Raw genomic sequence first — 72089 nt, 5'->3', positions numbered from 1 at the left:
CCTGAGCTGAAGGTGGACGCTCAACCGACTGAGCCACCCAAGCACCCCCATAATTTGTGTTTAAACGTGTGCTTAATTTCTAGGTTGAGAATTAAGATATTGGTTAGGAAACCTTCTAAGTCAATGGGTAAAACACAGAATTGTTAAACATTTACACAGAAGATAGAAAAAAAAGAAAATAGACCACGAGTAACGAGGAACATGCAATAAGTTGGTAAATCGAATCCTAACTCACCACTATTATACTAAACACAAATTGGGTAATTGTTCTTGTTATGGTCTAACATTGTTTGATTCTGTTCAGTAGGATTTTTTTTTCCAAAGGGCAAAACATTAGGATTAAAGTAAAATAATGAAATATAATCTGTTGACATTTTAGCCTAGTAAATTGCCAACTAGACCACATAATAGAGTTTATTGTAGGTTACCATCATAATTATTATTTTGCGTGCTATTCTTGATATTTATTAATGTACAGTTGTCCAGTTCCATTACTCAGTGAATAACAAACATTATCTGAGAACTCACCACACATACATGTTCATACACGCACAGACACATATACAAGTGTATGTGTGCATCTTCATTCATGGTCTAATGTGTGGTAAATATTTTTTTTTAATTTTTTTTTAATGTTTATTTTTGAGAGAGAGAGAGAGAGAGAGAGAGAGAGAGCAATACACAGAATCGGAAGCAGGATCCAGGCTCTGAGCTGTCAGGACAGAGCCCGACGTGGGGCTCGAACCCATGAACTGAGAGATTATGACCTGAGCTGAAGTCGGATGCTTATCCAACTGAGCCACCCAGGCTCCCTGTGATAAATATTTCTAAGTGTCTCTTGTCATCTAAAAATGTGTTCTCTATTTGGTGCCACAAGGTTCAACATATCAATGTTGTATCAAACTAATTGTCTTTTCAAATTACTGAATCTAATATTTTACTACGGTTTCATAAAGTAAATACAGAGATAGCTACATTATAAATTTTTCTGCACTTGAGAAATAACCATTTGCTCCAGTGGAAATCCTCCTGCCACACACTGGATATAAACAAATGGGATTCCTGACTTTACCTCTAAATGACTGTTCCTGAGCTCCTGCAGTTGTAGCGAAAAGCTCTGCTTACTTCCTCCTAAGTGAGATGAGGGCCCCCCAGGACTCTTAACAAAATGACACTTGTCATCTTCACATTACATAGAAAACTCTACCCTGTACAGTTGCCAAAACCCATGTCACTGCATCCTAGACATCTTGCCTTTTTGCCTCTCACTCGCCTGATGTCTTGTTAAAAATTGGCCGTACATCTGTGTGCTTTTTCCCACTGCAGTTTAATCTGGATCTTTCTACAGGAAAAAATGTATGCTTATCTCCCTCTATACAGTGGTCTTCCAAATGACCACCATCACTGTAAGCTTGAAATGTACTAACTTCATAACTTGAGCCCAAATATACCTAATGCCTGAACCCGATTTCTGTTTCCACTTCACCCCGTTCTGTTTCATTTTTCTCAGAGAACATTTTGTTTTTTCAGTTTCCTGAATGGCCAGCTCACTTATTGTTCCTTTTTCATGGAACTTTACCAGACATTCCATGCTTGGTTAATTTCTGGATAAATGTGTTCTGTCTATTGAAAGTTACATACTCAAAGACACCCCCTTAATATCCAGGTTGTGTCAGGACCCACATTTTATTATTTCTAGACATTGAACTACTCCACTACAAACATCACCAACCATTATGTAAGGACTTATGTGATAATTACATAGTATTACATTTACAGTAATTAGCATTTATGGTTTGTTATCGGGCATAAGTTCAGTGTGGTCCAACATTTCTTGTAATATGGCTGCATCACCACTGTGCACACAACTCTGTGAAGAGGAGTGAATAAACAGTAAACACGCTGTGCGGAAACAACTTGATACGCTTCTGATGAGATCAGGAGATTTTGTTCCTTGGCCAGACAAAGCAGAGCTTGGACGGGCTGGAGCCGTGGTTTATGAGAACATAGGGGCTGACAGTTGGGAAACATCCATTGATGAAGGCAGAGATGTTCACCAGCAACCAACTGGGATTATTAATAAGAGCAATGCAGAGTTGGAAGGTGGAGGACAGGGTGTAAAATGACACGAAGATGCTCACAAGGACAAGGATTCTTTGGGTGGCAGTGGACTCGGGGGAGCATCTAGCAGAGAGTTTGTTGCCACGAATGTATCTGACCCGCTGCTTGTGCCTGTGCAGGATGGAAACCATGGAGCCGCTGGCCCAGATCATGAGCCCCAGACATAAAACATCAGGGAATGATAACATCGCTGCCAGTACTGATAACATGAGTTTGTTATTGCCCACGCCAGAGCAGTATCCCAAATCCTTTTTCATGGTGATGTTTGCGTCGCTCCATTTGCCAGTCACATTTACAGGAAAAGAGATGTTTGCCAGCATTGCCAGAATCCAGCACAAGAAAACAAAGGAGCCGGTGTGCTTGGGAGCCTTCAGTTTAAGTTCTGCCTGTGTGGAGTCTCGGGGGCTGATCATGATGGCCTGAAAGACACTCAAGAGGCAGATGCTGCTCATGGACATGCCCCTTCCAATTCTGTGAAGATAGAAAACCAGTTTGCATCCGGCTTCGTTGAGGAAATCTTTGAAACCGAAAGCTGTCATTGTCTGCGGGACTCCTTTAGAAAGCAGGGCTAAGGAGTTGGCTATCATCAGGTGCTTGAGAATCAAATCTGTGGGCCTCAGCCTGTGCTCAGTGGAGTAAAGGAAGAGATAATGGTAGAGAAGAGAGAAATTTCCAAGAGTTCCAAATACTGTCTGTGATAAGAAGATTGTTCCAGTGGCCACATCCATGGATGCCATTCTGCCAGCTTGCAGTGACTGATGATGTCTTTAGAGCCAGAATAAGATCCTCCCTGCTTGGGATTATGGTGCACAGGCTACATTTATCTTGTCCACTGCAATTCAGTATTCTCCAGTTACCATTGGTTCCCCTTTAGAAGTATTTATAGGTGTTTTGTGTTTTTTTCTACACATGCTTTCAAGTGTTGAATATATAAGTTTTTTTTTTTTTTTAATGTTTACCTATTTTTGAGAGAGAGAGAGAGAGAGTGAGCAGGGGCATTTGCAGAGAGAGAGAGGAAGACACAGAATCCAAAGCAGGCTCCAGGCTCTGAACTGTCAGGACAGAGCCCGATGCGGGGCTCGAACTCACAGACCCCGAGATCACGACCTGAGCCGAAGTCAGACACTTTACCAACTGGGCCACCCAGGCGCCCTGAATATATAACTTTTAAAATCACTTAGGGGTACCTGGGTACCTGGATTTCAGCTCAAGTCACGATCTCATGGTTTGTGGGTTTGAGCCCCACCTTGGGCTTGGTGGTGATAGTGCGGAGCCTGCGTGGGATTCTCTCTTCCTCCACCTCTGCCCCTCCCCTGCTTGCTCTTACTCTCAAAATAAACAAATAAACTTAAAAAAAAAAATAAAATCACTTACTGTGTGTAAAAACTGCTATGAAGTCCATACACATGGTAGCTTAGTTTACTCTTGTAAATCTATAAACCCGCACTACTCTTTCATTATAAAGATCAGAACAATATAGACATACCGTATTTGTTTAAATTCACACCTTGTTTAGGGGAAAATAGGGAATGTAACCCATCTGGGCTGGTTGCAAAGACAGGGCACTTAGCAGTCATGCCAAACTAACCAAATCTGTTAGGTTAGCTGTTTTCTTTGAATAATTCAGATAAAGATTTAGTTTGTTTTTATACCTGTCATTTTGTTTTATATCGCTGGTATGTTTAGTTTCCAATTTTGGTCGTAACAAGTTTCAGTTTCTGTGAGAAGATTTCTTATTCTAGATGACAACACACATCATGAACGAAGACTTGAGATGTTAGGGCAGGGTAGATGCGCTGACTTCAGTAGGGGGCTGCAGAGGCCTGCCTGTGACCAGGTTGGACTTGATTAATTCAGGAGTTGCTCCATATTAGGAGGTAAGAGAAAAACGTATTTGCCTTTATGCTAGGAAGACAAGTACATTAGCACCTATATGGAAACCACTGAACAGTTGCATGTCTTGCCTTAAACTGTGGGTTGTAGAACGCTAATCCAGTATAAAAACATATAGGATTAAAAACTAAATTATCACTAATTTCAGACTATATAACTGTCTGCTTGTTAACACTTTAGAAGTAAGACTATTAGCAGTGAGGCCACATTTATGAAAGATTGTAAAATATCAGACACACAGAAGATGTAAGGGATGGGGTTTTTTGCATTTCATTAAGTGTAACTTTTAGATTTTTGGATTTGTATTAGAATACATTTAAATTAGAGAAAAGATCATGAGGTAGATTTGGGTCTGACAGCTTCTGTCTGACATGCAGATATAGTTGCCTTTTCCTTAAATTCTGCTTCCTTAACTTCAAGCAGAAAACAGTTTCACGAACACCAACAGACAGTGGGTATTTTCAGGGGAAACACAATTACTGTCTTCATTAAGCGCTCTCTACTTATGCAAGCTAGATAAAACATTCGCATTCTAGCAGTTTCCTTTCAGATAAAATGTTTTTCATTGAATTGGCGATTCCTGTGGATTCACCCTACTCTTTATTGCAAGCATGGAAGTATTCTAAGGCACTTTAATAATTCTGAAGAATTTGTCTGTGGTTCCTGTAAGGTAGGCTGAAAACAATTGATTTCATAACTACAGTTCTTAAGCACTCTAAAAATCAGCTTTTATTGTTACTTGAATTAAACATCAACAATTCTCAGTGGCGATTACGTTAAATCACTTATGGAGCTGTTGAGTGCTGCAGATTTTAGGACCCCGTTTCTATTTGCTCATTCAATTCACACTTAAGGGATAATTTCTCCTTCCTGTGGGGTTTTTGCACTGGATCCCATTCAAACCTGAAAGAATCCCAATTTCCAATATGATCACTAACTCGGACTTCTGATATGCTTGCTTCCCTCCCTCCTATACACTTACTCACTAGCCATTATGATCTTCACAGGAGCTCACTGTCCAGACCGATGGTGTGTGGTGAGTATTTTGTTTCAGGCTGAGAGTTATAGTCTGTAAGGGAAGCAGATCCTGAGATAAAGGATTGTGAATCTGTGACCTCCACCTCCCCTGAGAACTGCAATTATCATTTCATCAGTAACAACATTGATATTATGCGCTTGGGGAACTGAGAACATTTCTGGAGAACTTTTTCCCAGTTGCTAATTACTCAAACACATTAAAAGTTTCCGGGTAGCAGCTCCAAAGAGACATTGAACTGTCTGGGAAAGGCTCTTTTCCACATTTCGGGGAGCAGAAAGGGTCTCGCACATGGGAGCACAGAATGCTAAGGGCTGACCTGTGAGGGCCTGGCAGTGAAGCGTGTGTGTCTCACCAGACTTCCCTGAGAAGTTTTTCCAGCCAAAAGTGAGTCCTTTCTTAATCTTCACACCTCCAAAGCCACAACATAATTTAAGTTGTAAGCAAAGAAGTTGGAACAAAGTCCAATGGTTTTCAAAGAGTTTTAGTAACAGGAAGAACATGATGTCAAGCATTCACTGACAGTTTGGAACTCCGGACGATATGGAAGTTTTGTGGGAAAATATGCTTTACTGATACTCAACTGGCAGGAGTAATAGGAGGTCTAAAAAAAACAATAAACAAAGTCTGTGGCCATACCACCCTGAATGCGCCCGATTTGGTCTGATCTCGGCAGCTAAGCAGGGTCAGGTCTGGTTAGTACTTGGATGGGAGAACAATAACAATAGAAAGAGAGAAGTTTGTGAGGTCTGGACTAGTAATAGCACCAGGATCTGATGCTTTAAAAGGTCATTCCTTAGGGCGCTTGGGTGGGTCAGTTGGTTAAGCGTCCAACTCTTCATTTCAGCTCAGGTCATGATCTCACAGTCGTGGGATTGAGCCCCTCATTGGGCTCCATGGTGAGCATGGAGCCTGCTTAAGATTCTCTCACTCTCTCTCTCTCTCTCTCTCTCTCTCTCTCTCTGTGTCCTTCTCCCCCTCTCTGCCCCCCCTCATGTGCTCTCTTCTCTCTCTAAAGTGAATGAATGAATATAAAAATAAAAAGCATTAAAAATAATAATAATAAAAGGTCATTCCTCTAAATTCTGGATCAACCAATGCTACTTACACAGTTCAGGAGCACTGAGTGGTTGCCACAGTTCTCTGTACTTGTTTTTTGCTGAATTTTTAGTAGCGAACCCTGATTACCTTTGTAATTAATCAAGAAATATAGGGGCACCTGGGTGCCTTAGTTGGTTAAGTGACCAACTCATGATTTTGGCTCCAGTCATAATCTCACAGTTTATGAGATTGAGCCCCAAGTTGGGCTATGCTTTGTCAGCTCAGAGTCTGCTTGGGATTCTCTCTCTCTCTCTGCCCATCCCCCACTCATGTATGTCTCTCTCTCTCTCTCTCTCTCTCTCTCTCTTTCTCTCTTTCTCAAAATAAATGAACTTTATATTAAAGAAATATAAAACATGAATTTGAATAAAAATTTTGTGTCATACAAACCCACTTTTGATCCAGTTTATTATGCAGTGTCTCTCAATGTTGAACTCAGATATTAGAACTGTATGGACGGTCCCCAATACACCTACCCACACACCCCAGCACACACACAGTGACACACTTACATACAGATGCAAGCACACACGTGCATTCACACTCAGCCAAATACACAGCCACATATACTCACATATTTATGCACATACATCCTACCACGAACACACTCCTCTATAGACCGACTTACTCTACAGAAGTACGCACTCACATAATACACAGTGTTATGCTCTTTCACAAAACTCACAAGGTCTCATTTTCATTCAAGAAATCAAACTCAGATGGTAAACCTATGCATGTGTGTCTTGACATTGTGTTCGTGTATAAATGAAATAGTTGTATTTCTAGACCACTTGTGTCAATCCACCTTTTTTTTTTTTCCAATGTTTGTTTATTTTTGAGAGTAGGGGAGACAGAGTCCCAAGCAGGCTTCATACTGTCAGCACAGAGCTTGACGCGGGGCTTGAACCCATGGACTGTGAGATCATGACCTGAGCTGAAGTTGGATGCTTACCTGACTGAACAACCCAGGTTCCCCTCAATCCACCCTTTATATTTTCAACTCTGTACCATCTCATGGGGTTGCTACTACATCTCATGGGGATGCTACTACAGTGTCCAAAATACAACAAGTGATCTGAGCATCACTCCCTCAGTTTAAAGCATGTAAGAAAATCGAGTGCTGGAGGCGGTGACAGTGCACAGTTGTGTGATAGAGCAGGGTAGGAATGAAAGCCCAGGGAGAGCATGGAATTGGGAGAACATGGGGGTACAGAGAGCCTGGAGATGCGGGAATGTGAAACGGGAAAGAAGACAGAGGGTCAAAGGCAGGATTTTGTTAATGTTGCAGAGGGATTAGAGGGTATTGGTGGTGATACAGTGTGCAAGGTAGTTGAGAGTGCAGGAACTATGGGATGCCGTGGCATTGGGGGTGTTTGGCACCATGGAACAAAGGGATATGCGGGCAGCGAGATAGCAGGCAACAGTAAAGAGCAGCAAAGGGTAAAAGGCACACGAGACTTGATGTCTGAGGAGTTACAGAAAGGAGAGCTGGAGGAGGATCACGGGCAGAGATGGGGTGTAGGTAGAGGGCTGGGGTTTGGAGGGGTGGTGGGCACTGGAGGTAGAATGGGAGCAAGGCCGTGAAGGGAGCCGGGGAGGATGGTGATCACAAGTGGGGGCAAAGAGCAGCCGTGGTGGTCATGGGGAAGCTGAGGAAACACGATGGCTGGGAATTCAGATGAGAATGAACGGGGCGGTGGAAGGCAGGAAGGTTTGACCGCCATCCCTGGAGGGGAGAGAGAAGTGGTGAACACAGCTTCTCTTCAGTAACTGCTGACGGTAGGAGAGCTGGGCTCCGTTACAGTCTGTGCCAAGGTGACTGGGTGTTCTGGAGGGAAAAGGAGGGGCTCAGTGGAGTCGGAGAAGTGAGCATTACCAAAGGTTGGTCATCGTAAATGGGATTAGGCCAGCTGTGTGTCTGCAGACAGTCACTGAAATTAGATTCTGTCCTCCCACAGACTGAGAGAGACCCTGTCCTTCCTGATGATCACACTCTACAGGAGTGGTTCCCAGTCCTTGAGGAAGATGCTCCTGAATTGTAAAAGATACATATGCACGGTTGTAAGCCCTTTTTTACTAATTCCTCTAAGAAAGGGAAGTCAGGGGCCTGTCATCAGGTGTGGGCTAGAATAAACACAAACTTCTCCTGGCAGCATTGGGGCTTTCTCATGCAGGCATTTTAACAGGAGGGGGACATGGCCTTGTGCTGTCAGGAGCCATTCTAGAGTTCTGCGGTTCTCAGGGGTATAGGTGGCATGGAGGGATGGAGGTCAGAAGGGCACGGGCTGGAGATGGGGCCCAATAGAGAAGTCTAGCAGTGTCGGGTAGATGTGGGGTGACACACAAATGTCTTGGGAATGGCTAAGAGTCACAAGAGTGGCAGACAAAGTTCATTAAAGGAGATAAAGGTGGAAGGAGGGACAGAATGGAGGACAGACAGGCTGGTGGAAATCACTGAGACAGATCGGAGGCCATGTAATTGTGGTAAGTCAGGATTTGGGGATCGATGAAGAAAGGCAGAACACACAACAAGCTTCATTGGGTGGTACTTGAACAGGGTTGCATGAAAGGCAAAGGGTCCCTGCTAGCAAGAGACCTTCCACAGACAGTGTCACGAGGCCAATTCCCAGAGGGAAATGGGTAACGGTCCCACCCCACCCAGGAGAAGGGGAGATTACAGAGAGTCCCATGTGACTGAGGATGCTGACTTAGCTCCCACGTGCTGCAGCCATCTGGAGTCTGTTGTAGCTACAGGGTCTGCTTACCTGTGTTTGGCACACGTTGGGTAGGGTTTTCAGCAAATAGGTAGCTTTAAATGGGTAGAGATATGTTTGTTTGGGCTAAACGTAAAGCAGCTGACTGTATAATAATTTGAGTTTGGTTCCAGTGGCCAATATTCCTAGCCCTTCCTGTGGTGAAGTAAGGAAAAAGGGAGCCACAAGGGCTGTCTTTGTCCCATTTATAAAACCCTCATGAATTCCCTCACTCATCAGTTCGCTCATTACAGTCAACTCACAGCTTCATCATGGTTTGATCCGAGTTTGAGATCATGAGGCAAAAATGAGGGCAAAAACAACCCTGAAAACCCCTTAAGTTGAACATCCAAGTAAAGGAAGGATTCAGAGCGTCCAGTGTGCCACAACCTTTTCTCTCTCTCTTGGGGATACCAGGGACAGGACGTGACCATCGCGGGTCCGGCAGGAGAGGCAGTTTCTCTCAGGTGGAGCCTGAACTCAGTGTGGGAGTGATTATCTCTCCACACCTGAGACAAGGCCTTCTTGTTTAATCCACTCGATCCCTGTGAATTGTGAGTTTTCCCAGTGTAGCTGTTTGGAACGGGTACTATGTCTGGCCCTCTGTGAGTACCAAACACTGTTCCCTCCAACCCTATCATGTGGCTTTTTTCTGTGGTATCAGCTTGTTTCCTCACATGTTTGTGCAGTCAGGACTCGGCCGAGTATTTGGGAGCGCTCTGCAGATTTCTGGGGTTCTTTCAACGTGCAGATCTCTTCCTGTTTGGTATTCTGTCCTTTGAGCCCCACCTGCCTTGATCTTGTTCATTTTTCCATTTCTCCAAATGTGTGTGTGTTATCAATGCTTGATAATTTTCCACATATAGGCTTTTCACATTTCTTGTTAGATTTATTCCTATCATCTCATACTTGTATTAATCGCAATCCCCCTCCGTATGCAGTCTGCATATATGAAGACCCATATGTTATGTATGTTAATGTTCTATCCTAATATTTTTTCACTGATGGATTGATTTTTTTTTTAATTTTTTTTAAATGTTTTATTTATTTTTAAGACAGAGACAGAGCATGAATGGGGATGGGGCAGAGAGAGACGGAGACACAGAATCCGAAGCAGGCTGCAGGCTCTGAGCTGTGAGCACAGAGCCCAATGCGATGCTCGAACTCAGAAACTGTGAGATCATGACCTGAGCCAAAGTTGGACGCTTAACCAACTGAGCCACCCAGGTGCCCTGATTATCTTTTTTTAAATAAAAAATTAATTATTTGGGCTTCCCAGTTATATATTTGTGTCTTCTACAAGCAGTAGGTACAGTAATACTATGAGTGCCTGGGTGGCTTAGGCATCTGACCCTTGATCTCGGCTCAGGTCATGATCTCACGGTTGGTGAGTTTGAGCCTCGCGTCAGGCTCTGTGCTGACAGTGTGCAGTCTGCTTGGCATTCTCTCTCTCTCCCTGTCTGTCTGCCCCTCCATCATTCATGCATGCTCGCTCGCTGTCTCTCAGAATAAATAAACTTAATAGAAGAAATCAGTGATATTTATCAACTTAAGGACATCCTAATATTACTTTTTTTTTTATCATTGTCACCTATAAAATTCTGCCAAATATCTTGGTTTGCAGTTACCAACATGATCATCTGTCTTCCTCCTTAATTTCTTTTTCTTTCTTCCTTTCTTTCCTTCTTTTTTTTTTTTTTTTTTTTTTAAGTAAACTGTCCCTCCACATTGGGGCTTGAACTCACAACTCAAGAATTACATGCTTTACAGACTTAGCAGCCAGGTGCCCCTATGCTGTAATCTTTTATTGGTGACAGTATTTGCAAATATATTTAATAATTTGGGATCCCTTATGTATGTGAGATTTGTTAAATATTGGTGGCAATCTTTGTAAGATATTGGGAAATTATTTGCAAGCATTATTCTTTTGAAGTATAGTAAACATAACATTTGTGAATGGCCCAAGTAACATGGATCTATCTGATAGTGAAGAATAATAGAGTATCACTGATAAACTATCATCTGGTGCTGTCTTTGTGAAAGACTTCCTGTACAAATATTGCTTTTTCCCCCCCTCCCCCCTCCCCTCGCTCCTTCCCCCACTGGCCGGTGCACAGGGTTCACTTCAGAATTTGTACTTCTTCTGGGGCAGTACCATGAAGTACACATTCCTAGAAATGTCCACGTCGACTGGACTTTCCAGTTAACTGCACCGAGTTGTACAAAGCATATCTAATGATTTGTGATACATGTTTGTTGCATCACAGCCTTCCTTTCGCTCTTCTTGAAAAATCCTCCCTGGGCCTTTTGTATCCTTACTTGTCCCTGCTCAGAACGTGCCTTATTTTTCAGCTTAGGAGCCTGAGCATAAACAGACAATTATATTTCAAGGACAGTGACAATTCTCCAGGAAGTGCAGGGTCTGATTAAATACTTGTGCTTCACTGCTCTTCTCTCCTGGGCCAGATCTGAACATTTTTCTATTTCTACCAAGTGAGACTGTGTCTATCCCCAGCTATTATGGAAAAGGAAAACACTCCTCCAAAACATTCAGTCTGTCTCTTTGGAGAGGCTAACTAGAAACTCTAATTGTTTCTGGGAATTGGGAACTGGAAGGATTTTTTTTTTTTTTTTTTTAAGATTAATTTCAGCTGCCACATTGTACAGCGTCATTGGAACTGCCCGCAAAGTGATGATTGTAGTTCTGTGGAGAGTTGAGATCACAGAATCACAGACTCTTATCATAGGGTCTGGCTGCCTCCCTCCCACATGAGCAAAGGGTGTCATGACTGTCACACTGAGCTCACTGTCCCAGCAGCAGGAAAGAGATACGTGAGTATTTTTCTGTTTCAGCCTGAGACACAGATTATGTTTGGAGATGAGGTATATCACAGTCCGGGGAAATGCTCCTGTCTGGGGAAGGGATTCTTCTGAGGGTAGAAAGTGACACAGAAACAGTCCCATACAGGAAGAAATAATATTTTCTGAGGCACAGGCTGAACTTGGGGAGAGGAACCAGAGGTCTGAGACCCTATATCAATCTCCAGTTGTTCCTAATGTTTATCTTATTGTGATCTTCACTGATGATGATGGTTGGGCTTCATTCTGAGCATTAGTGGATTCTGGCTTTTATGATCCTTAAGACTATAACTCAGAAGTTAATCTGTTCTATAGAAATCATGGAGTGATTTCCAGGATTAGCATTGTTATTTCAGTAAGACTTGTGTAGGTGTGATGAGTTTGATGGAGCTCATTGAACCATTCCTCCCTGTACGAACAGTGTGGTCAAGTGACACTTGCTGGCGTGTGATTTTTCTGTTACTTAGGTTTGGTGTGTTTAATGGAGGTGTTAATTATCTCTCTCTCTTTTTTTTTTTTAACGTTTATTTATTTTTGAGACAGAGAGAGACAGAGCATGAACGGGGGAGGATCAGAGAGAGGGAGACACAGAATCTGAAACAGGCTCCAGGCTCTGAGCTATCAGCACAGAGCCCGACGCGGGGCTCAAACTCACGGACCGCGAGATCATGACCTGAGCCGAAGTCGGACGCTTAACCGACTGAGCCACCCAGGCGCCCCTTATCTCTCTTTTGAAAATACCCATAGTCTATTGATCAAGGTGGGACAGTTTTCCTCCATGAAGTTAGTGAAGCAGCCTTCAAGGAAAAGTTAACTTGAGGGTTTAGATGGCAGAGTAAACTAAGGACTTGGCATTTTTCAATCACAAATGTGCCTTCTGATATTTTCTCTAGCTTGTAATACTCTAATGTGTCATTTTCAGACTCACCCCTGTGTTCTCCTATTTGAATTTTTTCAGCGCATAAGATTTCATGTCTCAAATTCCATCTTGCATAGGACTTGTTTTATATTTTTATATGTTTTATATTTTTACATGAAATAAAGACTAATTGAGTTTTTACCCTAAACATATTTCAGTACTTACTTAAATTTCAAATTCAACTGCTTAGGAGAAAAAAAAACCCCATAGTATGCAATAATTTATATGGTAGATCTCACTGGAAAAAATAAATGATATGATTCATTACTTTGCTATCCCCATATTAACCCATATTCTAATTTTTTTTTTTTAGCTAAATTGTTTTTTAATGTTTATTTATTTGGGGGGTGGGGGAGGGAACAGAGCACAAGTGGAAGAGTTGCAGAGAGAGAGGGAGACACAGAATCTGAAGCAGGCTTCAGGCTCCGAGCTGTCAGCACAGAGCCCGATGCGGGGCTCAAACTCAGGAACTTCAGGATCATGACCTGAGCCAAAGTTGGACCCTTAAGTGACTGAACCACCCAGGCGCCACTGACCTATATTCTACAGTCAATTTGATACTGGAGAATTATTTAGTGCATCTGCATTGTAAGACCTTCGATGGTCTTGCTAGTGGTGCTAGTCAATAGCCTAAATACTAAAAAAATAATTAATTAGCACAATTAAACGTAAAATACAGCAAGTTTCAAATGTGACAATGTGTAAGTATATTTGGATTATTTAAAGAATACAAGATCTGAGAAAGTAGTACGATGCCAACGGCCAATGTCACTGCAACCCGGCTACTCAGGTTCAAACCATGGCTCTACTACTAACATTTAGTTGAGTCACTTAACCTCTTTTCAGCTAAATTCTCCTTATCTGGGGGCACCTGGCTGGCTCAGTCAGTAGAGCTTATGACCAACTCTTGATCTCTGGGTCGTGAGTTTGAGCCCCACGTTGGGAGTTAACAACAACAACAAAAACACTATAAATTCTCCTCATCTGTAAAAGGAAGATAATGTTAGGTACTAACTTGGAGAGTTGTAAATATTAAATGTTATAAATAAAGCATTAATAACAGAGACCCATACATTGCAAGTGCTGTATAAGGAAATACATCAAACTTGGAAAAATCTCTTAACAAAAGAAGAATATATATTAGAAATAAGTTATCAGGGAAAAGTAAGAGTAAGTAGAGATTTTGGGATTTAATTTTTCTTGAAAATTGTAGCCCATTCCTGGTGTCTCCACACAGAATCCTCTTATTTGCAAAAGTGAATATTGAGCCCTGGAAAATAACTGAATGACGTCTGTGGATTTGAAAATTGCAGTAATCTTCCTGGTCCAGATTACCATTGGAATCCTGGGGAATTTCTCACTCTTACATCATTATACGTCCCTTTGCTTCAGTGAAGGTAGGTCAAGATCCACAGATGTGATTTTCAGGCACTTGACTGTAGCCAACTCTTTGGTATTCTCTCGAGAGGAATCCCGGAGACCATGACAGCTTTTGGGTTGAGATATTTTCTCAATGACTTTGGATGCAAAGTTGTTTTCTATATGCACAGAGTGGCCAGGGGTGTGTCCATTGGCACTACCTGCCTCTTGAGTATCTTCCAGGCCATCACCATCAGTCCCAGGAGTTCCAGGTGGGCAGAGATGAAAGCAAAAGCCCTGAAGTACATTGGCCCCTCCACCATTTTGTGCTGGATTCTGCACATGTCGGTAAATATCATAGTACCTATGTATGTGATTAAAAAATGGAGTAATGAAAACATCACAACTATAGACTTTAAGTACTGTTCAGCTACACTTCATGACAAAGGTACAGACTTCCTATGTGCAACTGTCACATCCATCCCTGATGTTTTGTGTTTGGGGCTCATGTCCTGGGCCAGCGGCTCCATGGTTTTCATCCTTTACACACACAAGCAGAGGGTCCAACACATTCATAGGAACAACCTGTCATCTAGATTCTCCCCTGAGACCAGAGCCACTCAAACCATCCTTGTCCTGGTAAGCACCTTTGTATCTTTTTATACCCTCTCTTCCATCATTTACATTTGTTTTTCTTATTTTGGCAAGACCACTTGGTGGCTGGTGAACACCTCTGCCTTAATCAATATCTGTTTCCCAACTGTCAGCCCCTTTATTCTCTTAAGTTGTAACCCCTGTGTATCTAGACTCTTCTGTACATGTACTGGAAGAAATACACAACTACCCCATCTCACCAGAAACATATAAATTGTATGTTTTTTACCATGTTTGGTCATTGATATACTCATTCCCAGTAGAATCCTACACACAATTACAAGCCAGTCTCCTTGTAGATTGAGTTGTGAAAAAGACAGGAAGAGCATCTGTTTCAGTAACAACTGAAATATGAAAATACTTCTGGAGAAAGATGAGCATGTAAAATACTTTCAGGTAAACATTAGAGCAATGAATTGCAGAAGACAAAGGAAAACAAGCATGAAGACATGTCAGCTGATACTTAGAAAGTGTGCAGGTAGGAAGCAAACAGATGTTTTGTTTCATCAAGTTAAATGTATGTGGGGAGTCTTTAGAAGGTAGATTGTTCTGGGGTGCCTGCGTGGCTCAGTCAGTTAAGCCTCTGACTTCAGCTCAGGTCATGATCTCACCATTCGTGGCTTCGAGCCCCATATCGGGCTCTGTGCTAGCAGCTCAGAGCCTGGAGCCTGCTTCAGATTCTGTGTCTCCCTCTCTCTCAGCCCCTTCCCCACTCATACTCTGTCTCTCTCAAAAATAAATAAACATTAAAAAAAAATTTTTTTTTTAGAAGGTAGTTTGTTCTAAGTCTTGATGCCAGTTGGCTCTGTTAACAAGAAATGGATTTAGGGTCATCTCCTACATTTCCGATTTTATGAAGCAATTTTAAGGAGGAGTCTTTCATCAAACTTGGAGCAGCTAGAGTAGTAGCATTTGGAAGTTATTGATTGTACTATTATTTATATCAGTATACTTTCACTTTTTTTTTTTAATGTTTCTTCATTTTTGAGAGAGACAGAGTGTAAGCAGGGGAGGGGCAGACAGAGAAAGAGACACAGAATCCCAAGCAGGCTCCAGGCTCCAGCACAGAGCCTGACGTGGAGCTCGAACTCACAACCGTGAGATCATGACCTGAGCTGCAGCCGGATGCTCAACCGACTGAGCCACTCAGGTGCCCCTCACATATAGTTTCTAATATTTTGCATTATAATTTGAAACAGACATTTATTGTCTTATTCAGATTGTTCCAGCTTTGGCCATTTGGCATACTCAGATATGTATATACTTTTTAACTTTCTTACTTTCTGTCAGTACAAGATACTCATGTTCATCTTATATATGTTTTCTTTTTTTTTTTAATATGTATATATTTAAATGTTTATTATTTTGAGAGGGAGAGAGAGAATCCCAATCAGGCTTCATGCCCAGTGTGGAGCCTGACACAGGATTCGATCCCACCTTCTGAGATCATGACTTGAGCCGAAATCAAGAGTCTGATGTTCAGCCTCCTGAGTCACTCAGGCGTCCTTCTTTACTTTTGAACGGCTTAAATACTATTGGTTTACCTATGAACATAACCTCCTCACTGTTAAGCCATGTCATCAGGGTACGTTTGTGTGTGTTTGTTGGCGGGGGGGGGCTCTTTGATAGATTATCCCTGTTGTTTCTTCCATCAATATTATTCAGTTTAGAATTTATTCTACATGGGTCAAACCCCATTTTGGGCATAGAGTTTACTTAAACAAAAAAACAAACAACCTCATTAGAATGTACTGTCTCATTTTGATTAATAAAATCAGTTTCTTTTATGGTATCAATGAATATTATTTAAGGTATTCAATATGTAAGTGTTTTGTACAGTTTTATTACATTTCATATCTTCATTATAATTTATTTATAAATATATAATGCTTTTTTCTAATATGTTTAGATTTTTAAACTTCATCTTTTGTTTACTTTCTAAAGAGAACATTTCTAACATACTGGATTCTGTGTGTCGTGTACGTATGTGTATGTGTGTGTATCCGTATATGTATGCATAACAACATGTGTGCGTGTTTATACGTGTGAAAGTGTGTATTTGCATGCATATATTTTCATAAAAACTCTGATGATGATTGTTGGAATTTGTTCCAAGCAGTAATAAAGTCTAACTTTTATGATCCTTAAGACTATGACTCGTAAATTAATTTGCTATTCAATCTGCTCTACAGAAATCACAGAGAAATTTGCATGATTAGTATAGTTGCTTCACAGCAGTTCTGTGCATGTAATAGGGAGTTGGAAGGAGCTCACTGAATCATCTACCTCTGTGCACCCAATGTGATTGAGTGGAAATTGCTGAAGTATAACTAAGTCTCTCTTGAAAATATCTGTAATCTGTTGTTCATAGGGAGACAGTTTTCTCTTGTGAAGTTAGAGAAGACATTTGGAAAAGTTAACATCTCACTTGAGAGGTTCAGATAGGAGAAAAATTAAGGGTTTCAGCATTTTTCGGGCTCAAATATGTTTGCTTAGGATTCTTGCTCCCTCTCCCTCTGCATACTTCCTCTCAAAAAAAAAAATCTAATGTTATTTTAAGGTTCATCCTGTATTTCTCATTTCAATTTATTGAATGAACAAAATGTAATGCCTTGAATTTCCATGTTGCATTATTGTCTTATATCTTATTCCCAAATCACTTATTATTTTCAGTTAATTTTTTCTAAAATATATATATAATATTTTTAAATGTATATATATATATATATAATTTATATATAACTCTAGTGATGATTACTTTCTACCATAAAATATTTTATCACTTACTTGAATTTCATATACCATAAATTAGAATGAAACCTAGATTATACATAATTTTTATAGTTGGTCTCATTGAGAAACAAATGTGATAGAATTATTTATGTTGCTATCCAAATGTGGACCTTTAGTATATAAACCCAATAGAAAATTATTCAGCATTTTATTAAGACCCTTGAATGGTCATTGACAGGTAATATATATCTATATCATATTTACATGAAAATGATAAATTAGCACAAACTTATAAATCAATTTATAATATTGTATTCAGTTGACCCTTGAACCATGGTTTTTGAACTGCATAGGTCTACTTATGTGTAGATTTTTTATAGTACAGTACTGCAAATGTATTTTTCTTATGGTTTTCTTAATAACATTTTCTTCTAGGTTTATCGTAAGAATAGATTATATAATATGTATGAAGATGTAAAACAGTACATAATACATATACAAAATAGGTGTTAATAGACTTATGGTTTTGGTAAGGCTTCTGGTCAACATTAGTTGAGTTTTGGGAGAATCAAAAGTTATGGGGCACTGGGTAGCCCAGTCGGTTGAGGGTCTGACTCGATTTTGGCTCAGGTCGTGATCTCTCAGTCACGAGACCAAGCCTCGCATGGGGCTCCATGCTGGCCATGGAGCCTGCTTAAGATTCTCTTTCTCCCTCTGCCCCTCCCCCATTCATGCATTCTCTTTCTCTCTCCCTCTCTCTCTCAAAAAAAAAAAAAAAAAAAAAGTTATACATGCATTTTTAACTGCACAGCGGGTTGACAGCCCAAATACCCATGTTGTTCAAGGGTCACCTATAGTAACAGTTTGGGGGCAAAAGATATGAAACTGTTTTTGTTTAATGAAGAGTTATATTGCTTTTGAAATCACCAAGGAAGCACACTGGATAACTTCAGAATAACAGCAACAACAAAAGGATATTAACTTAAACATGCCAATAATGTAATGTAATTCTCTATAATTAAATTACAAGCAGTTACAATTTCTAATGTAAATTTTTATTTTGGAATAAATTTATATGTGCATATAAGTAGCAAAGATAATACAGAAACTTCCTATATACCTTCTCACTGAGTGTATCCACATATTAATGTTGTACATTACCAAGATACTTCTTTCTATTTGTTTGTTTATATAATCCCTACCCCCAATGTGGGGCCCAAACTCATGACCCTGAGATCAAGAGTCCCATGCTCTACTGACTGAGCCAGCCAGGCACCCCCATGACACCGTTGACAAAACTGAGGACCAGCATTGGCGCAGCACTGTTAATTTACTTCACGCTTTATTTGCATTTCACCAGTTGTAACAATATATTTTCATGTTCCAGGATCCATTTCAGAATACCACATTTTCTTTAGTCATCATATCTCCTCAGTGTCCCTTGTGCTGTGTCAGTATTTTAACCCTTCCTAGTTTTTCATGGTTTTAGTGAGTTAGGGGAAGTCTGGTCAGGTGTTATTTTTGCATGTCACTAAAGTTGAGTTTGTCTGATTATTTTTTAATGATTAGAATATGTTCGTAGATTTTTAGAAGAATATCCCAATCTCCTGTCATATCATATCGGAGATTCAGGAAATAATCTTGATGTATCACTGGTGCTGTTAACCGTGATCTCTTGGTTCAGCTGATGCTTGCCAGGTATCTTCATGAAATTACTGTGTTCCCATTTCCATACTTATTTAGAAGTCACTAAGTTCATCCCAAAACAAAACCAAGGGGAGTTAAATTAATGCCTTTTTCCTGAAAGGAGGCATATATATGTATACGTATATGTATATATCTGTGTGTGTGTGAGAATATATGTATATTCTCTTTAGCATTTTTCTGCCAGGAAGATTTGTCCCTTCCTCATTTATTTGTTTATTCAATTATTTATTCATGTCAGCATGAACTCATGTATGTTAACTTACAGTAGGTATTATAATCCAGTATGATGCTATTTATTTTATCGCTCAAATTATTCCAGCTTTGGGCATCAGGAGTCCTTAAAGGTTTTCTTTCATGTGGCTTTGATATGTTCCAATTTTTTTTGAGGGGGGGAGGTTGGGAAGTTTCCATTTTTATACCAGTATAAGATGCTTCCAGACTCTCAGGTCTGTCCCAGACCTAGAATCATGTATTTCCCCAAAGAGGGTTTTGTGTTTTTTTTAATGTTTATTTTTGAGAGAGAAGGAGAGAGAGCACGCACACAAGCACGAGCAGGGGAGGGGCAGAAGAGAGGGGGACAGAGGGTCTGAAGTGGACTCTGTGCTGACAGTGTGGAACCCGATGCAGGGCTCGAACCCACAAACTACAACATCATGACCTGAGCTGAAGTCAGATGCTCAACTGACTGAGCCACCCAGGCACCCTCCCCAGTGAGTTTTTTATTAGCTATTTAAAGATGTGAGGAAATACAAGTACCTAAAGGACAGAGATCAAAGGCCTGTGGCAGCACAAAGTCCAGGAAGACACAGGCATGCACATACAACCCAAGGGACGATGAGCACAACCTGGTCGGTTAGTGCAGTTATAATCTGCTTTATTACTTAACACCGATCATGACTTACCTTGTGTACGAGACAACACAACACAACTCACAGACATGTGGATGGCACTGCCGTCAAAGGCTTCCTTCTGTTCCCAGCTGTCCTCTGTTGTGGTCCTTTTGCTCATTTCAAACACAGCTGTGAAGACACCTTCATGCTCAGCTAGAATAATTCCTGATGCCGCCCCGTGAGAGATGCCCAAAGGAGAGGTGTGTCGTTGTTCTAAAGCTCTGCCATTTGGACCAAGTGTCTCCGGAGAGTGAACCTGGTTGCGGCAGGACACTTGAGTGCATTGTCTTGACTCAGACCTGGCTGCAGGGACCTGGGCTGGAGGGAGACGCCACTCACCCGCTCCAGGCCTTCAGACCACAGATCATCCTGTGACGCCATGGACTGGGGAGGAAGCTGTGGACTGGGGAGTTTCTGGAGGACAGAATTCTGGCCCTGAGTCCCCTTCACCCATTGTGCAGTCACCATGGACTTCTGTCTACCCACACATGTGTACTAAGCAATGACACACCGCTCCCCAGCAATAGACGCACACACACACACGCACACACACACACACACACACACACACACACACACCTCCCCTCTCAAGAAGAGGGGCCACAGAGCCTGTGCTCTTAGAAATTCCACCCAATGTCCATCAACTGATGAATGGATAAAGAAATTGTGGTTTATATACACAATGGAATACTACGTGGCAATGAGAAAAAATGAAATATGGCCTTTTGTAGCAACGTGGATGGAACTGGAGCGTGTGATGCTAAGTGAAATAAGCCATACAGAGAAAGACAGATACCATATGGTTTCACTCTTATGTGGATCCTGAGAAATGTAACAGAAACCTATGGGGGAGGGGAAGGAAAAAAAAAAAAAGAGGTTAGAGTGGGAGAGAGCCAAAGCATAAGAGACTGTTAAAAACTGAGAACAAACTGAGGGTTGATGGGGGGTGGGAGGGAGGGCAGGGTGGGTGATGGGTATTGAGGAGGGCACCTTTTGGGATGAGCACTGGGTGTTGTATGGAAACCAATTTGACAGTAAATTTCATATATTAAAAAATAAAAAAAAAATAAAAAAAAAAGAAATTCCACCCAAACCCTCACAAGTGCCCCCAGCAAACCTGGCATATACCACTCGGGCCCCGAGTCTCCTGCAGCAACCTAGGCTCATGGAGCAGCCCTCAGAATGCCATGTGCCTGCATGCACACAGGAGTAAGGCAGAGCACACCCAACCCCAACCTGAATCCGTGTCTATGGCACTAGCAGTCCTAACACCAAGCCTGTGCAGGCTCCCTACTCGTGTCCTTGCTGAGCCTTGTCCAGCACTGCCTCCTCCTTCCTTCTCTAACCCCTCTGCAGGAGCACAGGGAGTTCGAGGCCACCGCCAGCTGCCTGAATCCTGGGCCTGCGGGAATCCACATGTCAACGAGCCCTAGGTGGTCAGGGCCTTGGGCCTGGCTGTGGTAAGGACAAACAACCCAGGAAGCCTAATACTCTGAGCCAAAAATAAGAGATTTTCCATCACCTCCCTTTTCTTGGAATATTCACTTTACCAATCTTGTCATTTGTTTCTCCATATCTTTGAAATATATGTAAATCTTTTTAAGCTGAAGAAAGCTTTCTTCAACTTTTAGGTCGGCGAATATCTTTCCCAAATGCATGGGATCTAGCTCTTTGACATGTGAACATCAAGGGATAGCATGCCAACTGCTCCGTTTCTGCATGAAGGGTAGGAGCCTAAGTCCAGCAGGAAAAAGTTCTATGGTGCAAAAAAATTCTTCCTGTCCTAAAGATGTGGGTTTACTGTAATTTGGAATAGGCCAGTCAGCACACAGACAGTCACCCCAAATAGCAAATGCTGTCCAATCCTCTTACTTGAGGCCTGTTATTTACCTTATCACACAAATATGATAAGTATATGTATCTGCTTGGCTATCCAAAAACGTTAGATTTCTTTTGGTCTTTAATCACTTAGTGGATTGCCTGTAATTGGCATCACATTCCAGTTTAATGCTTATTCTGTAATAAAAGTGTTCTCTTTCTCTTCTGCTTTTGGCTGGAGGTTTTCTGGTTTGGGAGGACATTTTGTTTTTAATTCTGTTCCCCTCACCACTGACCAGAACTACCAATCCCCACCTAACCACTTCAGGTGCCCATTAGACCCCCTCTGGAGGAGCATTTCACAGAGTACCTCTTCCCAATTCCTTCTGGGGCTTCCAGCTCTAACCCACAGTTGTGCAGCACAGAGCTCAGATGCCCCAAAATCCGCATGCAGGAAGATGTCTTTGCTTATATGAGTCCTACTGTCTCCACTAGAGCAAAGTTAGACCAGATTCCAATGAAGACAACATCACAGGGTGACCATCAGCAGTTCCAGCTTGTTTTAATGTTCACACCTAAAACTGATGGAGACAGTGGGGCTTGGGAATCCCAGGGAGATAAGTGCATGCACCAAGTTGACCTGAGGTTCTGAACTGCCTCCATCTGTTGCTCAAATGTCCGTACATGTGAAGAGAATACCTGCTGCTTCCCCTTCCCTACAGAGACCTAACACTGCAGATTCAAATTCTTTTTTTTTTTAAGTTTATATTTGTTTATTTTGAGAGAGAGAGAGGGAGAGCAAGCAGGGGAGGGACAGAAAGGGAGACAGAATCCCAAAGAGGCTCCCTGCTGCCAGTGCAGAGCCCCATGTGGGGCTGGAACTCACGAAACATGGGATCATGACCTGAGCCAAAGTCAAGAGTTGTATGCTCAACCAACAGAGCCACCCAGTCACCCCTGCAGCAACAAGTTCTGCATCCAGTGCATGGGGATCTTTAAGATGGGTTAGAGCATCATCTCCCCTCGGGACTCCCTCCTATCTCTGTAGCAACCACAAAGATAGAGGTACAATTCCACCTAGAATCTGCACACAGAGGCTCTTCTCTACTTGGGATTCATGAGAGAAGGCAAGATTTTTGAGGACATGCAGGTAATCCAGGGGACATGTTTTCTTGAGCTTGACAGATGGACAGAGACATGAAGTCAAAGGTCCTCACTGGAACGGGCCCCCAGTGTTGTCCAGATTTCATTCAGTGACCTGCTGCAGCTGTGTGAGGTGCTCCTGCTGTCCAGTTCAGTGCCAACGAGTATGGGCAGCAAAAGCAGCCCTTTTCAGGGACATAAGCCCTGCCTTGATGCCATGTCAAGAGGGGAGAAGGTCCCTAGGCATGGGAGGTCAGGACTCAAAATATCCAGAGCCATGACCACGATTAAACCTAAGTGTAAACTGTGTTACTGGTGTAGAGACATCTTACATAAGAGTGTCCTGCTCAGGGACAGGCTGTATCACACCTGGGGCCATGGGTGCTCTCAACCTAGCAGATCCAAGATCTACCTGATGCCACAGACCCACCCCTAGTCTCTCCTCTTCATCACTCTGGAGGCAGCAGGTCAGTCTCACTGGGGACACTCTCTCCAGCACCGGGGACTGTTTAGGATGTGGGGAATATCGTGTGCAGACTGGGGTCAGGATGACAACAGTATTTGAATTTGCTTCTATCTCAGTGGAGGTGGGGTGAGTCATTCAGGGTCCTCTTCTTCCCCCATAGAAGGAATCTCCATGGCACCCAGGTGTGAGTTAGTCCAGGTTCCTTGTTCTGGGATGAACACTGAGGAGGCTTGCAAACTGCTAGAGAAAGTGATTGTGTCTACTTAATGTGGTCATGAGAAAAACAGATGAAGAGCAATGGCCCCTACCATCTAGAGACTTCCAGTCTAGAGCAAATGGTTACACGGTTGAATTCCAGACTGTGGGGTCAGTGCAAGGAAGGGGTGGTTCACGGGACTATGGGTTCATTTCTCTGTGGTTTTATGAGTACTCTTGTGGCCCCTGAAGGCCATCCACAAAGAAAAGAGTTTTGTAGTCGTAGTATTTGTTTACCTTGTTAAGAATAAGATCTACTTGACCCTTAAACATCACGGAGGTTGGGGGCACTGACCCCACGGTGATGAAAATCTGTGTGTCACTTTTGAGTCCCTAAAAACTTAGCTCTTTTTTTTTTTTTTTTAGTATGGAACGCTTCATGGATTTGCATGTCATTCTAGGGGCCATGCTAATCTGTACTATTCCATTTTTAGTATATGTGCTGCAGATGTGAACACCCAAACGCTTGACTCTTACCAGGCTACTGTTGACTGGAAGCCTTACCAATGACATAAACAATCGATTAACATGTATCTTGTGTGTTATATGCACATTATATACTAGAGTCTTAACAATAAAGAAAGCTAGAGACAGTGTTCAGGAAATCAAAAGGAAAATACAGTACTGTACTGTATTTGTTGAAAAACATCCATGTCTCAGTAGTCTGGTGCAAATTCAAACCCATGTTTTTCAAGGGCCAACTTTAGTTTCTGGTGGGATTGTCCCAGAAAACTCTTAAGAGTTTATGTTAAATTGCTTATTATTATGTTGTAAAGTAGGTAATTGGCTTAAGTGAAATATAATCATACAAAGTTTTTACTAGGCAAATGTAGGAAGACAGAATTGGGAATAAATACCCCACAGGCAGGGAGCTCAGAAGCCTAGAGCAATCTGCCTCCCCCGCTCCACCCATATCACTCTCTCCAGAAGCTTTTCCAGCTCTGGCCCCACCCTGGGCTGTGGCCTCACTGAACTGATTAGAGGAGGTCAGAGGTTTGGTTTACTGCTCCTCCCATGTCTCAATGGTAGTGCTAATGTTTTGCTGAAATCTAAAAACAGACATACAGGAGCAAAGATTGTATGGTTTGGTGCCTTGATTTCTTTCTCATTAAATTCTATGCTTTGAAAGGGTTTGGGACAGCACCCCCCTTCCCCCGCCCCTGCCAGAATGTGCCACTTTGGCATGTGGATTATTTTCAACTGAAGAGAATTGAGACCCTGTAGGCTCAAGAGATTAATTTTGCTTCTCCCTTAATGACACAGAGGAATCTAAACTGGGGGCCCTTTCCAAACTCTGGTTTACCAGAAGTACATTTTATCTCAGTGACCCATCTGTTGGCAGGACAAACATCTAATTATCATTGTTGGGGAGCAAGAGTAGACCTGTCCCCTCAAGGGTCCTTCTAGACTAAGGATCCTGGGGCGTTTGGGTAGCTCAGTTGGTTGGTCATCTGACCCTTGATTTCAGCTCAGGCCATGATCTCATGGTTTGTGGGATTGAGCCCTGTGTCAGGCTCTGCACTGATAGATTCTCTCTCTCCCTTTCTTTCTGCTCCTCTCTCTTCTGCTTGTGCTCTCTCTCTCTCTCGAAAAAAAAAAAAAAAAAAGAATCGAATTGACACAAGACCAGATTAACATGAGAAAATAAAATTTAAATCTGTACCTATGATGAATACCACATAGGCATGGAAATTTTAAACACAGGTAAGGGGCGCCTGGGTGGCGCAGTCGGTTAAGCGTCCGACTTCAGCCAGGTCACGATCTCGCGGTCCGTGAGTTCGAGCCCCGCGTCAGGCTCTGGGCTGATGGCTCAGAGCCTGGAGCCTGCTTCCGATTCTGTGTCTCCCTCTCTCTCTGACCCTCCCCCATTCATGCTCTGTCTCTCTCTGTCCCAAAAATAAATAAAAAACATTGAAAAAAAATTTAAAAAAAATAAACACAGGTAAAATGAGGGATATATGTCATTCTGAGGTAAAGACAAGGGGGTAGGTGATGTGGCAATGTTGGGGTTCAGAAGTGAACAAAGAATTCTTGAGACGACTTTGGTGCAGAGGTGGTTTTATTTAGACATAGGGGCAGGACCCGTGGGCAGAAAGAGCTGCACTAGGATGGTGAAGAGTGACTGGTTATATACCTTCAGGTGGGGAGGGGGTTAGGGATAATGTAAGTCTCTAAGGAATTTTGGAAACAAGGTTTCCAGGACCTTGAGGGACTACCTGTTGTTCAGAAAAGGTCATTTATTACTGTTTACTAAAAACTCAGTCATGAGACCCTTCAGATGTATATCAGTGGGCCATACGCTTGGAGCCTGATTGTCAACCTGTTATCTTGGGGAAGTAGAGTTAAAGGAAGTTTCCAAAAGTATTTTTATATGTTAAAGGAGACTTACAGCATCTTGGGAGGGGGTGTGGTGCTTGGGATAATGTCAAGCTAAAGCAAAAGATTGCTGAGGTGCCTGGGTAGGTCAGTTGGTTAAGTGGCAGATTCTTGGTTTCAGCTCAGGTCATGATATCACAGTTTGTGGATTCAAGCCCTATGTCAGGCTCTGGGCTGACAGGGTGGAGCCTGGTTAGGATTCTCTCTCTCCCTCTCTCTCTGCCCCTCCCCTGCTTGCTTTCTCTGTCCTTCAGAAGGAAAGAAGGAAGGAAGGAAGGAAGGAAGGAAGGAAGGAAGGAAAAGATTACCTTTTGCCCTTAGCAAACTTATTAACATGGAGGCGCTTAAGTTCCTAGAAGATCACTCTGTCTCAAGGTTTGTCAATGGGCTGCAAGTTGCAAGGAGATTGATTTTTTTTTTCGCCTTTGTTCCCCACATCGATAGGGGTCTAGGATTTCAGAGTGAAGGCATACACTTTACAGGATAAGGAGAGCAGATATTTGGAAATTAGAGTTCAGCTCACCTGCATATCCCCTTTGGTCCCACTGAAGGAAATCCCTTTCCTGTTCCACCACTGCTCTTCTGCCTTGGATTTTGTCAGCAGCTAGTGGCCAAACCTGGTCTGGGGGTGCCTGGGAGGCTCAGTCGGTTAAGCATCCGACTTTGGCTCAGGTCCTGATCACAGTTTGTGTGTTCTAGCCCCGCGTGGGGCTCTGTGCTGACAGCTCAAAGCTTGGAGCCTGCTTTGGATTCTGTGTCTCCCCCTCTCTCTCTTTGCCTCTAAAAAAATAAAAATAAATAAAACATTTAAAAACAAAACAAAACAAAACAAAACAAAGCAATCCCTGGTCTGTTTGGGATCTCCGGAACCAGATGTCCTTCCCCACTCTGCACTAGCTACAAAATGATTAACACAGTTGGGCACCTGGCTGGCTCCGTTAGAAGAGCATGCGAATCCCGATCTTGGGGTCATGAGTCCGAGCCCCACGTTTGGGTGTAGAGATTACTTAAAAATAAACTCTTAAAAAAAAAAAAAAAAAAAAAAAAGATCGCCACAATCTGTTTCGGAACCAGGCTGGGACGCTGGCGGAAAAATCAAGCGGCACTCGGAGATCTTGGTGGATCAGAGATTTATTTAACACCGACAGGCTCAGAGGAGATTGTTTCTCCAAAGATCTGAGCCCCAGATGCGAGGAGGAAGAGTAATTTATACTTGTAAGCCACCGAATTTGTGGGGGGGGGGGGGGGAGGGGGGGGTTGCACGTGCAGCAAACAAAGGAAGAAGAACCCGGAGGGATCTCTAATAAGCTAGAGACCAGAGTTTGTTTTAGCCGCATCTGCCATCTTTGGCGTACTTTATTCATTTCTCCAAGTCAAGCTAATGATCATGTCCCTTACCTCCTGTAGTTAAGGTGTGTGTGTGTGTGTTGGGAATGCAAGCTGGTGCAGCCACTCTGGAAAACAGTATGGAGAGTCCTCAAAAAACTAAAATAGACCTACCCTATGACCCAGCAATTGCACTACTAGGCATTTATCCACGGGATACAGGTGTGCTGTTTCTTTTTTTTTTTCTTTAATTTTTTTTTTAACGTTTATTTACTTTTGAGACAGAGAGAGACAGAACATTAACGGGGGAGGGTCAGAGAGAGGGAGACACAGAATCTGAAACAGGCTCCAGGCTCTGAGCTGTCAGCACAGAGCCCGACGCGGGGCTTGAACTCATGGACCGTGAGATCGTGACCTGAGCTGAAGTCAGACGCTTAACCGACCGAGCCACCCAGGTGCCCCAGGTGTGCTGTTTTGAAGGGACACATGCACCCCCATGTTTATAGCAGCCCTATCAACAATAGCCAAAGTATGGAAAGAGCCCAAATGTCCATCGATGGATGAACGGATAAAGAAGATGTGGTCTATATATACAATGGAGCATTACTCGGCAATCAAAAAGAATGAAATCTTGCCATTTGCAACTACGTGGATGGAACTGGAGGGTATTACGCTAAGCAAAATTAGAGAAAGACAAATATCATATGACTTCACTCATATGAGGACTTTAAGACACAGAACAGATGAACACAAGGGAAGGGAAGCAAAAATAATATAAAAACAGGGAGGGGGACAAAACAGAAGAGACTCCTAAATATGGAGAACAAACTGAGGGTTACGGGAGGGGTTGTGGGAGGCTAAATGGGTAAGAGGCAGTAAGGAATCTACTCCTGAAATCATTGTTGCACTATATGCTAACTAATTTGGATGTAAATTTAAAAAAGTGTGTGTGTGTGTGTGTGTGTGTGTGTGTATGGTGGGAATGCTTCAGATGCCCTCTCCTAGCAAATTTCAAGCGTGCAATACACTATTATTAACTATAGTCACCATGATGTACCTTTGATATTGCATGCTTACACATCCTGCATAAGTGAACCTTTTTACCACTTGACCAAAATCTCAACATTTTCCCCACCCTCAGCTCCTGGCAACAAACATTGCTAATCTTCACTTTTATGATTCTAACTCTTTTAAGATCCTGCATATATGTAGTTTCAAACAGTATCTATTTTTCTCTATGTGGCTTATTTAACCTAACAAAATGTCCTCCAGTTTTATTCTGTTGCTGCACATAGAAGGATTCTCTTCTGAGGCTGATATATGTACCAAAAAGAAATTAGATGGGGGGCCTCTATCACTCTATCAGGAAGAGAGTTTACACCAGAGACAATTTAAACAAAAAAAATTTTTTTTAATGTTTGTTTATTTTTGAGAGAGAGAGAGAGCAGGGGAGAGGCAGAGAGAGAGGGAGACACAGAAACCAAAGCAGGCTCCAGGCTCTGAGCTGTCAGCACAGAGCCTGACACGGGGCTCGAACTCATGAACTGTGAGATCATGACCTGAGCCGAAGTTAGATGCTTAAGCGACTGAGCTGCCCAGGTGCCCTCCAGAGACAAATTTTTTTTTCAATATATGAAATTTATTGTCAAATTGGTTTCCATACAACACCCAGTGCTCATACCAAAAGGTGTCCTCCTCAATACCCATCACCCACCCTCCCCGAGACAAATTTTTATATTAGAAAGAGTTACCTGCCTGGCATGGCAAATATTAGTTTACCAAATATTTCTTCTTTCCATTTCCCTGTGGATGTACTTCCCCCATTTGTTTATTATTATTATTGGTAATGTTTGTTATTTTTGAGAGAGAGCATGAGTGGGAGAGGGGCAGAAAGAGAGGGAGACAAAGACTCCGGGGTCCGAGCTGTCAGCACAGAGCCTGATGCAGGGCTTGAACTCACGAACATTGAGATCATAATCTGAGCCAAAGTCAGATGCTCAACCAACTGAGCCACCCAGGAGCCCCTACTTACCCCCTTTTTGAAACTGTAAATCCCTACCCCCTTCTTGTTAAGTCAGCATGGCATATAAGCATGAATTGCCTGTTTTTAAGCCTCATATCTTTAGGATTCCTGTAATTAAGAAATTAAATTTTTGTCCTGTTAATCAGGTGTGGGAAACAAAGGCAAAGAGAAATGTAGCTTAAATCTCCTTCCAGCTTGCAGCCTACTTACTGATGGACACCTGAGACAGCTGAGCATGACTCTTCCCCAAGGAACTCAGGGCTGCCTTCATGTTTATATCATATCAAAGACTTAAAAGTAACCTTCTCTTAACAACAGCTAGCCCTTCAAGGTCTGGAAAGCCTTGCTTCAAAATTCCTTAGAAATTTACATCATCTCTAACCCCCCTTCCTCCACAAACTTAGAAGTTATATAATCAGTCACTTCTCACAAGCCCAGTGCAGCTCTTTCTGCCCACAGCTCCTGTACCTTGCTTTAACAAAATCACATTTTTGCACCAAAAACGTCTCAAGAATTTTTTCTTAGCAATTTCCTCATGAACCTCACTTCCAAATTTTATCAAATCTGTCTTATGTCAGTTTGATTACTAGATCAGCCAAGGAATCTAGATGCAAAAACAAATGTTTCTTCTCCTACACAGTCTTCTCAGTCATCAGGACAAATATAGCAAGGCCGCTTCATATTTTATAGTGAGAAACCACTTAATATTTCTAGAATGGCTAAAATTAAGACAAAAAGATAATACCACTTTCCATGAAAATGTAGAGGAATTAGAATTCTCATGTATTGCAGATAGGAGTGTAAAAGTTACATTTACTTTCGAGAACTGTTTGGCAGTTACTTATGAAAATAGGCATTTACCTACTGAAGGAAAGCATTTTGCCACCCCAAAACATGGGTTAGTTTAGGCTGGTTATTTTATTTATTTTTAAATTGTTTTTTAACATTTATTTATTATTGAGAGACAGAGAGAGAGCATGAGCATGGGAGAGGCAGAGAGAGGGGGAGACACAGAATCTGAAACAGTCTCCAGACTCTGAGCGGTCAGCACAGAGCCCGACACGGGGTTCGAACTCACCTACTGAGAGATCATGACCTGAACCGAAGACGGACACTTAACTGACTGAACCATCCAGGTGCCCCTAGGCTTGTTATTTTAAAGAAACAGCAGACAAAGGGAAATCTCTGAAACACAGAAGTTTCCTTTGAAAGAGACATTTACATTTATAAAGGAAATCTCCATTTGGAAGGCTCCCTCTGCGTAGAAGAAAGAGGGGGGAATGTGTAAATCTCCAGAAAACTCTGATCAGTGGAGAAGGCATGAATTTAAATTTGGACAACAATCGGGGCCCCTGGGTGGCTCAGTCCGTTGGGCTACTGACTTCACCTTGGGTCATGATCTCACGGTTCGTGGGTTTGGGTTTGAGCCCTCATCGGCCCGTGCTGACAGCTCAGAGCCTGGAGCCTGCTTTCGATTCTGTGTCTCCCTCCCTCTGCACCTCCCCTGCTCGTGCTCAGTCTCTCTCTGACTCTCAAAAAATAAATAAATGTTAATAAGAATTTTTTTAAAAAAAATTTGGACAACCATAGCCATGGTTAGTTTTCCATCTGGTCACTTCCCCAAATGCTTCCCAATAGGTTCACGTGTGGAGTTTCAAACACCATCGTTGTTGGTGCCCTCCCCGTCAGTTGGTGTGGGTGGAAACAACAGTGTTGTTTTAATTACAACTGCTCCAGGTGATTCTAAGCGAGGCCAGGGTTAAGCAGGAAGGATTCCCATGAATTTAGGAGAGTTGAGGGCAAGCTTTGGCTCAAGGAGAGGTAACAGGGTCTCCTCTACACGAGTCTGGGAGGATCGGGTCCAGGCAGCACAGTCTTCCTACGCTTTAAGTTGAGTTTGTGAGCATCTGTGGGACAGGAGGCCCCCGGAAGCAATGGCCAGTTCTCTGGTAAGCCGCATGTCCCACGTCAGAGGCTGTGTCACCATTTTCTCCTGAAATTCCGTGCTTTTAGAAATTGCAAATGTTGATTCCTCTAGCTCTGATATTTCTGCCTTATGTGTTCACCTCATTTTTAAGCCATTTTATTTATTTTTTAAAGTACTATATTTTTCAAGTTTATTTCTTTTGAGAGAGAGAGAGAGAGAGAGCGTGTGTGAGCATGAGTGGGGGGTGGGCAGAGAGGAGAGAGAATCCCTAGCAGGCTCAGTGTTGTCAGTGCAGAGCCCAACACAGGGCTTGAACTCACGAACCGTGGGATCACGACCTGAGCCGAAACCAAGAGTCGGATGCTTAACCGACTGAGCCACCCAGGCGCCCCTACACCTTTTTAAAAATGATACTTAAGGTTAGGTCTTTACAACACATCTCCTGTATATCCCAGAGCTTTCTCTCCCTTCTCCAGCCTGGCCTCCAATAGCACATCAACAATTGTCGCTTTGAGTTAAAGTCCTACAAGTATTGAAAATATTCCCTTTGTGACAGATTCACAGGGGAAGGCCTTGAATCCAAGATTCCTATTGCTGATGGGGTCTGGTCCTGGGATATCAGTCAAGAAAACCATTTCACATTTAGGTCCCATCTAGATGCCTTATTAGCTCTGTGTGGACCAGGATTAAGAAAATGCACAAATAAATAGGATGGATATGAGACCCAGGATAACTCAGAAGGGAGTTATATATATAAAAAGGGAGTCCTGCTGTTTAGAATGTGAAAAGGATACTTTATTTAAAATACATTAAATATTACAGGACATAGAGATTGTAGGTGATTGAACTTTGTATAAATCAACCATATGCTCGTAATTTGATTTATATTCTGATTTATTTTTTGCTGTCCACAAGAACACACCAGTGATAATAGGTCCTTTAGTCTGACTTAGGCACTGATATCAATTTCTTTCATTATAGATGATGTTAACTTCTTTTACTTGGCTTGGGGCTCTCTGGTAGATATTTCCCCTTTGTTTTAATTTTTTTTAATTTTTTAAAAAAATATTTCTAACATTTATTCATTTTTGAGAGACAGAACAGAGTGTGAGCGGGGAGGGGCAGAGAGAGAGGGAGACACAGAATCCGAAGCAGGCTCCAGGCTCTGAGCTGTCAGCACAGAGCCTGATGTGGGACCAAACACACAAACTGTGAGTGAAATCATGACCTGAGCCTGTGAGCCTGACGCGGGGCTCGAACTCACTGACTATGAGATCACGACCTGAGCCGAAGGCAGACACTCAACCCACTGGACCAGCCAGGCGGACACTCGACCCACTGACCCACCCAGGCGCCCCGATATTTCCCCTTTAAAGTTCATATTTTTTCCTGTCAACCATTCCTAAGGATCTTAGATGGATTTACTGCGACATGCAGAAATTATCACCTTTAAACTGGAAACTTCTTTCGAGTTACCTTTGCTTGTAGTTTCTGATGAGGAAAACAAAGACAAAAGAAATGTAGGTAAAATTAAATTTCCTTCTGACTTGCAGCCCCCTGATAAATAGTTGAGACTGGCAGAGTAAGATATTCCTCAAGGAATTCACAACTGCTAAAGCAGTGTTAATGCTTTTCTCAAGACATAAAGCAACCTTAGCTGGACAGTAACCAAACCTCCAGGATCCAGTAAGTCTTCTTTAACATAAGAAAGTAACTGTAGAGGGCCACCTGGCTGGTTCTGTTGGTGGAGCGAAATCAGGGTTGTGATTTCGAGCCCTACCTTGGGTGTAGAGATTACTTAAACATGAAATCTTTAGGCACTTGGTGGTCGTCACTGCACAGACTAGACTTGACCTGCTCATGAGTCTTACTCTGCTTCCTCTGCAACCATGTCTGACAAACCCAATATGGCTGGGATTGAGAAATTTGAGAAGTCAAAATTGAAGACAACAGAGCAAAAATCCATGGCCTTCAAAAGAAATGATTGAGTGGCATCTGGGTGGTTGGTGAAATGTCTGACTCTTGGTTTCAGCTCAGGTCATGATCTCAGGGTTCATGAGATCCAGCCCCCACCTCGGGCTCTGGGCTGACAGCACAGAGCATGCTTGGGATTCTCTGCATACTCTCTCTCTCTCTCTCTCTCTCTCTCTCTGTCTCTCTCTCAAAATAAATAAACATTAAAAAACAAAAAAGACTGATCCACTCCATGTACTGGATGTTTGACAAAATATTTGCATACAGGGGCATCTGGGTGTCTCAGTCAGTTGGGCGACTGACTTTGGCTCAGGTCATGATCTCACGGTCGGGGGTTCAAGCCCTGTGTCAGGCTCTGTGCTGACAGCTTGGAGCCTGGAGCCTGCTTTGGATTCTGTGTCTCCCTCTCTCTCTGCCCCTCCCCCGTTCACACTTTGTCTCTCCCTGTCTCTCAAAGATGAATAAACGTTAAAATTTTTTTTAAATATTTGCATACAAATAGAATAATGTGTTTGCTGTCTTAGATTATCTATGTTTCTATTAACTTATGAAAAACTGTTACATACTATGTAGTAAATAGGAAATGCTCAGAAGGCTTGTTGTTGCCTTTCTTGCTCTTCTAGTAGAACCTGTAATTGCTATAAAACCTAATGTGATTTGAAGTTTGGGTTCCAGAGCAAAAGGCCAAGAAAAAATTCTTGAGATGTTTTTGGTGCAAAAATGTGTTTTAATTATAGCACAGGTACAGGACCCATGGGCAGAAAGAGCTTGCACTGGGATTGTGAAGAGTGACTGGTTCTATACTTTTTAGTTAGGGGAGGAGAGATAACATAAGTTTTGAAGGAATTTTTTTTATGCTCAAGTGGAGTTTACTGGACCTTGGAGGTCTGGCTATTGGCAAGATAAGATTGCCTGTACTCTGTAGCAAAACATCGACATTAAGGCAGCCATGAGTTCCTTGAGGAATGTCATACTCTGCCTGTCTCAGGTATCTATCAGTGGGCTGCAAGTTGTAAATTTAATTTTGGCTACACTTCTCTTGCCTTTGTTTTCCTCATCAAAACCCATTCAGTTCCAAGTCCTCCAAGAATTCTTGCCTGGGAGTTCAACTCTTTACTATTCAAAAATGTATCCCTTGGCCCATAGGCTAATACCTTGGAAGAAATGCAGGCTCAGGGGCACCTGGGTGGCTCAGTCGGTTGGGCGGCCGACTTTGGCTCAGGTCAGGATCTCATGGTCTGTGAGTTCGAGCCCCGCGTGGGCTCTGTGCTGACAGCTTAGAGCCTGGAGCCTGTTTCAGATTCTGTGTCTCCATCTCTCTGACCCTCCCCCGTTCATGCTTTGTCTCTCTCTGTCTCAAAAATAAATAAACGTTAAAAAAAAAAATTAAAAAAAAAAGAAAGAAAGAAACGGAGGCTCAGTGGGTGCCAGGGTAGCTCAGTTGGTTGAGCATCTGACTTCAGCTTCGGGGTATGTTCTCACTATTTATGAGATCAAGCCCCACATTGGGCTCTGTGCTGACAGTGCAGAGCTGTTATGCCCAGAATTCGTGATCCCCAAATACCGCCAGGGAGCCGAGTCCGATGTAAAAGCAAAAGAGCCTTTATTCGAGCTAGCTTGAGCTCAATCCCCTACCTGCACCGACACAGCAGTGAGATACCTGGGCGAGAGAGCGAGTTTCAAAAGGACAAAGGTTTTATTGGGGCCTAGGGGCAGTTGGTGAGGTAATGGCTATGGCCTCAGCTGATTGGCTGGGGAAGGGTCCTGGGGAAGGGTCCGAGTCCTGTTAGGCAGGTGAGGGGGGGTTACTCAAGGGGAGGAGGTGTGGTCAAGGTGAAGGACACAGAACAAGATGGAGTCAGCCAGCGTAGGCCCGCCCTTTCAGAGCCTGCTTGGGATTCTCTCTCTCCCTCTCTACCACTTCCCTGCTTCTCTCTCTCTCTCTCTCTCTCATTCTCTCTGTCTCTCAAAATAAATAAATAAACAACAAAAAAAAATTCAGACTCAGATCCCAGGGCGGAACTCCTGAATAAAATTTGCATTTTAACAACATCTCCAATGTGCTTTTGGGAAAGTCTAATTCAGATTAGAATTTGATAAGTATATTTGTAACTCACCACAAAACTTTCTATCAAAGAAATAGACACAAATTATACTGTATGATATAACCATAGTGATGAGGGAGCATGAGGCAAGCTGACAGGCCACAAATACTGCCTGACTCCCAGGTGTGATATTCCTCAGGGCACTCCTGGCTGCCCAAGAACAAAGGAAAGGGAAAAAAAACAAAGGGTTAACTGATAGAGATCATAGTCTTGAAGGACCTGAGTCTCCATCTGTTTACAAATATCTTAGTAAATCACCGAGAAAAAGGCAATCTTATCAACAGCCTAATCTCCAGAAACCTATAGACTGTTTTCTGGAGCACCAACATCATCTCTCCATAGTGATGGGGGAAACAAAGGCAGAAGGAAATGGCGGATAGAACTAAATTTCCCTATAACCTGCAGCCCATTGACAGATACTTGAGGCTGGCAGAATAAAACATTTCTCCAGGAACTTCCTAGTCTTAATGCTAATGGTTTGCTAGAGGGCAAACAACCTTAGCCTGACAATAGCTAAGGCTTCCAGTATCCTGTGGGTCTTCTTTAGGATATGAAAGTCTCACTGAAAACTTCCCCTGGACAATACCTCCCCCCAGCTCGATAGTGTATATATAACCAGTCTTCTCCTCACAGTCCCCGGGCAGCTCTTCCTGCCCACGGGTCCTGTCCCTGTGCTTTTAGTAAAATCACCTTTTTGCACCAAAGACATCTTCAAGATTCTTTCTTGGCCATGGCTCCAGACCCTGGGAGCCCCACTATTCCCCCTGGCCCCCCAAAACCTCATCACATAGTACTCAGAAAAGGTGTATGCCTGTAACAGTTCTTACCTTAAAGTTAGAGCATACATGGGGCGCCTGGGTGGCTCAGTTGGTTGAGCGTCCGACTTCAGCTCAGGTCATGATCTCACAGCTTGTGAGTTTGAGCCCCGTCCCTTCCCAGAGCTCAGAGCCTGGAGCCTGCTTCGGATTCTGTCTCCCTCTCTCTCTGCCCCTCCTCCACTCGTGTGTGTGTGTGTGTGTGTGTGTGTGTGTGTGTGTGTGTGTATGCGCGCGCGCTCTCTCTCTGTGTCTGTCAAAAATGAATAAACATTAAGAAAAAAAATTTTTTAAGTTAGAGAATACATTAGAGCATATGGGACTGTGTTAAAAATTATCTCACTGCAGAAAGCGTGAAACTCACTTAAGTCAGAACCACTTTTTTTTTACTATAACTGAACTAGCATGAGTTTACTTCCTGGTGAGTCACAGGTAGAAACTACACCATATGGGGTTGTCACATGAGAGGCTAAGAAAAATTACCAGGTGTACTCACAACTGCAAAGAAAAGACCCCCCCCCTCCCCCCTCCAGCCATTCCTGGAAACCAGCCAGGGCATGCCCAGTTGTAGTCTGACCTAAAGGCGGGAACCAATCAAGTTCTGCTGAGCGTTCAAATTTAAACGTCAACCAATAACAGCTCTGTAACCGCAAAAAATCCCTAACTTGTTTGTGCCTGTCTATAAAAGAAGCTGTAAGAGCCTGGCTCGGGGCCTCTTAGCGTCACTGGCAACGAGTGCGCGGAGGACCGGGTTCGAACCTGCAATAAATGACCCTTGCTGCTTGGCTTTGGCTCTGGACTCTGGTGGTTTGTTTTTTGGGGGGGGGGTCTCTCGAATCGGGGCATATCACACACAAAGGAAACTTCATGTGCAGCCAAAAAGGAGATCACAGGGAATAACTTTTTTTTTTAAGTTTTTTTTTTTTTTTCAGAAAAGAGGCATTAAGAAGTAATGCCATAAGTTTATTTACAAACATATTGAGTATGTTGTATTCAAGAGTTTGATCCATTTTTCAAAGAGACTGCACCTCTTAAAATGCTCCTTTCCACATCTGTGTAATGGATTAATGAAAACATCCTTATTTGCTAAGCAGTTGGTGTCTTACCATAAAAAAGGGGGCAGCAAATCCAGATCCAAAATACATAGTCATCATAATTAGTAACTGTAACTTGTTTTCCACTGAAAATGGCAAATTCTTCCCTGGGCCCTCCTCATAGTGGCTCCTATGGACCACAGATGTTGTGAACCCTTGGATGCTCTGTCCCAACATAGTGCTGTTGGAAGTTCTGTGAAAGGCGCAGAGATTCCAGATGGTAGGAATAACATCAGCATACCAAGTCCTCTTTTCAAGACACTGTTGTTCCCTTGTGTGTAAGAGACAGAGGGGTAAGGTTGTGTTTTTTTTGTTTTTTTTTTTTTGTTTTTTTTTTTAAAGTTTGTTTATTTTGAGAGAGATAGTACCAGTGGGACAGGGGCAGAGAGAGAGGGAGGGAGAGAAAATCCTAAGCAGGCTCCTTGCTATCAGTGCTGAACCCCATGTGGGGCTCGAACTCATGAACTGTGAGATCATGACCCAAGGGAAATCAAGAGTTGGATGTTTAACCAACGGAGCCACCCAGGCACCCCCACAGGGAATAACTTCTAAAACAGACTCACAGAGTAAGGGGGAATGATTTCCTTTTATTTAAGGTTAGGATGGATATTTGGAAAGGGGAGCTTTATCATCTATGTAGAGTTGGGCATAAGGTCACACATGAGCCTTGACAAAGCAATTCTAGGGGCACCTGGTAGGCTCAGTCAGATGAGTGACCAACTTCTGCTCAGGTCATGCTCTCGCAGTCCAGTCTGTGAGTTCAAGCCCCATGTTGGGCTCTATGCTGACAGCTCAGAGCCTGGAGCTGCTTCAAATTCTGTCCCCTTCTCTCTCTGTCCCTCCTCCATTTGTGCTCTGTTTCTCTCTCAAAAATAAATATTAAAAATTTTTTTAAAAAGAAAGAAGTTCGAGGGGCACCTGGTTGGCTCAGTCAGGTAAGTGTCTGACTCTTGGTTTCAGCTCAAGTCATGATCTCACAGTTTTGTGGGTTTGAGCCCTGCATCAGGCTCTGCATGGACAGCACAGAGCCTGCATAGGATTCTCTGTCTACTTCTCTTTCCCCTCCTCTCCCACTTTCTCTGTCTCTCTCAAAATAAATAAATAAACTTAAAAAAAAAAAAAGAAACCAGTTCTATCATGCTTCGTATATTATGTAAATAAGCTTTGTGCTCCTTCTTACGTGGAGATTTTGGTATTACAATGAGGTCAAGGCAAGTCCTCACTCCATGAGTTACTCCATAGTTGATCTGCTTAGATATAAGTGGGGAGTAAGCTCAACCTGGGCCTGCCCAAGCTCTTCCTCAGGGCAGTCATTACCTTTTGTTAGTTTCTATCTCCCTCATGGGAGACTATGACCATGAGACTATGGCCTGAAGTGAAAGATAAGATGGAAAGAAGAGGTTAAGTAAAATGAGGGGCTAAGGTCAGCGGGTACAAGCAGGTAAGCAGTAAAGGTCAGGTCTTGGAGTCTAGCTGGTGACATTAACTCACTCTTTCATCATAGGTACCATTATGAACTCTGCCTGTGTCCACTTGGTAACTGTGGTATTTGTTGCAGGGAGTGCTGACCTTCAGAGATGTGGCTGTAGAATTCTCTCAGGAGGAATGGAGATTCATAAATCACAGTCAGGGGGAACTGTACAGGGATGTGATGTTAGAGACCCATGGACACCTCCTCTTTTTGGGTGAGGATAACTCCCTCCAGACTTCCCAAACCACACTCCGGGTTTTGTTCCTTCCTTTGAAGAGTCTCTTGGAAGCTTCTTCTTTGCATGACTGGGATTCAGATCCCTGCAGTAAGGGAAAGAAGTAGGAGTTTGTAGATGTAAAGAAATATCTTCATGATGTTTCCTTTTCAGTTTTAGCTTCCTCTTCCTTAGAGTAACACCATTTCTGTAGATTAGTGGCAATTCTAAACATTAAGTGACATAAAATGGTCCTGCCCACATCTCAAACTCCAATTTCCACTCTTTTTTTTAATAAAAATTTTTTTACATTTATTTATTTTTGAGACAGAGAGAGACAGAGCATGAATGGGGGAGGGTCAGAGAGAGGGAGACACAGAATCTGAAACAGGCTCCAGGCTCTGAGCTGTCAGCACAGAGCCTGACGCGGGGCTCGAACTCACGGACCGCGAGATCATGACCTGAGCCGAAGTCGGCCGCTTAACTGACTGAGCCACCCAGGTGCCCCTCCACTCTTTATCATTGTGTCTAGTACTTGGAAGTGGAGGTCAAGATCTGAACATTGGAAATCCCTCCTATGTGTTCTAAAGGGGCTATTGGGTAACAGCCTTTGGGAAATCATTTCTTAGAATTTTACAATGTCCTCTCTTATCTGCTGAGTGCAATACTGGATTGAAAGTTAGAATCTCTAACAATACTCATTTCTTTTTTCTACCAAACAGGTCTTGTGTCTAAGCCAGACCTAGACACCTTTTTGGAGCAAAAGAAGGAGCTATGGGGAGTGAAGAGAAAGGAGAAGGTAGCCTGACACCCAGGTAGGTTGAATGAATGAAGCAGATGACAGAGGTGGGGTCCAAATGTGAAGGAGGAAGATAGACCTTAAAATGTGGTTCCAGTAGCTCTCCTTGAATAAAAGTCTGAGAAGCCTAGTTTTAGGTCTCTCCCTCTCATGATAAAACATCTGGTATCCAACATTATCATGCTCTATGTTCTGTAAGGATTTGACTTTAGCTCCAGTGATGGCCCATCCTGTCCACTGCGAGGGCCAGGAGACTTTCCTTGCAGCATGAGGGCCTCCATATTCTGAGAGCTGCTCCATTGCTTTGAGGGCCCCGGGGAAATCTCCATATTTATGAGGAACTTTATGCTAAAGCCTTTCTAAATTCTGCTTTGCCTCCTATGAGAAGTGTATCAGGGTAGTGTGGGCATATTGTGGTTTGGTACAGAAATCCTGGAACACTGGAGACCAATATCATGTGTTTACTGATTTATGATTTCCAATGTTACAAAGGTTTTACACAGAATGGTGCTAGGTAATTTCATCAGATAACAAAACACCTCCCTAAAATGAGAGAATCTAGTCCTTTATTTCACTTCAAAAGTTCATTTTTTTTTTGTATTAGCTAAAACTAGAAATTTCCACTCCATGTGTTTCATTCCTCAATGATGAAATCATTTAATGTATCTTTTTGTTTCTTAGAATCTTATATAAATTAATGCCATAGGGGAACTAGAACATTAAAACTTAGAACTCACAGTGTAAAATAAATTCTCAATTGTTAACTTGTTTCTTAATAATTGCATCATTTCATAATTTTGTCTTATAAGAAGTTCCTATGACTTTGTCATATATTTTTTACTTTCTAATTATATACATATGAGATTCATTTCTGATTTATTAAATCAAAAATTCTGCTATGACATTGGCATGTGCTTTATAAGAAGTAAAATAGATAATTAGTAAAATTCTCATTGAATAAAAAAGATTTGTTCATACATGTAATTTTACTTCAGGAAAAATTAATCAGTACGATTTTTTCTACTTTCCTCAGAATGTATCTGAATTTAATCCCAAATATTTAATTTTTATAAAGTGATTGTCAACGTATTTTACAACTTTGATGGTATTTGTCTGTTTAGAAATGAAAAGTTTTTGTTTTTCTGCTTGGTTCTAAATGTGGGATTATAGCCTTAAACTCTGTATGAGGAGGAATATATTAATAACAATATATTTTTCATGTCTTACAAGTGCTTATTTATAAAAATTTTTATCATAGCTTTTCATGGTGGATTTTAATGAATATTCTTTATAATTTTACTATCAATGAAGACATGTCTATAATTCAAAACGCTTGTTTTTCATGGGTACACGGTCACTGTTAAAAATTATAGTTGTATACATAGTAGGTTTCCTTTTAAATTTTTTTTAGCGTTTATTTATTTTTGAGACAGAGAGAGACAAAGCATGAATGGGGGAGGGTCAGAGAGAGGGAGACACAGAATCTGAAACAGGCTCCAGGCTCTGAGCTGTCAGCATAGAGCCCTACGCGGGGCTCGAACTCACGGACCGCGAGATCATGACCTGGGCCGAAGTCGGCCGCTTAACCAACTGAGCCACCCAGGCGCCCCAGTAGGTTTCCTTTTAAATAATACATCTTTTTTATGTAGAATTTTTTGGGTTAAATTTTGTCTTATTCTGTTTTTGCAATTCCATAATAATCAGCTTCCATTTATATGTGACTTTCCACAGTATTAGTTAGTTGTGGTTTCGTTTCCACATGTGTATTTTGTTATAGGATAAATTTCAACTCATTACATTCTTGGATAATGTGAGTGTAACTCAAATATGAATCAGCTTTATGCACTTTGCCAATAAAATTCTCTTCTCTTCCACCCCCTTCCCATATGTTCATCTGTTTTGTTTCTAAATTCCACATATGAGTGAAATCACATAGTATTAGTCTTTCTGTAATGGACTTCACTTAGTATAATACATTCTAGCTTCATCCACACCATTGTAAATGCAAGAGTACATTCTTTTTGATGGCTGAGTAATATTCCATTCTATATAAACACATACACACTGTATCTTCCTTATACATTCATTACTTGATGGACGTTTGGGCTCTCTTCATAGTTTGGCTGTTGTTGATAATGCTGCTATAAACATTGTGGTGCCTGCACCATTTCAAATCTGTATTTTTGTATCCTTTTAGTTAATACCTAATAGTGCAATTGCTGGGTCATAGAGAAGTTCTATATTAAGCTTTTTTGAGGAACCTCCATACTGTTTTCCAGAGTGGCTGCACCAGTTTGCATTCCCACTAACAGTGCAAGAGGGTTCCCCTTTCTTTGCATCCTTGCCCACATATGTTGTTTCCTAAGTTGTTAATTGTGGCCTATGGCAAGACTATGGTATGTCTTGGTGATGGTCTGCTTTTGTTGAATTTAATGGAAGTTCTCTGTGCTTCTTGGATTTTGATGTCTGTGTCCTTCCACAGATTAGGGCAGTTTTCAACTATACTTTGCTCACAAATCCTTCTGCCCCCTTTTCTTTCTCTTTACTTCTGGGACTTCTATGATACGAATGTAATTCTTTAATAAGTTGCTGATTTCTCTAAGTCTTGTATTGTGATCTTTTGCCTGTGTTTCCTTCTTTTTTCTGCTTCATTATTTTCCATAATTTTATCATTTATTTATTTATTTATTTATTTATTTTTATTAATTTTATTTTTTTAAATTTACATCCACATCACTTAGCATATAGTGCAACAATGATTTCAGGAGTAGATTCCTTAATGCCCCTTACGCATTTAGCCCATCCCTCCTCCCACAACCCCTCCAGTAACCCTCTGTTTGTTTCCATATTTAAGAGTCTCTTATGTTTTGTCCCCCTCCCTGTTTTTATATATTTTTATTTCCCTTCCCTTATGTTCATCTGTTTTGTCTCTTAAAGTCCTCATATGAGTGAAGTCATATGATATTTGTCTTTCTCTGACTGACTAATTTCACTTAGCATAATACCCTCCAGTTCAATCCACGCAGTTGCAAATGGCAAGATTTCATTCTTTTTGATTGCTGAGTAATACTCCATACATATATATATACCACGTCGTTTTTATCCATTCATCCATTGATGGTCATTTGGTCTCTTTCCATACTTTGGCTATTGTTGATAGTGCTGCTATAAACATGGGAGTACATGTGTCCCTTCAAAACAGCATGCCTGTATCCCTTGGATAAATACCTAGTAGTGCTATTGCTGGGTCATAGGGTAGTTATATTTTTAATTTTTTGAAGAACCTCCATACTGTTTTCCAGAATGGCTGCACCAGCTTGCATTCCCATGTAATTTTATCTTCTATATCACTGATTTACTACTCTGCTTCATCCATCCTCACTGTCATGTCATGGCATCCATCCGAGATTGCATCTTAGTTATAGCATTTTTAATTTTGGCCTAAATTTTAGTTCTTTTATCTCTGCAGAAAGGGATTTTCTGGTGTCTTCTATGCTTTTTTTTCCATCCCCAGCTAGTATTCTTATAATCGTGGTTTTAAATTCTAGTTCAGACATTTTTATTGTATTTGTGTTGATTAAATTCCTGGCCGTGAGTTCTATTGCCTGTTCTTTCTTTTGGGATGAGTTTCTCCATCTCATCATTTTGTCCAGAAAGGAAAAGAGGAGAGAAAGAAAAGAAAGAAAACAAACAAAACAAAACAAAATGAAAAAACAAACTAGATCTTGTGTGTTTTTTCTGCTTGTTAAAAGAATCTAGATCCAAGAATAAAATAAAATATAATAAAATGAAATGAAAATAACTAATTAGATCAAAATAAAAATAATATGTATATATAAAAATTAAAAATAAGGGCACCTGGGTGGCTCAGTCAGTTAAGCATCCAGCTCTTGATTTGAACTCAAGTCATGGTCTCACAGTTTGTGAGTTTGAGTCCTGCATCAGGCTCTGTGCCAACAGCCTGGAGCCTGCTTGGAATTTCTGTCTTCCTCTCTCTCTGCCCCTCCCAAGCTTGATCTAAACAAACAAACAAACAAACAATTAAAAATGTAAAAAAAACTTAAAAAATAATACTAAAAAGTAACAAAGGGAATTGAAAAAATAAGAAAATAAATGAAGAAAATAATAATAAACAATAAAGAATAAAAATAAAAGAGAAGTTAGATCCTATCTCCCCTAGAGGTAAAGTCTGTTAGTGTAGAGTTGGTGCAAGTGAGTTGTTTGTGCTGGTCTTCTGGGGGAGGGGCCTGCTGTGCTGATTCTCAGGTTAAATTGTTCCAGTGGAAATGCACCTCCAGATTGCAAGGGAGTGGGTTTTGGTGTAAGTGGCAGTGGCCTCTACTAGGTGGGGCTGTTTTGCTCCCTGTAGGCTTTCAGTTCTGAATGACAGAATGAATATGGGGTTTTCCCATTCTGTAGCCCCAGAGCTTAAAGTTCATGACCCCCACTCTTAAGGGGAAACCTGATTAAAGAGCAACTAATCATCCCTCTTGTGTCCCCAGTTTCTGTCAGAACCTCGCGGTCACCCTGACTATGTCCAAGCTTTTTTATTGCAGGCAGCAACTGAATTTCAAAACCCCCAATTTTATGGATTCCCACAGTGTGGACCCACGCCGTTCCTCTGGGGTAGCGTCTGGCCATGCTTTTGCCAGCCCATCTTAAAAAAAGTCATGTGACTATGCAGCTGTTCAGAGTTTATGTCAAAACAGCAGAAAGCCGGCACCCCTGCTTGCCACCCTCAGCCAGAGTGAGTCCCATCTCATGCCTGGAAATATCCCAGCGTGTTGGCACAACCCATCTTTCCTGAGACCCCAGAAATCCTCAGATCACCCTGTCACTCTTGGCATTCTGCCCCTCTTCACCACATGAACACCTTTAAGTCAGGCACTCCCCCTACAGTAGCAGACTGCTACAAGTTCAGATTTTGTGCTCCACAGCTTATACTACTTTGCAGTGGCCTCCATATTAGGCTCCCTCCCTGGGCCATACCCAGAGCAGTATGTCCCTGGGTAAACTCTCTGAACTTCCTACTTGCTGAAAGGTGGTCACTTTTTACTTGTAGTCTTGCAGTTTTTGTTCTCTCAGATCTCCGATTGATTTCGTCGGTGTTTAGAATGATTTGATAACTATCTGGCTGTGTTCAAGGAAAGAGACAAGCTTAAGGTCTCCCAACTCCTCAGCCATCTTAACTCCTCCCCCTTAAAATTATTGTTCCATAGAAGGTTTCCTTTTAAATGTGACTTTCTATAATTTATCTATTTTTTTATTTTTATTTTTTAAATGTTTATTTATTTATTTTGAGAGAGAGAGAGAGAAAAAGAGCGCACACATATGTGTAAGCAGGAGAGGGGCAGAATTGTGCTTTCTCTTTTACCTATGTAGTTTGTCCCAGAATGGCATTTCTCACCTTAGGACGTTTTTGGACAATGTGTGTGTTACCCAAATATGAATCATCTTTATGCTCTTTCCCAAGATTAGGTATTATATTTTATCCTTAATTTTGTTCTACCCATCTCATGTTTTGATACCATTCTCATTAACTTTTGCATCCTCTGAATGTATTTTCATCACTTTACCTTAGAGATTACTAAAACATTCTAAAGATAACAAATCATTATAAAGTGATATTGTCAATTGCATACAAAACTCTTCTACTTATCAACTCCACCCCTGCACCCACCTTAAGTTCCTGATATCACAAGTTCTGTCTTTTATGTTGTGTATTTTATTACCTAGATTTATGATTGTTATACTTTTATTTAAAAAAATTCTGTAGCAGAAATAAAAGTGAGTTGTGCTGCTTCATTACAACCTTACAGATTTCTATAATTGTGTAAATATTTATATTTAGCAGAGAGCTTTGTGTTGTGTCATTTTAATTACTGTTTAGAATCCTATTTTAACTAAGACTTCCTTGAACATTTATAGGACAGGTCTACTGGTAAACATGCAGAGGTTTTTACTTGGCAAAGTCTTCATTTCTACTTTCATGGAAAACAGTTTTGCCAAATAGGGATTCTCGGTGGATATTTTTTGATCATTCAGTACTTGAATACATTGTCCCATGCGCTTCTTCCTATCAGGTCTGCTGAGAACCCCACTAATAATCTTACAGGAACTCTCTTGTACAAGAAGAGTTGCTTTTGTCATGCTTTTCAAAATTCTCTTATCACTTGTGATTTTTGATAGTTTAATTATAATGTGTCATTGTGTTCATGTTGACCTTTATCTTACTTTGAATTTATTGAGCTCATTGAATTTGTCTCTTTTTTCCACATGCATGGGAAGTACCAGCCTTTACTTCTTCATGGAAATTCTCTGTCCCGTTTCACTCTCCTCTCCTTATGGGGTCCCTGTAATGTACATACTGGTTCACTTGTTGGTGTCCCATGGGTCACTTATCCTCATTCCTTTTCCACATTTTTCTTGTTTCTCAGTAGATAACAAAAAGGGTCTTTAGATTGTCTGATTCTTTCTTCTGCTTGATCAAGTCTATTGCTCACCCCTTAGTGTATTTTTAAATTCAGTGATGGTACTCTTCAGCTCCCAATTTCTGGTTGATATACTTGCTGTCTCTTTGGGTTTACATTTTGGTCCTGCATAGTTGTCCTGACATCATTTAGTTACCTGTTTTCTCTCCTTCCATGAGTATCTTTATGATGGTTATTTGAATTCTTTGTCAGGAAACTTATGGTTCTTTTTTTTTTTTTTTTTTGTAATTTTTTTTAACGTTTATTTATTATTGAGAGACAGAGCATGAGCAGGGGAGGGGCAGAGAGAGGGACACACAGAATCCGAAGCAGGCTCCAGGCTCTGAGCTGTCAGCACAGAGCCCTACACGGGACTTGAACTCACAAACCGTGAGATCATGACCTGAGCTGAAGTTGGACACTTAACCAACTGAGCCACTCAGGCACCCCAAGTTCTTTCTTAATTTAGGGCCAGTTTTAGAGATTTATTTTGTTCCTCTGATTAGAACACAGTTTTCTATTTCTTTGTATGGCTTGTGATCTTCTACTGACATTTGGGAATTAAAAACAAAAACAAAAATAAAAAGCCTCTGGGCCCAGGATTATGGACTTGCTTTGTACAGGAGAACAAAAATAATAGTAATTCTGGGGCCTGTCATACATCTCCTGGGCATTTGCAAAGTCTGAAATTTTGTAATTTTCCAGTTTACAAAAGTGTAATTACTTCTTTAGAGCCCATGATACCTTCCTCTCTCTGTGTGTCCTCGCTCTGTAGTCTTTTCATTGTTTAAACAAACAGTCACCTTTTGTTTGAGCAGCCACCACAGTGCATCCAGAGGGTGCTGTCATTCCCTCTGCTTTCATGTCCTGTGTGACAGAAACAAGCCCCCCAGGCAGCTGCAAAGAAGCAAGATCACTGAATATACAGGTCATTTACTTGTTTCTCTCCTGATGAGGGGTAACCGTTTTTTCAGTCTTGCCATGGAATGCCACAGAGGGTGAACAGCTGTTGTGTGTAAGTGTCACAAACTTTTCTTGTCTCTTTGATGTGGCTCTTCATTTGTACTTGCCTGGGTGTGCTATGTTCTCCTAACTAGCTTCCAAAAGGTAATGTGGTCCATTTTTGTCTCCACGGGGGAGTAAAGTCCAGGTTGCTTCCTATTCCTCCATTCTGCTGATGTCCTGTTATGAGTATTAATTTTGCACGTTAGTGGGGTGCCTGGATGGCTCAGCCAGTTAAGCTTCCAACTTCAGCTCAGGTCATGATTTCATGGTTTGTGGGTTTGAGCCCTGTCAGGCTCTGTGCTGACAGCTGGAGCCTGCTTTGGACTCTATGTCTCCCCCTCTCTCTCTGCTCCTCCCCTGCTTGCTCTCTCTCTCTCTCTCTCTCTCTCTGTCTCTGAAAAATAAGTAAACCTTAAAAAAAATTAATTTTGTTGGAATGCAAGCTGGTGCAGCCACTCTGGAAAACATTATGGAGGTTCCTCAAAAAACTAAAATAGAACTACCCTATGACCCAGCAATTGCACTACTAGGCATTTATCCAAGGGATACAGGTGTGCTGTTTTGAAGGGACACATGCACCCCCATGTTTATAGCAGCACTATCAACAATAGCCAAAGTATGGAAAGAGCCCAAATGTCCCTCGATGGATGAACGGATAAAGAAGATGTGGTATATATACACAATGGAGTATTACTCGGCAATCAAAAAGAATGAAATCTTGCCATTTGCAACTACGTGGATGGAACTGGAGGGTATTGTGCAAAGTGAGATTAGTAGTCAGAGAAAGACAAATATCATAAGACTTCACTCATATGACGACTTTAAGATGACAGAACAGATGAACCCAAGGGAAGGGAGGCAAAAATAATATAAAAACAGGGAAGGAGACAAAACACAAAAGACTCATAAATATGAAGAACAAACAGAGGGTTCCTGGAGGGGGTTTGGGAGGGGGGATGGGCTAAATGGGTAAGGGGCATTAAGGAATCTACTCCTGAAATCATTGTTGCACTATATGCTAACTAATTTGGATGTAAATTAAAAAAAATAAAAAACAATTAATTTTGCACATTAGCATTTTAATGTACATGCATGTTAGTGTAACAAATGGGATAACTTACTTTGTATCTTTTGATTGCATCTTTCCATAACACCCTAGGCCTGTTGGCAGACAAGCAAAGGAGATTCATTCCATAGAATGATATGGGAAAATATGGAAGCTGTGGCCTTGAGTATTTATACTTAATGAATCCCTGGGAAGGTGGTGGGAGGTAGTGATGGGCAGAACAGATATTATGATGGATATAACCAAACTGGGACAATTATCCATGAGGAAATCCTTACTGCTAGAGGAGATCAAGAGTATAAAACATTTGGGGGAAAACACTACCTTAAGTCAGTGATATTTGCAGAAAGTGTCTTTGAACCCAAGGACCAAAATCCATTTTTAAAAAGATGTTTATTTATTTTTGAGAAAGAGACAGCGTGAGCAGGGGAGGGGCAGGGAGAGAGGGAGACACAATCTGAAGCAGGCTCTAGGCTCTGAGTTGTCAGCCCAAAGCCCAATGTGGGGCTCAAACTCACAAACTGTGAGATCATGACCTGAGGTGAAATTGGACACTCAACCAACTGAGCCACCCAGGTGCCCCCAAAATCCATTTCGTAATCCTTCATATTCTCTAGAAGGACATTTGGAAATTCTGGAAAGTCACCTAAACCATGCCGAAAGTAATCATTGAAACCGTTTCAAATACAAGATTGGATTAGTAATTCACTGAAATATTTCTGAAAGTTAGACATTTAAGAATAAAGATAAAAATTCTACATGTGATTTTGAGAAGATCTTTTCAGAGTATTCATTATTCTCCCACCAACACATAATCCCTCCTCATTCTAACGTCTAATTTTGATAAACTTCAGAAGGTCTTTATCCCAACATCACTGTTCTATAGTTATCACATGACACTTAATTTGGAGCAAGTTTTTATGTATTGTGATTTTAGGAAGGTCTTTAGTGAGGACTCAGTCTTCCGTAATTACTGAGGTATTTGTAGTGGAGATAAAACTTACTAATGCAATGAATCTGGGAAAAAATGTCAGTTAAGGGTCAAATCCTAGTAAACATCAGAAAACTCAGTTTCCAATGAACCAGTATAAAAGTAATAAATGTGGGAAAGTCTTTTATAAAAGCTCAAATCTTATTGTACATTATTGTATCTTTACTGGGCAGAAGACTTACAAATGTAGTAACTCTGGCAAACCTTTTAACTAGTCTTCAAAACTCACTCAACAATAAAGATTTAATAATGGAAATAAATCTTACAAATGTAAACAATGTGGCAAAACATTTACCACTCAAAACATCAAAATTAGGTAATATGTTATGGAGAGAAGGCTGAAAAATGTTTACAAAAATGTGACAATGCCCTTAAGCAGAACTATAAACTTTCTGAACATCGTAGTGTGCATACTGAAAGAAACCCTACAAATGTAAAGAATATGGTAAAGCATTTAATTCATAACCAAAAATATCCAACGTGAGGCAGTATCTCTTGGGGAGATAACTTACATATGACAAGAATGATGGTCATGTCTTTATCTGGCTTCAAACACTTAACTCAACATCAGAGAAATCATAATGGTGGGAAGCCCTATAAATGTAATGGTTGATGAAAGACCTTTGTTTTTAATACATGCTTCAGGGAAAAAAGAGTCTTTATAACAGGTAAAAACATGAAAGTTGTAAACAATTGGCAGAGTATGTAATGGAAAACAAAATCTAAATAAAATGAGAGGTTTCACAGCAGAAAGCAATAGGTCAATATCATTTTTCAGACACTATTCTAAATCAGAGCATTTATTATAGAGAAAAATCTGAATATAAAACTCTAATATGAATTACATTTTCACCTTGGAGAATGTAGGCATTGGGGGTATGACCCCACCACACCTGAGAATCTTACTGTAACTTTTGAGTCCCCCAAATTAAAACCATACTTGGTTTTCCACAGAAATAGCCTATCGTTGACTAGAAGTCTTACCTAGAATATTAACAGTCAATCATCTCATTCTTTGTTGTCTGTATTATAAATGGTATTGTTATAATTAAGTAAGCTTGAAAAAACAAAAGATTAAGGAAATCATAACAGAGAGGAAACATTTATAGTACTGCAACGTGTTTGTCAAAAAATAAATCTACTTGGACCCACACTGCTCAAACCCATCTTACTCAATGATCAACTGTATTTGTTAATGTGCCTGAAAGTCTAAAGGAAAGATGGATGTCTGGAGGGGAATAATTTCAGTGTGTCTCTTTTTTTTTTTTTTTCTATTGACCATGTTTGAGATTTTTTTTTGCATGACAAATACTATTAATTTCACCCTTAAATCATGTCATGCAATGCCTTTATTTGTGTGCGTGCAAAATGATTTGATTGTTGTCTCACAGACATGAGTGGCTCTTTTATGATGGGGAATTCATTCATACCTACTTTTCCATGGAAGATTGAGACTGTAGTGTACAATGTATGAAGAAAATCTACTTGGAGATGCTGTTTGTGTTTGATGTCTAAGAGGGATACAACTCATGATGAAGTAAGGGTTCAGGGCATTATTACTTGAAATAAAGTAAGACAGAAAAACATTTTGAGTTTTAAATAGTTGTGTTAGTTGCTGTTTAAGGAGAATGGCAGTTCATTAAAATCTGGATGTATTTTCATAATAGCAATTGATACAAGTCAAGAATATTAGTTATGTGGTTGAAATTTAAAAAATTTTCTCAGATATCTGGGGAAATTATAGCTAACTCTTCCATAAAAGGGTATGAAATTATTATAATCCACATTTACTCAATAATGAATAATTATTTGAAAGTGTAGGAAGTATAACTCATAGATCCTTATATCACAGGAACAAGAATGGTTCTTGAATGCTTGTCATGGGCATTTTAACCAAGAATCATACAGTAATTTTGCAGTGGTTTGTTTAGAGTGCATTTGAACTTAATATATTTTCATTAATAACACTGGATGGATTTTAATGTGTTAACACTGATGTGTAATAAATGAAGTTTTAACCTACACAAACCCTGGACTGTTGCAGGTTAACAGATGGTAACACAAAGTACACTTGACCCTTGATCAACATGGGTTTGAACTGTGTGGGTCCACTTACAGTCAGATTTATTCATAGTACAGTACTGTAAATGCATTTTCTCTTGCTTCTGATTTTCTTGAGCTTCCATTATTGTAGGGATACCATATGTAACATATATAACATATAAAGGTGTAATAATTGACTGGTTTTCATAACGTTTCTTGTCAACAGAAAGCTGCTATTATTATTTTTTGTTTATTTTTTTAAAGCTATTAAAATTAAGTATTGGGGAGTCAAAATTACACATGATTTTCAACTGCATGAGTGGTGGGTACACTGACCATTACTTGAGATTATTTTCCCTATGTTCATGTATCATATATTTTCTTCCTTATTGTGACTGCTGGAACATTATGATATTTTTAATAAGGATATAGAAGTATTATTGAGACTGTAGCTAATCAATTCATACTGCTGCCTTGGAATCCATCTTGTACAACTAGACTGCCTGCAGGGGCTTTTGAAGTGACTCTAGCTCTGCCCAGTAGCAAATACACTATAGATAACAGTCCGTACAGTCACAAGCAAAGGTAAGATCCTCCTATGACTTCCCCAGTAGCCTCTGTGAATGAGTGTCCACTCCCTCCCTATATATTTACCTTGTGTACCCCCTACAGAAGACTCTCTCAGAGTTTACCATTTTCCACTCATTTTGATTTGAATTGTGCATTCTAGACTTAGCACAGGAACTCCAAAGCACTCCAACCATGTACCCCAAAAAAGGCATCTGCCCCAGTTTCTGCCATTCTGTCTACCTGCACTCAGCCTTAACCTCTCCATGCTGTCCCTCAAGGGATATTGTGTACATCCTCCAGGATCTAAGGGTAATAAACTTCCTGTATTTAAATTTCTTTGTTTTCTTTTATTGAACCATGGGTCACCATCCATGTGACTACCAAGTACTGGTTCTACTTAACTGCTAATTGAACAAAGTCACTGCAAATATAGTTATAAGCCATATCTACAGAATTCTCAATCACTGTTTTTAAAACTTTACACTATATTTTTCTTTGCTTATGTTGCTTTTCTGAGCATACTGAACACAGTTTTTTGGTTTTGATATGCACAGAAAATAATATGCTATATTAAGCTAAAGGTATATCTTGTAGTAAGAGAACAAATTAAGAAGAAATGCATGTATATCTATATCTTCAGAATGAAAGGGAATATTAGATCAAATTAAGTAATTTCCAGATTTCAAAATTGATGATTTCCTAGCAAGCAAAATGTTATATATTCATAGTGGGAATAATTTTCTCTACACTGTATTGAATTGATTTCTCCTAAATCACTTGTATCTTGGTTTGAGAATCTCCCCATGCAAATCCTGTCTTGTCTACCTACTTATTACTCATGTAGGATCTACTCTGTTTCCCTTGTTCCAATGTTCATGAATTGCTTTCATGACTTGCTCAGGGATTTTAAGAATACGTTGCGTGAAATGACATTGTGTTCCAAAATTAATTTGAATATGGGAGTAATTCCACAGTAATTTAATTCTATGTGGTTTAATTGCTCCCTTTTACTTCTCAACTGGACCAGAATACTAAGTAAGATTTTTTTTAGTTACTGTTCTTTTTCCTTCTTGGAAGTGACATCATCCACGTTATTCACTTTACTGGAACAATTTGATTAGGTGAAAACTTGGAGACTTCATGAGTCATGTGTTATTTTAACATTAATTTAAAGGAACCAAACTTGGGACAGTGCTGGGTGCTTAGTAGGTGTTCTTGACTTAGGAAGAAAACAAATACTAAGAGTGATGATGCAGCCCAGGGTAAAAGATAAAATGTCCAGGCTGAAGCATTGGCATGAATTCTTCATTTAGGTAGAGGACACCTGTCTAAGGCTGAACTACTGAGTCTAAATTTAGAAGGATAAACTTTACTTGTTTTCTTTCCAAATCATCTCCAGTTCTTTGATGTCCTCATCTCCATTCCAGTGATGTAGGCATCACTGCTATCCTTCTTTCCTGTGTTATGGAGACCCCATCTTCACTGCTGTCTCCTCCCATATAAGCCATGTAGGCCCTTCTAGGCTCTTAGGAGTAGTTTGGAATTTTTTAATTCAATGGGAAATGGCTGGTCACTGGATCATGTATGGCCATACTTGGGACTTAAATACTATGTTGTCACCACCTCATTGGAAGAACAGGAAAACACCATCAATGGGTCACAGGATTGTTTCAGGCACTTGGTACTAAGATGTGTGGGGAAGGATAAAACATGATGATGGTATCCTTTAAGAGGAAGATAAATCCTACTAGAAGCAAATATGGAGAACTCTTGAGATGCAGAGAAAGATCTGGTAGGGAGCCCCTCTTGGTCACTGCAAGGTCTTAGGAAGCTACTTATAATGGAAAAATGTGACAGAGATGGGGACTTGGAAAATGTGGTTTCCTGGGATTGAGGGAATCAGATCCTTTCTTCATGATTTAATGAATTCCCTGGTGGTTCTGAGGACTGTTGTTATTGGATGGCAGGATAACTGTACTTTCCCAGGCCCAGGTGGGTGGCAGTGGATGGAAAGGGGAGATTGGATATTTAAACATTATGGCCATTGTTTTAAGATATCACATGACAGAGTACATACTGAAGATGAAGAAGTCTTCTGGACACGAATAATCAGAATCAGCAAGGCATGTGGATAGTTCCTCAAAGCACTGGCCTCCCAGGTATAAAACCCCAGTATAGGTCTGATGTAGTATAAATGGATCACTTTCCAAGGATGCTGATCTGCAGTTGGCAGGGACCCCTTTCACTTCCACCTTTCCCCTTTCAGCTTGTGATGAATCTAGTCCCGTGCTCTGGACTGTGTATAAGGCACCTTTTAGTTAGGGAGCAGTTCACTGTTCATGGGCCGTGAACATTTCTGTTTCAAACAGCCCACCCACTTTTTAGTCTAGATGTCCCTACATTGTTTCACAGCCCATGCTATCCTTTCACCCATTCTGACCCAAGTGGAAAGAGGATTTTTATCAGTTGTAGAAACTGATAGAATAAAGTTTGGTAGCATGTTATACTCACATTTAACATGGATTCAAATGAAGATTAATCATTCATTTTTCAGTACCTCCGATTTTATGGTCAACTATACCATGAAAAGGCTGATGTGTATATATAGAAAAGAGGTGGATTTTGTGTTATGTATACAGTGAGTAGGTAGATGCTCATATCTGATAAAATGGCACAGACACCCTTTGGTGTGCTCTGGGTTTTCCATTTCTTCTCTCTTGTATTGTCTACCCCCAGGTGTTGTGCTCATATTTGCTCTCCCATGGCCCCAAGATACCTACACCACCACCAGGCATCATAGTATGTTCTATGCAGCAAAGGAGGCGGTGTAAATCTGATTGAGCTAGGGAATTTGTTTTGAAGTCTTGTTTTCATTCAAGGCAGGCTATCCTCCCCAAGGCTCTTCTCCCTCCAAGTCATTGACAAGAACTTTGACATATGGGCCAGTCTAAGTAGAAATATGTAAGTGTAACACAGGTAGACATATAAGATGTTTGTGAAGGGCTCTTTTTCTCTGAACCGTATCACAGCATCTGACAGAAAGGCAATCACATTTTGCACTGAAACTAGCTATTACAAAAAGTCTGTAGGGCCCCCTGAGTGGCTCAGTCAGTTAAGCGTCGGCTCAGGTCATGATATCATGGCTCGTGAGTTCGAGCCCCGTTTTGTGCTCTGTGCTGACAGCTCAGAGCCTGGAACCTGCTTCAGATTCTGTGTCCCTCTCTCACTCTGCCCCTCCCCTGCTCATGCTCTATCTCTCTCTCTCTATCTCTCTCTCAAGAATAAATAACTACTTAAATTTTTTTTAAGTCCCTAAAATTTACAATTTCCTTAACCTTACTTCATAGGGATTTTATTCTGCATACAAATGGAGTGCTGATGAAGCACTTCTTAAGCCTGCAATTACTTATGGTCTCATGTTTAAATCATCAAATACAGATCTATAGTGAGAATGCTATATTCAATCCCATGATAATATATACCATGTGTTAATGTCTGGTATGCATTTCATAACTCACTTGATAAAATATTTAAATAAGTTCCAATTCACTCTAATTTGGATTGCTTTCATTCAGGAGCATGAACAGAAGTGTGTTTGGGGTCATTTCAGGAAGCTCAAGGAGGGTATTGACTGAAGGGAGAGGAGGAAAATAAGACAGGCTTTTGTTATTTTTGAATAACGAGAATGTGTCTTGTGGATCTTGTGTGTGTGTGTGTGTGTGTGTGTGTGTGTGTGTGTGACAACACTAGCATGACCACAAGCATAGAGCAATTCTAACAGTGATTTACCTGTGATGACCTGTAACTTACCTGTTACCACAGAGGCTCTCAAATTAGTGTCAGAATCCCCAAGTGAACTTGTAAATCAGATTGCTGTGCCTGTCCCCACATTACTACTTTGGTAGTTCTGGGGTACAGCTCCCCCAGTTCCCTTTCATACACATTGTCAGGTGCCTGTCTATGGAACCCACTCTGAGAACCAATGTCCTGGGGCACGTTTATGGTTGTGTTACTCAGTAAAAATATTAGCATATTGCAGAATGCAATCAGGCACATAGGTGTCTAATTTTGGTTTTCCAGATGTGAAAGTGAACTCATGTGTGTGCCAGACCTTCCCTGCACTTGTAATTTGGATGTCTGACCTCTATGTCTGGTTCTTAGTAGTCAACCAGAAAGCCACTCAGGTTATATGTGTGTGGTTTGGGCTGGACTTTTCACTTTGAAGTCTCATTTCATAGAGTCTGTTCTCTGCGAAGACTTATGGTGGGGCAGGTTTGGACGCTATGCTCAGCAGTGGGAGGTGACTTCCAACTTGCATGCCTGCTGAGACAGGCCATAGAATGGCTTCCATGCTCTAGTTCAACCTGTTGGCTGGAGACACAAATCAGGCATAGCTGCTAACAAAGCTCCTCGACCAAGTAGGTCCATCTCAGCTCTGCGGGTGGGCAGAGTCACTGACATCTCTGATTGGGTGTCACCACAAGGTGGAACACAGTCTGTTCTGACAGTCTTCCAAGATCTGAACACTGGTTGTTGTAAGGCTTACCCACCTTCTCCATCCTTATATGATACCCTATGGTCCAGCAGTATAGATTCCCCCAAGGATCCACTTGATAGGAGACCTAAGTGGGCCACCCAGGAAGAGGCCGGCCATTTGCAGAATGTTGGATTCCCACCTTGGTCTCTCTCTCTTTTTGATGGAGGAATCATTGTTTGAGGTGGTCTCTCATGGTGGGGCACTGTGCTGTCCTGGGGGAGGTGCTTGTGGTCAAAGTGAAATGGCTCTTCTTACCCTTCTAATGCTGTCCTTTTTTTTTTTAATATTAATTTTTTTTTAACATTTACTTATTATTAAGAGACAGAGCATGAGCAGGGGAGGAGCAGAGAGAGGGGGAGACACAGAATTCAAAGCAGGCTCCAGGCTCTGAGCTGTGAGCACAGAGCCCGATGCAGGGCTCAAACTCACAAACTGCGAGATCACGATCTGAGCTGAAGTTGGACGTTCAACCGACTGAGCCAGCCAGGCACCCCTCTAATGCTGTCCTTGGTCTCTGGTCTGGGGTCTCTGGTCCAGGGGTGCTTCAGTCTCATTCCTGAGAACTGAGATTTGCCCAATGGTGTCTTATGTGAATAGTTGCTAGTTGAGCTTATTACAAGACAGACTGAAGTGGGAACCATATATTTCACCATCTTAATGATGTCACCCCTCTGTTATCAATATTTTCATGTCTCATGATCTAGATTTTTTTGATGTTTGTTTATTTTTGAGAGAGAGTGAAGTCAGGCAGAGGCAGAGAGGGGTTTAGGGCAGAGGATCTGAAGCAGGTTTCACATGCTGATGATAGAGGGCCCAATGCAGGGTTTGAAGTCATGAATGGTGAGATCACGCCTGAGCCAAAGTCAGTAGCTTAACCGACCAAGCCACCCAGGTGCCCCATCTCATAAGCTAAAAACGGATGTTTCCCTTTTATAGATAGTACCCACTTGCTGCATTAGTGAGAGAATGAAGACCATTCTCAGCCGACTGTAGACATGACAGAAAATGTTGACATCAAACATCACTCTGAGGGGCGCCTGGGTGGCTTGGTCGGTTAAGCGTCCCACTTCAGCTCAGGTCATGATCTCACCGTCCGTGAGTTCGAGCCCCGCGTTGGGCTCTGTGCTGACAGCTCAGAGCCTGCAGCCTGTTTCGGATTCTGTGTCTCCCTCTCTCTCTGTCCCTCCCCTGTTCATGCTCTGTCTCTCTCTGTCTCAAAAATAAATAAACGTTAAAAAAAAATTTTAAAAAGCAAAAAACAAAAAAACCCCACATCACTCTGGAGGAACGCACTGTTATTGAGAAGGGCCCCAGAGGAACCCTGTGAAGGGACTTCAATCACATCAGTGTAGAACTCAGTCTCCTCGAAAGGAAAAAGAGGAGGCTCTGAGTCGACAAATGGTGGGGAAATAGAAAAGAAGTGGCTACTGTTCGTACCATCTGTCATCATGTACGGTGCATTATCAAGGAAGGGCATTAACTGGGCTTTTGTAACAAGATGAGGTCTGCGTATGCTCACTTCCCCACCAACATGGTTATTCAGGAGAATGGTTCTCTTGCTAAAATTCAAAATTTCACGGGTGGAAAATACATCTGTAGGGTTTGGATGAGGCCAGGTGTTGCTTGTTCTGTATCTCAAGCCCCTAAAAATAAGTTAATTCTTGAAGGAAATGTCATTGAACTTGTACCAAACCCAGCTGCTTTGATTCAGCAAGCCACAACTGTTAAAAACAAGGATATCACAAAATTTTGGGATGGTATCTATTTCTGAAAAAGGAACAACTCAGCATCTGATCAATAAGATCTCAGTTGTCCAGCTTCAGAAAAAGCAAGATGGTGGATGATTTTCCAGACTTATTTGTAATATTTTATTTTTTAATCTAATATCTTATAATTCTATATACATGTATGTACATCTGCATATGCTTATATATGTGTATGAATATGGGTTTTATTTATTTATTTTTAACTTTTCATCCTCATGTTTTAGTTACAGCTCTAGGAATAATCCAATTGAATATAGTCAAGCAAATGTTAGGAGGAACATTTGGTTTATTTATGTTAATATTCTAAGGGAGATGTTGGGGTTTGGGTTTACCAAGTTTTTTATATTTTCCCTTACACTCTATTTTTTTTTTTTTTTATTATGTTTTATGTGCTTTCCTGTGTGCATTTTAAGAAAATCATTCTAGGGGCGCCTGGGTGGCTTGGTCGGTTAAGTGTCTGACTTCGGCTCAGGTCATGATCTCACGGTCCATGGGTTCGAGCCCCACATTGGGCTCTGTGCTGACAGCTCAGAGCCTGGAGCCTGTTTCAGATTCTGTGTCTCCCTCTCTCTGTGACCCTCCCCCATTCATGCTCTGTCTCTCTCTGTCTCAAAAATAAATAAACGTTAAAAAAAAAAGAAAAAAAAAGAAAATAATTCTAAATTTCATTCTTTCTCTGTGAACACTGTGTACTCAGTACCATATGGTTTAGCTAGAAATTAAAGCATGCTTTCAAAGTCTAGTCACAGTTTGAAGTTACTTCCTACTTTTAATTTCAACTTGTCAATATGTGTACATTATGATACTTATCTGTTTACTTATATCTATTTTTTTCGATCAGTTTTTTAAAGTCACACGTGCAGATCATAAGTGAACACACAGCTCAATGGAATTTCACAAACTGATCGCATCTCTATAAGCCCCTAAGATCAAGAAACAGAATATCATTTGTCCTCCAAAATTCCCCCTTGAGGTCCCCAGTAGCTTTGCCCAAAGCCCAGCACTCTTTTAACATGTAGATAATAGATTGCTGTCCTCGTTTTTGCACTTTTTTGTAAATGTAATCAGGCACGAAGAACTCTTCTGTTTGGCTTTTTTTCTTTCCATCTATTGCTTGTGAATTTATCTGTATTTACTGCACGTTGTTGTGCATCATTCATTAGACTGGATGGATCCAATTCCATTGTGTGAATATCCATTGATCTCATCATTCTACTATTACTGGGCAGGTGAAGAATTCTCCGTGTAGAACTGTCATGAATAGTACTGGCATATAAAATCTTTAATTTGCCTTCTAGTGGAACATGCACACATATCTGCTGGCTATATATGTGGGAGCATATTGCTGGTAAATACAGATGTGTTCAGCTTTTATAGATAGTACCCAATACTTTGCCAAAATCTTTGTACTAATTTTCACACCCACCAGCAGTATATGGGATTTCTGGCTTATCTACATACTTTGCAAAACTTGGTAGTTTAGGTCATCTTCACATTAGGCTTCTGGTTGGTATGTGATAATGACCAAGTCATGGTTTTATTTGCTTTGCTGTTGTTGTTACTTCGTGTTACTATGGAGTTAGGCATTAATTTGGGTAATCGCCTTTTCAAAATGTCTAGTTAGTTATTATGACCATTTTGTTCTGTTGTAATATCTTTTTCTTCAGGCTTTGTAGTTCCGTATATATGCTGAGAATGACTCCATTGTCTCCTCTCTCGTGCCTATTTCTAGCTCTTGAGCTTGTAGTACAAAGAAGTTCTTAATTTTAATGTATCTAATTTGTCACTTTACCCATTATGGTTAGTGTTTTTTATTGTTTTTAGAAATCTTCTCTTATACCAAGACCACATAGATAGAATCCTTTGTGTTTTTCTAAAAGCATCATTAATTATCTTTACAATTTTGGTGAGAAATGTATTAAAAATCAATGAGTTATGTGGTTTGTGTAGTGACTGATGTTTTTTATTCTTTTTCTTTTTTTCACAACATGGCTAACAAATTGAAACATATTCTGAAAATGCTGTATTGTGCTTTTTTCCTTCTGCTTGCACAAGTCATTTCTTTTATTTCTTTTTTATGTTTTTAAATTATTTTAAGTTTATTTATTTTTGAGAGAGAGAGAGAGAAAAAGTGCAAGCAGGGGAGGGGCAGAGCGAGAGAGGGAGACATAGAATCTGAAACAGGCTCCAGGATCTGAACTGTCAATATAGAGCCTGATGGGGGGCTCGAACTCATGAGTGTTGAGATCATGACCTGAGCTGAAATCGGACACTTAACTGACTGAGCCACACATAGGCGTCCCGCACAAGTCATTTCTTGACATAGATTAACATCACCACCATCTTGGAGCACATTTGTACTGTGATTTCTCTCCATCTTTTCCTGCCAGCGGTGTGTCCGTTGTGTTATAATGTTTGTATTGGGTGTCTTCTAGACTGTTAAGATTAGCCCTATGGACATTGATTGGAGCTTAAAGTAAAAGCTTCCAGGTACACTGAGTTTTTAAAATTTTTCCTCTATATGTCATTGCCAAATGAGCAGCAAAAACATCATGAAGGGAAACCCATTTTGAGTATCCCCACTGCTGTGGAAAACAACCCACTGTTGTGGATATCAGAACAAAATGATATATTCCTACATACAGCATTGTTATTATTCCTTGAAATTATGCTCTCAGCTTATGATCTAGACCAACATTTCCTTGATTTTCATCCAGTAGAGGCACAAACAGTGCTTTCTTCCATCAGTGTTTCTTCCATCAATGTTTCTTCCAGCTCTTCAACTGAGTTCAGGGCAGCCCAAAGTATTTTTGTCCTTGTGACCACCTCTGTTTCATTTTACACAATCTCCTTCATCTTTTATATCTATGTTGCTCCTTTAAATATTCCCTGTTGATGGTTGGTAAACACCTCTTCCCTAATTCCTATGTGTTTCTCAACTCTCAGCCCTTTTCTTATAATAAACCATGATTTCATGGTATCCAGGACCTGCCTTGCCTGGGTAAGGAGTACAAAATCCCCTCACCTTATCAGATTCATGTAAATCGTATGATTTTGCATAGTTTAGTTGTTTCTTCACCCATCTCCCTTAGAAAGCCCACTACTGAAATTTAAGGTAGACTCTCATGAGTATTGGGATTTCTTTACCTGGTTGAATGCAATGACTCACAGAGACATTGGAGAAGTGAGCGTTACAAGTCACTGGATTCTTCTGCATTGTATCCTGCCAATCATAGCATTGGAAAATGTTTCATGACATAAGTTGAATAGATTTTATCCCAGATCCTATATCAGATTAATGAGTGTTTGATGAGGTGGTGTACACATGAGAAAATCAGGCAGGAGTCAAACCACGGTCAGAGTGGTGGATATTGTTGGGAGACAATTTTTTAATTATTTCAGTTTCTCCATGTGTTATAGATAGAGCATTGTAAGTTTTTTTTTTTTTTTCTTAAACGTCTTTCCACTAATGTTTGTGTATAGAAAGCATTGGAATGTAGTGATATTATCTTGTCCATGGGGTAGAGGACATATTTATTTATTTATTGCACATGAAAACAGATGTTGTCTTCTATGGCAAAAGTTTGGGCAGATGTGGTAGGTGTTGCTTTAGGATATTGGGGTTTCCTGGGATGCCTGGGTGGCTTAGTCATTGGGCATCTGACTTGGGCTCAGGTCATGATCTCATGGTTTGGGAGTACAGGCTCCCACGTCGGGCTCTGTCTTGACAGCTCAGAGCCTGGGGCCTGCTTCAGATTCTGTGTCACCCTCTCTCTCTGCCCCTCCCCTACTTGTGCTCTGTCTCTCAGTCTCTCTGAAAAATAAGTAAGCATTAAAAACATTTTTTTAAAGATATTGAGGTTTCCTATGGTCAAGGTCTCACAGATGTTACACAAACCATCTACGTGGGCAGGATTTACCTGTATGAATTGGGAGTTGGGTCTGGGAGTTGGGGCTGACAAGTGAAATTAGTGTGAAGAAGTTTATGGTGTTAGCTGTGTCATAAGGCATAAATTTTTTGAGTTTGATTTAGGAGTCTCTTGTTTTCTGCCAACATTGGAAAATTGTTACAGGCCAAATTGTTACATTGTAAATGTGTGGAATTTTGGAATTTTTATAATTCTTGAGATTATCCATGGACTTTTTTCAAAACAAAATAGATATTTATGAGTACGTTTCTGGTTTTATTTGTTTGTTCATTTGTTTTGTTTTCTAGATCGCACCTATAAATGAGAGCATACGGTTATATGTCTTTCTTTGTCTTATTTCACTTACCATAATACCTTCTACATCTATCCACATTGTTGTAAGTGGAAGAAAAAAAAACATGACAAAAGCAGAAACAGACCCATAAATACAAAGAACAAAGTGCTGGTTATTGGAGAGAACTGGGAAGGGGAGCATGGGTAAAATGGGTAAAGGGGAATGGGAAGGACAGGCTTCCAGTTGTGGAATGAATACATCTTAGGGTAAAAGATACAGCTTTGGGAATGCATTCAGTGCTATTATAATAGCATTATATGGTGACAGGTGGTAGCTACACTTGTGGTGAGCACAGTAGAACCTATAGAGTTGTCAAATCACTATGTTGTACACCTGAACCAATGTAACTTTGTATGCCAGGTATACTTTAATTGTTCTGGCTAGACTATCCAGTACTGTGTTGAATGGAAGGTGGTGAAGGTGCTTCCATACCTTGTTTCTGATCATACAGGAGAAGTTTTCATTCTTTTACTATTGAATATGTTAGATTTCAGCTTTTCATGCTCATGTACCGTCTTTTAGATTTGTGGTGGTTTCTTTGTATTTTAATGAGTGTTTTACAATCATGAAATGGTGTCCAAAAGCTCTCATTCCTGTTATGCATCAATTAATATAATCGTGTTATTTTTTATCTTTAATCTGTTAATGTGCAGTCTTAAACTGATAGCTTGCCATAGGTTGAAACACCCTTGAATTCCAGGAAGAATTCCCAGTTGATTATGCTGTAAAATGATAAAATGTGCTTTTGATCCAGTTTGCTTTGTTTTATTGTGGATGTTGCATGAATATTCCTCACAGGTAGTAGTTTGTCTTCTTGTTTACTTGTAGTCTCTTTCTGTGACTTTGATAACCGGGTGATGCTTGCTTAACAGATACTGTTTTGTTTTGTTTTTAATTTTTTTAATGTTTATTTATTGTTGAGGACAGAGAGAGACATAGTGTGAGCAAGGGAGGATCAGAGATAGAGAGAGAGAGAGACACAGAATCTGAAGCAGGCAGCACAGAGCCTGACACAGGGCTTGAACCCACAGACGACGAGATCATGACCTGAGCCGAAGTCGAATGCTTAACTGGCTGAGCCACCCAGGCACTCCATTGTTGACCTTTTCTGAAACCAATTCTTCCTATTGTTGATACTTTCCTATTTTTGCTGTATCCTATTTTGTTGAGTTTGGTTTTATGTTTAAATTTTCTTCCTTCTGCTAATTTTGGGCTCACATGGTACTTCTAATTTTTTGAGGTATAGGAAAGTGATTTGTGCTACAGCATGACAATATTACACAGTTATCTCTTAGGCAAGTTTATGTGTTCATAGAGGAATGATGTAGTGACATTTCCTTCTCAGCCATCTGATTACATCCTCTGATTGTATATTAGAAGTTTTCAGAATATTCATCTGAGAGTAGTAAGTGGAATGATTTTACTTTTCTCTTATTTGATATCTTTCAGCTGTATCTTCATATGGTGCCCAGAGATTCCTGCCAAAGCCACACATAGAAGCTTCTTTCCAAAATGTGTCAATGGGTAGATATCAACTTAGTACCCTTGAGAATTTACCCTTAATTACAGACTGGGACAGTGATGGGGAGAGTGAAGGGCAGCAAAGATTTCCTGAAGTACATATCCAAATGGAGACAACTGCCCATAGTAAGAATCTCACTGCCCAAAATGGTGAAGAACATAAAGCAGTTTGGAAAACATCCGTGTTTAAGTCTGCTACTTCTGCAAAGCAGTGCGTTTCTGTAAGCAAAGACTCAAATAAAATACTTAAGGATACATATTCATGGAAAGAAAATTTGAAAACTCTGGGAAGTTATCTAGTCCATGCTGAAAATAATTATTTGAACCCTTCTAAAAAGAGGATTGGATTGACCTTTCAGTCAAATATTCCTGAAAATCAGAGATTTAAAAATGAAGAAAAAAGTGCCAAGTGGCATCAACTTGAGAGGGCCTCCTTTGAGCAGTTGACCTTATAACATAACCACAGCATTTTTAATGGAGGCAGAATTACTGAATGCAGTGAATCTGAGAAAAAATTTAACCAAGGCTCAGATGTTAATAAACATCTGAGGACTCATTTTCCAAAGGACCATTATGAATGTAACAAATGTGGGGAAGTCTTTTATCAAAGTTCAAAACTTATTATACATAAGAGTACACATATGGGAGAGAATCCTTATAAATATAATATATGTGGGAGAGCTTTTAACCAGTTCTCCAATATTGATGATCATCAGAGAATTCACATGGGAAAAAAATCATACAGAAGCGATAAACCTGGGAGCATGTTTAATCATCAGGACTAAATATACATAAGATAATAGGTACTAGAGAGAAAAGGTACATTTGTAAGAAATGTGGCAAAACCTTTGACTGGCACTCAAGACTATCTCAACATCAGCGAATGCATACTAGAGTGAAACCTTATAAATGTGAAGAATGTGGTAAAACCTTTAAGTATGGCTCATCACTATATGGACATAGGAGAATCCATACTGGAGAGAAACTTCACATATGCAAAGAATGTGGGAAAGCCTTTAACTGGGCCTCAAGGCTTCATCATCATCACAGAATTCATACTGAAGAAAAACTTCACAAACGTAAAGAATGTAGCAAGGCCTTTAACCAGCTCACAAGCCTCATTAGACATCATAGAATTCATTCTGGAGAAAAACCTTATGAATGTAAAGAATGTGGTAAAGCCTTCAACCAGCAGTCAATGCTTACTCGACATCACAGAATTCATGCTAGACAGAAATTTTAGAAATCTAAAAAATGTGGCAAGGCCTTTAACAGGCAGTCACACTCAACATCACAAATTTCATACTTGAAAGAATCTTTATCAATGTGAAGAATGTGGGAAAACCCTTAATCACTGTTCAATGTTTACTCCTAATCACAGAATTCATACTGGGTCAAACCTTACAATTTTAAAGAATGTGAGTGAACTTCTTTTTTTTTTTTTTTTTTTTTTTTAATTTTCTTTTCCTTTTGATAGAGAGAGGGAAGGAGAGCGTGAGCATGAGAAAGGGACAGAGGTAGAGAGAGAGAGACTCTCAAGTCTGCTCAGCAAACAGCCTGATTCAGGGCTAGTTCCCATGACACTGGGATACTAACCTGAGCTGAAATCAAGAATCAGTGTAGAATGTCAGCACTGAGAAAGAGCTCCATAGACTCAGATATGAAGAGACAGCTATAAGGAATTGAGATTGACTTTATGGAGCCAATAAAGCCCCCTTGGAATTATCAGCTTAGTACCTTGCTGACAGAGTTTTCAGCAGCCTTGTGAGTTGAGTAAAGAAGATCATTTCTTTTGTTTTTAATATACTTTTTTAAACGTTTATTCATTTTTGAGAGACAGAGAGATAGAGCACAGTAGGGTGGGTCAGAGAGAGAGGGACACACAGAATCCAAAGCAAGGTCCAGGTTCCGAGCTGTCAGCACAGAGCCTGATGAGAGGCTCGAACTCACGAACCATGAGATTATGACCTGAGCTGAAGTCAGGTGCTTAACCGACTGAGCCACCGAGGCTCCCCAAGAAGATAATTTCTTTTTTTTTTTTAATTTTTTAAAATGTTTTATTTATTTTTAAGACAAAGAGACAGAGCATGAGTGGGGATGGGGCAGAGAGAGAGACACACACAGAATCTGAAGCAGGCTCCAGGCTCTGAGTTGTCAGCACAGAGCCCAATGCAGGGGCTCGAACTCACGAACTGTGAGATTGTGACTTGAGCTGAAGTCGGATGCTCAACCAACTGAGCCACCCAGGTGCCCCAAGAAGATCATTTCTTAACAGGTGCAGGAACCTCAGGACATTTGGGGACTTCAACTATAGGTATTGTAGCCAAAGTCTGATGGTAAGTATTTGGCTTGGCTTCTGGGCTTGAAATGCTATTAAAATTAAATCTAGAGATTCATTGTGAAAAGCCCTGGCACAACTGGTTTTAAAGAGTCTTTAAGTCACTGCAGCAACTTCTTATTCAGCATGTCTCCAGAAGCAAGGGAAACAAAAGCAAAAATGAGACTTCATCAAAATAAACAGCTTTGGCACAGCAAAGGAAACCATCAGCAGAATTAAAAGGCAACCAATGAAATGGGAGAAGATATTTGCCAATGACATCAGATAAAGTGTTAGTATGCAAAATCTATAAAGAACTTATCAAACTAAACACCCAAAAAACAAGTAATCCAGTGAAGAAATGGGCAAAAGACATGAACAGACACTCCTCCAAAGAAGACAACCAGATGGGCAACCAACACATGAAAAAATGCTCATCACTTATCCTCAGGAAATACAAATCAAAACCACAATGAGATACCACTTTACACCTGTCAGAATGGCTGACATTAAAAACAACTCAGGCAACAACAGATGTTGGTGAGGATGTGACCTAAATATGTTGTTCCACTTTCTTTTGGCAAAAAGTTTCACTGTTAAAAGTCTAGTGATATTCCAATTTTCTCCTATTTTGCAAATGTAGAAATATATTAAATTCTGTTAAATAGGGGAAAAAAAGAGTCTTTAAGTCAAACCTCTATTCTTGCTGCACTTATGTAAATAACCAGGCCAAGTGTTTTTCTCCTAAACTAGACTTTTTTTGCAATGAAATTTGGCTATGTTTGGTAAAAATGAGGGTGATTATAGTAAAAAATGTTTCAGTGAAACATCTTTGTGGATATTAGACTTAAATGCTATTCATCATAAACTGGACTAAAATGCTGGATCAGTGACATGAAACCTGGTCAACTTTTATTTTTATTTATTTATTTATTTTTTTTAATTTTTTTTTTCAACGTTTTTAATTTATTTTTGGGACAGAGAGAGACAGAGCATGAACGGGGGAGGGGCAGAGAGAGAGGGAGACACAGAATCGGAAACAGGCTCCAGGCTCTGAGCCATCAGCCCAGAGCCTGACGCGGGGCTCGAACTCACAGACCGCGAGATCGTTCGAACTCACAGACCGCGAGATCGTGACCTGGCTGAAGTCGGACGCTTAACCGACTGCGCCACCCTGGCACCCCACTGCGCCACCCTGGCGCCCCTGAAACCTGGTCAACTTTTAATACGTGAAACTCCCAAGGAAGTTTCAGATGACAAAATGGAAGGGGATTTGGACAGACGTTCCCACCCCACCCCCATAATGTGCCAGTTTGGCCTGTGGATAATTTCAGCTGAAAATACCTGAAACTGCAGCCTCAAGAGGAAAACTTCTCCCTCCTTTAACCACACGGAAGAATCTGAAATTGGAAGTCTTTCCCAGAAGAACAATTATTAACAGAGGCAAAGTTTATCTCAGTGACCCATCTGTAAGTCAGGGCAAACATCTAATTACCTAATAGCTGCTCTTACTGTCCTGTGAAGTCCATTCATTTCCTTAGGAGTTCTAGGCACCTACACCATTTTCCTTAGTTCAGGATGATATTTGTACCTCATCTTGCCTGACAGTCTTTGGAATGTCCCCATCTATGTGAATTCCTTGTATGTCTACCTATTAAATTTTATTTTCTCCTGTTAATCTCTGTCATGTCAATTTGATTCTTAGTCCATCCAGAATGACCTTTGAGGGGACAAGAATTCTTGTTTTCTGACAGAGGATTTGATTTTAATACCTCATTTTCTGGCATCCCATTTCAAGTATAAAAAGATGGTTGAGAAGTAGGAAATACTTCTACAAGGGTTGATTAAAAAAAATTTTTTTTAATGTTTATTTTTGAGAGAGAGACAACATGATCAGGGGAGGGGAAGGGAGAGAGGAAGACACAGAATCCGAAGCAGGCTCCAGGTTCTGAGCTGTCAGCATAGAGTCCGACGGCTCTATGGGGCTTGAACATACGAACTGCCAAATTATATAACCTGCACTGAAGTCAGACACTTAACTGACTGAGCCACCCAGACACCCTGAGGTTGGTACATTTAAGCTCAGTTTTTGTCACTATTTCAGAAGGCTCCTTTTTTATTTTTTGCATGGTAACTATCTTGTCACTGTTTTCTTTAAAAGCTTCTAAGTTGCAGTCAAAATATATACCCCATTTAATTTGTTTAGGTGAATAGATGGCTGTCTGGAGGAGGATGTATACGTATACAAATTGAGTATGTCTAGGGGTCTTCATTGAAGCCATGTGAGCGTTAAAATCATGCCATGAGTCCCATGTTACGTTAAAATAAAAAACATCTAGTTAGAATTCAGCCTTTCATTGCCTTGTTACAATAAGGTGAAATTGAGCACTTCTATTGTCCTTAGCTCATCAGAAATAATAGAAATGGTGTAATTTTGTGGGGTAAGGTGAATCTGCAATAAACAGAAAAGAAAAAATATAGTAGATCTCAGAAAAAAAAATGATAGTGCCATTGACTAACAAGGTCTGGTCAGCGGTCAGTGTGTCAATACTCTCCCCAAAATAAGCACTCTTGGCAGCTGCTGGCTGAAATCTTTGAGATGCCCCCACTGGCCAGGGGCCAATGAATCATGTATAGAACATCTACATGGGACTAGGTTCCCGCTGTGCTCACCAAAATAGTAACCAAAGCAAATGAGAGTTTGTCTACCATGTGCAGCAAACCATAAAATCATACATTGAGCTTTTTCAGTAAACCAATTTAAGCTATTTGTATGGACCCACCCAGGAGAAGGAGGAGCTAATGCTCCAAAGACTTGAACTCCTCAATGGCTTGCAAATTAAGGTTTTTAAGGAGGAAATTGGGTTCAACAGTATTCTGATGAGATAGAGCAGAGACTAGATTCAGCTCTCCTCAACCATGAAATCCAGCATTTTTTGACTCCCTGGATAAGGGGTGGGGGGGGAACCAACCTAAAACTCTATGCCTCTTTAGTAGTTTGTGTTGCAGGAATTCAGAGGGAGGATGCTTACTGTGAACACTGGTAAAGATGACCAAACTAGGGTATGCCATGATGAATTCCCTGATCTCTAATTTAGGGGGTATGCCAGAGGACACTTTCCTTTCCTTGGTGTTGTGTTCTTCATTCTCAAGCATGCAGCCCAGTGAAGCCTTGCATGAAACTCCCAATTTGTTTCATTGTTGATTTCTATTGATCAGAGAGCTCAAGGACTGGGTCAGTTTTAGTATCACCAAGAAAGTGAATGCCCTTGATTGGAGACCTGTGAGGCCATGTTAGCAGATGTTACTTAATAACTTTTGGTCATACTTCACCTGGTACCCCAGAGGTGTATTCCATCTCAAAAGTCTTTCAATCAGAAAAATATCTTTCTTCTTTATGTTAGAGGTTTCATTAGGGGCATCTGGTAGTTCTGTCAGTAGGGTAGTGCTGATAACATGTAAGCTAGTGGGGTTGCATTCCAATCTCTTGAGTCTAGGCTACATGTGCCTTGGCTGGTACATCTGTGCCTAGAGGCAGTATGACCTGTGCACTGTTTCTTCTGAACCATCAAGATCAATGCTGGCTTCATTAGATCAATTTTGTGTAGATAGTGTCAGGGAGCATATGAATTTCTTTCCCCTTAAAGGTCCTTCTAGCTGGACTAAGAATCCAATTGGAATAAGACAAATTAACAGGAGAAGATCAAATTAAATTTCATAAGTAGAAGATACCCTCACAGACATGGAAATCCCAAAGATAATCAGGCAAAAGGAGGTATACATGTCATCCTGAACTAAGGAGGCAGGTCTGGGACTTCACAGTGGAGAAATGCCCTTCACAGGGTGATAAGAGCAGATGTTTGGTAATTAGATGTTTGCCCTTTCACACAGGTGGGCGACTCAGATAAGATTGCCTCTGGTAATACTTATTCTGTGTAGAAAAAAAAAAAAAACAACAACCAATTTTGATTCTTCTCTGCAGTTAAGGAGGGGCAAAAGCTTCTCTTGGGCCTACAGGGTGTCAAATGCCTTTGCTCAAAAAACTCTTCATACCAAAGTGTCCCATCTTGGAGAAGCCTCCCCTGGGCCACTAAAGAACATTGCTTTAAGGTAGTCTCTGTACATAGAGCTGTGTGTCATGTTAGATAAACTCTAGTTCAGGTAACCTTGGTTGAAACCTAGTTTGCCTTTATTGGTTGGTTGGCAAAATACTGTCATAAAAGAGGAAAAATAATATAATTGGGTTTTTTTTTAAGTTCATTTATTTTGAGAGAGAAACAGAGCATGTGAGTGGGGGAGGAGCAGAGAGAGTGGAAGAGAGAGAGAGAATTCGAAGTGCTGTCACTGTAGAGCCAGACTCTGGGCTCGAACTCACAAACTGGGGGATCATGACCTGGGCTGAAATTAAGAGTTAGACGTTTCACTGATTGAACCACCCAGGTGCCCCAATATGTTTAGTTTTAGAAAATTTTCTTTTATTTTTTGCATTAACTTACAAAAATTGTTGTGATGTTATCCAGTGACTAGTAAATTTTTGAAGAGGATTATTGTTGCCATTCTTCATATAACCTATACAACCTATAATTGTCATAAAAATTATTCCATTCACTCATCAAATAATATTTTGGGAAACTATTTCCTAGAATTCTACAACATCCTCTCTTCTCTAATGAGGACAATACTGGATTGAAAATTAAAGAATTCAACAAAACTCATACTACTATTTTTAAAATAAATGAGTCTTGCAATATAGGATGAGTCTAAGCCCTATCTGATCACCTCATGGAGCAGAGAAGGAATCCTGGGATGTGAATAGAATGGAGCCTTACATCCAGGTAGGTTGGAATGAACGAAGCAGATGACCAAGGTGAGGTCCAAAGGTCACGCAGGAGACCAAATCTTAAAATGCGGATTGAGAAGCACTACTTGAAATAATTTTCCAGAAGCTTCAGTTCATATCTCCTGCTGTCACAGAAGGACAGTCCTATCCAACACTCACTATCTTCCTATGTCTTCTAAGGATTCTCCTTCTGCTCCCCTGGTCTTCCATCATATTGACAGTGAGGGCCAAACTGCTTTCCATAGTCTGTGGGGGCCTGCATGATCTGCCTGCTTTTCTATGGCTTTGGGGGGGTGGGTGGTGGTCTGGGGAAATCTGTGCATATTTCTGAGGAACTCTATGCTAAGCCATTTTTTTTAAGTTCATTTTTGCTCCATAACAGATGTCAATTGTTACTGTATTTCTTAACAATGATGATTTTCTAATTTTGTCTTGCATATATTAAGTTCACGTGACTGTGTTCTAGATGTTTTCACTTTGTGGTTAGTTTTCTGTGAAATTCAGCTGTGATTTTAATTTCTCAAGTTCTGACAGAACATGCTTGAATGTACATGTGTTTTAAAAGTAGTGAGTTTGATCATTAGTGAAAGTCCCCATATTTATTAAAATGTTTTGTTCATATATATAAATTTCCCTTGAGACAAAAATCATAGGATTTTCATCCACTTTCCTTAAAATGTATCTGAATTGTGGTATGATTAATACCTAAATGTTTATTTTATATAGCTGTGATTCTCAGCATATTTTGCAATAATCGTGGTGTTTCTTTATTCAGAAATGTTTGTTATTGTTGTTGCTTCTAAGGAATGAATAAACAGCCTTGCCATTCTGTGTAAAAACAGGAGTAGCTCTTAATAACACATTCTCTG

General features: G+C 40.7%; 3 protein-coding genes and 4 pseudogenes across 3 annotated transcripts in view; 4 read left to right on the top strand and 3 right to left on the bottom strand.

Moving 5' to 3' along the window:
• Positions 1 to 1937: 1937 nt before the first annotated feature.
• Positions 1938 to 3050, bottom strand: LOC125915644 (vomeronasal type-1 receptor 4). The gene has a single exon (XM_049621578.1). It carries the CDS (start codon positions 2856 to 2858, stop codon positions 1938 to 1940), a length of 921 nt encoding a protein of 306 aa, XP_049477535.1. The 5' UTR covers positions 2859 to 3050.
• A 10875-nt stretch (positions 3051 to 13925) lies between these two features.
• On the top strand, positions 13926 to 15414 carry LOC125915641 (vomeronasal type-1 receptor 4-like; annotated as a pseudogene).
• Positions 15415 to 24068: 8654 nt separating this feature from the next.
• Positions 24069 to 24165, bottom strand: LOC125916228 (uncharacterized; annotated as a pseudogene).
• A 13012-nt stretch (positions 24166 to 37177) lies between these two features.
• LOC125915651 (cytochrome c oxidase subunit 7C, mitochondrial-like) lies at positions 37178 to 37572 on the bottom strand. The gene has a single exon (XM_049621582.1). It carries the CDS (start codon positions 37522 to 37524, stop codon positions 37333 to 37335), a length of 192 nt encoding a protein of 63 aa, XP_049477539.1. The 5' UTR covers positions 37525 to 37572; the 3' UTR covers positions 37178 to 37332.
• A 1001-nt stretch (positions 37573 to 38573) lies between these two features.
• LOC125916070 (KRAB domain-containing protein 5-like) lies at positions 38574 to 44461 on the top strand (annotated as a pseudogene).
• A 48-nt stretch (positions 44462 to 44509) lies between these two features.
• On the top strand, positions 44510 to 58357 carry LOC125916069 (60S ribosomal protein L9-like; annotated as a pseudogene).
• Positions 58358 to 64689: 6332 nt separating this feature from the next.
• The window catches only part of LOC125916068 (zinc finger protein 91-like), a 45071-nt gene continuing 37671 nt past the window's right edge, over positions 64690 to 72089 (top strand). The window contains 2 exon segments of the mRNA XM_049622243.1: positions 64690 to 64834; positions 64837 to 65304. Of these exon segments, the coding sequence (XP_049478200.1) occupies positions 64705 to 64834; positions 64837 to 65304 (598 nt within the window). The 5' untranslated portion in view covers positions 64690 to 64704.

Source organism: Panthera uncia (genome assembly GCF_023721935.1).
Source record: "Panthera uncia isolate 11264 chromosome E2 unlocalized genomic scaffold, Puncia_PCG_1.0 HiC_scaffold_19, whole genome shotgun sequence".
Taxonomy (NCBI): domain Eukaryota; kingdom Metazoa; phylum Chordata; class Mammalia; order Carnivora; family Felidae; genus Panthera; species Panthera uncia.
The sequence above is the reverse complement of the archived record's forward strand: the minus strand, read 5'-3'. Positions and strand labels throughout refer to the sequence as shown.

Bases quoted from the DNA above. Each gene is read 5' to 3' on its own strand.
- LOC125915644 (XM_049621578.1), bottom strand. From the start codon at position 2,858: ATGGCATCCATGGATGTGGCCACTGGAACAATCTTCTTATCACAGACA.
- LOC125915651 (XM_049621582.1), bottom strand. From the start codon at position 37,524: ATGTTGGGACAGAGCATCCAAGGGTTCACAACATCTGTGGTCCATAGG.